Source organism: Fundulus heteroclitus, chromosome 19 (assembly GCF_011125445.2).
Source record: "Fundulus heteroclitus isolate FHET01 chromosome 19, MU-UCD_Fhet_4.1, whole genome shotgun sequence".
NCBI classification, from domain to species: domain Eukaryota; kingdom Metazoa; phylum Chordata; class Actinopteri; order Cyprinodontiformes; family Fundulidae; genus Fundulus; species Fundulus heteroclitus.
In genome coordinates, this window is record NC_046379.1 from 29,093,053 (window position 1) to 29,165,141 (window position 72,089).

The 72,089-nt window shown below is 38.9% G+C and overlaps 3 protein-coding genes across 3 annotated transcripts; all 3 read left to right on the forward strand.

Annotated features, from left to right (window-relative positions):
* Positions 1-229: 229 nt before the first annotated feature.
* Positions 230-30,202, forward strand: LOC105935492 (protein AHNAK2). The gene is made up of 7 exons (XM_036150814.1): positions 230-1,493; positions 12,890-12,936; positions 15,785-15,895; positions 18,129-18,239; positions 18,346-18,499; positions 19,908-20,068; positions 20,151-30,202. Exons 1-7 carry the CDS (start codon positions 1,436-1,438, stop codon positions 30,186-30,188), a joined length of 10,680 nt encoding a protein of 3,559 aa, XP_036006707.1. The 5' UTR covers positions 230-1,435; the 3' UTR covers positions 30,189-30,202.
* On the forward strand, positions 30,195-31,576 carry LOC105935490. The gene has a single exon (XM_036150815.1). The coding sequence runs from the start codon at positions 30,205-30,207 to the stop codon at positions 30,859-30,861; it is 657 nt and encodes a 218-aa protein (XP_036006708.1). The 5' UTR covers positions 30,195-30,204; the 3' UTR covers positions 30,862-31,576.
* Positions 31,577-47,472: 15,896 nt separating this feature from the next.
* On the forward strand, positions 47,473-67,384 carry lbhd2 (LBH domain containing 2). Its single transcript, XM_036151043.1, has 4 exons — positions 47,473-47,580; positions 61,471-61,546; positions 63,218-63,392; positions 66,537-67,384. Exons 2-4 carry the CDS (start codon positions 61,472-61,474, stop codon positions 66,602-66,604), a joined length of 318 nt encoding a protein of 105 aa, XP_036006936.1. The 5' UTR covers positions 47,473-47,580; position 61,471; the 3' UTR covers positions 66,605-67,384.
* Positions 67,385-72,089: the final 4,705 nt, after the last annotated feature.

Below are 72,089 nucleotides of genomic sequence, written 5' to 3' on the forward strand. Positions count from 1 at the left end.
AACAGTGACAAAAGCCATTAATACATGAAGAAGAGCCCGAATAAATCTAAGATTAAAATGTCTGCACTACTTCTGGATCTGTGTGGGGGGCTCCTCCCATCCCATAGTATTCAAAACAATAGTGGTGGACTCAGTTATCATAATTTAAATGATATGTCTCTCAATTTTACTCTCCCTGGAAAATATTTCTCATTCTTATTTATGCTTTAAAATTCTGCAGTTGGCTGCTCAGACGAACTACATCACTCCCTCAAAACAAGAAGCCGGCTCGCCCCTATAAAAGTCAGCTGATGCTAGACTCAGCTTTGACTAGCTCGCTAGGCGGGTCTGAGGTGTCACAGACGCTGGCCGACTCCTACAACCCCTCACTGCACCGGTGCTTTCGGAAAACACACAAAGGCAGCTTGATCCCACACACAAATACATGCACACATGATCCAAATGGTTGAAGGTGATGCAAACAAACACTATTACTACATCTAGCAATGATGCTAGATGTAGTCTGTATTTAATAGAGCTAATCCCGTAGCCAGGAATCCGGCTTGGGATAGCCTCGCAAAACAAAAAGGCCACTTGATCCCACTCTGAAGTGTTCTGGGTTAGAGAAAGTTTAGCCTTAAAAAAGGCCGTTAATCAATTAATCCACTCTATCAGTTTGTTTTCCTGAAACCGCTTCCAGCCGCTGTTCCCAGTCATTTTCAGCTTGAACTGAACCATAACAGATTATCTTCAGGATTCTTCATGAACTCTGCAAAACAGGAGCGTCTGAGCTGCAGATTAACTCTTGCGGTATGAAATGAGACTTCATGCCCCAAACTCAGAATCATCTGTCATGTAAACGAATCTTCTTGATTGCTTATGACAGCTTACAAACAGTGGGCAATTTCCAAAGTTTCCTGTCCACAATGAGGGGCTTTAGACTGAGTGTACACAGCAGCAAATTGAGTTATGTCTCCACGTGAACGACGTGTATCACCCCCTGCTCCTGCAGCCAGACCCTGACATCGTGATTGTCCTTGTCGGATTAAGCAAATCAATCAGACTGAGGGGAAAAGAAGAGGGAGGCCAGGAGGAGGAGAAGAAAGAGAACTCTGTTGGAGGGGGGGTGGGGGGGTGCTCCACCCATAATTAAGTTAGCCTGCTGTGCTGAAGGTCCATGTTTATGGCTCAGACGGGGGAGTTTTCCTCACTCTGTGGACCACTGAGAGCAGAGAAGCCAGTTCTGGAACTCTCCTCCGGCTCTGTGTCTTTCTGCAGCTCATCACCCCTCACTCCGCCGCCGCCACTGATCGACCCGCACGTACAGGCTGCCTGAAGGAGAGGTGGAAGGAAGAAGCGGCAGCTGCAGCAGCACCTGCTCCTGCCTCCATCCCCTCTTCCCGGCCCGACCCCAGACCTGCTCTCTGCTGCATCGTCTGCCGGCCTCGCTGCCACCATGTGCGACTGTTTCCACCTGGCGTTCCCCAACTGGCACGCTGCCTCCTCCGGGACGGGTAGGCTCTCAACCCTCTCTGCTTGTTTTCCCCCCCCGACATGACACGGTCGCCTTTGAGGAGTTAAGTGACGGAGCAGCGGGGAGGTATTGTTTGCGATGCAGCGAGACAGCGGATGAGTTAGAGGCGGCTGGTGCTGATGCTGAGTTGTGATGCCCGACTCGCAGTGAGGGGCTGGGTGTGTCTGCAGAGTGCAGCGGAGTGTTGGAAGATGTCATCGTTAGAGGGTGTCTGCGTTTTTCTCCTCTCTGCCTCCAGCAGAGCGCTTTGGAGAGCAGGCTGAAATACAGACACGCTAAAGTTTCTGTAAATCAGAAATCAGGTAGGCGGAAAAAGAGCCCTCCTGGGCACAGACAAAAATAAATAAATCACTGCTGAGGACCGGAAACAAACCCGATGCCAAAAATAGAAACAGCTGTCAAGAGACCAGATGAAAAATGTAAATCATCATCCTCTGGTTTCATGCAACAGCAGAGGGGTTTAACTCTTATTAGCTGGGATGCTCTTAAAAAGTAACAGTAAAAAAGGACAAACTTTACGCAGTTAAGCTCTCAATCTTGAATCCTATTGTTCAGTTGACTCTTTTTCTATGACAAGGTAAATTGTTCAATGTGCAGCGTATGTTTTTTATGGTTAAATTAAGCAGAAATAGATCTTTTTTGGCACATGAAAATAGAATTGGGCATACTTGTTTTATCAGTGACATTGCAAAGCTCTGCATTTAAACATAAGCACACAGTCATATCCAAAGACAATGATTACAGGGTTGACACCTTAAACTGTCTTTATCATCTTATATTAGAGATTAGCTGTTACTAATAACAGTCCCATTGTGTCTAATCTCTGTAGAGGAGTGGTGCAATTCCAAAAATAAGGACCTACGCATTTCAGCCTTGAATCAGCTGTTTTGGAGCTGATAGTCATCTTGAACATGGAGGACTCAGGCCCTTGAGAATGTCAACAATTCCTAATTTGAATTTATTTCAGACAAACAAGTATACAATAAATGACAATATATGTCCTTGTAACATAAATAAATAAATAAATAAAACAACAGTGTGATAAAGGGTGTATTGGTAGAAGCATTAAGCTTATAATGCCCACCCTCCAAAACCAATTTACATTGGATTAGAAAAGAAGAAAAAAAAAGATAAAAGAAAAAAAGAAAGAGAGGAAAAAAGAGATGGCTACCTTTTATAATTAAAAAAAGAGATCTACAATAATAACATTTTGAAAAAAATGTAAGACACCCAATATCTCACTGCTATTAATTACCTTCACATGATTCATAATGTTAAATCACTTTTGTTCTTAAATATTTTTAATTAATTTTATTAATGTTGTACACTGTTTTAACTCCTGGTCTAGTTTGTTCCATACAAAGCATGGCCCATGACAAGCAGAACAGGACTCTACAAAAGAATAAAACCAAGCACTGATTGTTACAGCTGATGGCTGAGACTTCCTCCTGCAGTCAACCACACAGACGAGAGTTGTTGTTGCTGCACGACCCATGGTACTTTTCAATGATGCATCTGCTAACCAGAAAAAAAGATTTATAATATTTAGTTCCTGACCAGCCAGTCAATGATGAGAGCCTACCAGGCAAAACAAGCCTCTGATTCCAGTTACCGGCTGGTTTTGTGCCGCTTCTTTATAATAATACAAAATAATATATTAAGGAGACTGTTAACTGCATCCCCCGAATACAGACGGTCAAAATGCCGTTTGGAACATTTCACAATTGCTCCATGTAGAGATACAGTGCAGATCACCACGATCGATGCAAAGCAGTTTGTGCATAAATGCAGTCAGAGAAAATGCATGAAGAAATTTAAAGAACTACGTCAAGCAAAATAAAGGAAAAGCCAAGGTCAGGTGAAGGGTATCAGACAATTAAAGACAAGGACAATAATAAAAATAGCCTAATATAAAAAGCAGAAGTAAAACAGTTATTAAAATATATTTATTTTGTAGAAGTTTATAAGTCTACACTGAAATGAATGTATAATAACTGTCACAAAAGAATGTTGTTTCTGTGTTTTTGTTTTTCTTAAAAGGCTCGCCTCTCTCGTTTAACTTCAGCTTGATTTATTCCTGCTCATGAGCTGCAGAGTGCAGCTTTAGGACTGTCCTGAATTATTTACTGAAGCTTTCTGGCTGCAAATATGCTTACAGCAGGAGTCATTTTCTCTCACATAAAAGACATTATCTTCAGTTGGCATGGATCACTGTTCTGTGCAGAGGAGCTGGCCGACCCACTGATCGGTCAAGTCACAGGCAAATCATGACTCTGCATTTATTTTTTCATCTGTTGTTTACAAGCAGTAACTCTTAAGGTGTCACCCTCAAGTTTTATAAAAACTGAAATGTAACAGGTTAATTTTAGTTTTCACAAAGGAATCCAAAATAATATGCTACAATAAGAGGATGTGCTTAGGTTCAGCTACCCAAACAACATAATTAACCTTTAGATTACTAAAACCATACCTGTGATGGGATTTGCATTTGACAAAAACTATATTCTGTGGTCCTGGGTTCAGATCCAGACCTGGGGTCTTTCTGCATGGAGTTTCATGTGCTCCTTGTGCACCCGTGAGTTCTCTCTGGGTATTTCCCACAGTCCAAAAACATGACAGGTCCCTTTAAATTGCCTTAGGTGAGTGTGTGCATGGTTGTCTGTCCTGCGTGTCTATGTGTGGCCCCGTGATGGACTGGCGACCTGTCCACGGTGTACCCCCTCCCCCCACTCCTGACAAGCCCTAAAGGATAGACATACGGATGGGTGCATTTCTATGCGAACTCTGCCCCCTAGTGTTCAACACTAGAAAAGCATTTCTTTTCAAAGAAAAACTGCACTGCAAAAACGCAAAAAAGCTATTTTCTTTTGCCCAGTCTTATACAGTTTGCTGGTGAAGATTCATTCTCAGTCATCCAGGCCATGATCAATCAAAAAAACAGGTTAAAAAACTAAATACAGAAGGCCATTTGTTTTGTTTTTTTAACCTTCTTTTTTGCTGATTGTCTTATACAACTTGTGACTGAACCTATTCTCTGTGTTTTTCAATCTAATCTGATGAAGGGAGTGGTTGTCACATGGTCACTCAGGGATTGTTGCGATGCTAATGATGACTGGGCTTTCTTGGATAATTTATCACCAAAGGGCATTTTACTGCAAACTCAGTTTCACTGTATTGTATTATAACTTGATTGTTTTGGAATGGATGCAGTTAGAATTTAAACTGCCTATGTTTTTATTTTATTTAAAGGAACTGGATGCATCTTGAAATTGAATCTAAGCTGAATTTGATGCCAAATAATGTGACATGAATTGGACAAATTTGTCTTGTTAAATACTTGGAAATTAGTTTTATATAAAAAATGGAAATGAACTAAAATAAACTGAAAGACACGTTAAACATTCCTGAAGTAAGATTTTATGAAATGTGTTTAAAGTGGGAAATTTATTTAAATTGTAAATTCATAAAATTCATATTAAAGAGCATCTATAAATCCCTACAGAAATACTAACATTATTAGTAATCTTTTTTACCTCTGCAGGTGAAAGAAGTTTAATTATATTGTGGATTTTCTAGAAAAACAACTGCTTATCCCAGAAGGTTTGATAAATGAAGAAACATAAATATCAAAAAGCTTTTTTTTTTTGGTTTATGATTAAACTGATTACCACATTCGTGTGAGGTTTAATTTAATAAATTGATCAGGGCTGCTTTTTTCGTGTTGCATTTTCTACAGTTTACATACCTTTTAATTAGATAAGTCCTCACCAGGATTTCCTTTTGTCCTCAATATTGATCCAAGGCATTTAATATTAGGCATCCGCTGATAGTGTGTGCCAGTCTAATGCTTTCAGTAAAACAAGCAAAAAAAAAAAAAAAAAGCGATTAGCATGTTTATGTTTGATGCCTTAATAGCTTTAAAGAGCAGTAAAATGACACACATTTCATCAGCGTTAAATGGTCGACATTAGTATTACAAAACTCATAAAGAACAGAGGGAGATATTACGTCACAAAAGAAAATTCTGCATCCTGTCTTTGTTAAAGTGAAGGAAAAGTATAGATAACTTGAACTGGATGTGCAGCAGAGAAGCTGTTCACAAGGAGGGACACCCAGATTCATTATAGAAGAAAATAAGCAGCACAGTTTGGAATATAGTCTTAAAAGCCATGGACATAAAAATAGGCGAAATAATAAATATAACATCCAGCTGGGGTATTGGAGGCATAAAGTCAAAGACAAATGGCCCATATTCTGGATACATTTACAAAACAACCTGTTAGAATTTAACAAATAAAACTGGAGTCACAATTTCCATGTATAAAATTCGATTGATTTTATTTACTATATCTGATTAGAAAAGGCAGAAAACCCCCCCAGAAATTTTCCCTCCAGCATAGAAGAGTCAGGGTTAAGGTTTTTAAATGTAACCAAGTGCAAATGTTAATTCCTAATGCAACCCATATAAACATATCACCCTTACTGTTAGCTGCTTTACACCTCACACAATGGACGACATTAACAATTGACTGAGCCATAACCATCAGTTCCATCAAGACTTATTACACTTTTTTAAACTGTTGTTAGAATTCAACCATTACTGAACATTACATTTACAAAATAAGACGGTTCTATTTCATGCCCTCCAGTTTTGTATAATGAAGGATATTAAAAAACACATTTTATTGCTTTGTTGCGATAGCATGGGCATGGGCTCAGAAAGGCTTAGCAAAATAAGCTGAGCATGCAGAAGAATACTCATACTTTTGTTTTCCACAATTCTCTACATCAGATGACACCTGTAATCACATCTGCTGGAGATTTTTGTTGCTCTGAAATGGTTAGAGTAACACTCAAACACAAGGAGAAACACAAGTGAAATGGTCAGATTATAGGATTGGATCCAGAGAGGGTCCTTGAATTATTCAACAGTGGAGGCTGACACAAATTATCTGGATATATTTTTAACCCGTCAGTGTCAGAAATCCGGCTCTCCTTTTCTTAAATATTTTGAAACATCTTACTCCTGTCACTCTGTGAATTAGCTGTAACCCCTCTGCAGCATCAGCCATTATGGCTCTGAGGGTACTAGCGATGGTGATGTTTAAATTATATGTCCACATGGAGGATGTCGTATGATCGTATGATACTAGAATTTCAAAAAAGCGTCTCACAAATGCACTGCCAGTCTTATTTTTTGGCAAAACATTTTTATCCTCTTATTAAATCCACTAATTTATATGATGCTATATGATTTTTTTAATAATCTGAGATAGATTACTGTGGTGAGTGCCTAGATTGAATTAAATATGAGTCACTTGGTGTCCCAAGTCAAAACAAGCACTGTTACGTGCTTGCAATTTTAGTTAAAAAACATGGATCATGTCTTGCTTCTGGTTATTGTGTGTTGTATGTCATCGTAAGGCAGACAAATTAAGATGCAAATTCCAGAGCTGTGATGAAAGTCCCTGTAAATTCACAGCAGATTAATAGATTGAAAACATGCGCTTTTGCAGTCTCATGTCCTTACAATTTATACAGAAAATCGAATTAGCCCCCCCCCCCCCCCCCGCACACACACACACACACACACACACACACACACACACACACACACACACACACACACACACACACACACACACACTCACACACTTAAATCATATTAAGTATATCCAAGAAGACAGATTATGTCTCTCTGTCTTTTGTACAAAAAAATGAGAACAAATTCAAGAGGACAAATTCTAAGTTATGTTACATAAGTTCAGCGATGAGGGGAACTTCCAGGTGCTTTTTAACTGTGTCCTGTCTGGACTCACAAAGAACAGAGGGAGATATTACGTCACAAAAGACAATTCTGCATCCTGTCTTTTTTAAAGTGAAGGAAGAGTATAGATAGGCTGAATTGGATGTGCAGCAGAGACGCTGTTCACAAGGAGGGACAGAGAACACCCAGATTCATTATAAAAGAAAATAAGCAGCACAGTTTGGAATATAGTCTTAAAAGACTGGAATATAGTCTGGCAGTGTCACATTAAGAATTGCTGTCTTTATGCCAAAGAGATCACAACAGATTTTACTTTCACAAGTGGAGCAGTGCCGCTTTCGCCCCAGTGCTCCGACTGATATATATTTACAAAAAGCTTTATTAGATATTATTCTGGGACTATCTCACGTTCAGTGGACACAAAAATGGGGATCTAGAAGAGAAGGAAAGGAGTGCACATCTTTGATTTTGAGAGCCTTGGCTATCTTGGTGACTTCTGCCATCGTGACGGACTGCCTTTCCTTTCAGTGAGACTCTCTCTCATCTCTAGGACATGGTGGCCAGAATAAAATACACTTAGTGTTATTTACAGCGCTCAAGGTGTACCCTCAGACGGGCTCTGGTGTTTCTAAATCATCAAACAGGTTATCAGAATTTATTTAGGGCCAAGTGGAAGTCCTATTTCATGCTCTTGCTGAATTCCTCCAATGTTTGAATACTAGCTTCAGGAGCCGTATAAGATGCAGTTCTTCTGGCCACCAAGAACTCATTTGGTCTATCTGATTCCTTAGAGAAAACTAAGCTTGCTTTACTACTGCTACCCATTGATGGGTTCTCTGGTTTCTACTGCAACAATGACCGGAGTGAATGTCCCAATGAATTTTAGGATGTTGCAAGGAGGTGCTGAGAATGGCCCATTTTGATGTTATGTCCCCAACTTCTTTTAGGCACCTTCACCCTACAGACCTATTTGGATTTAAAGGTCTGACTGGAGCTTCTCCTACCACTGGATCCAACTCACTACCAAATGATTTTCAGTTGACAGATCTTCAGTGTTTGGAACATGATCCTGCAGGTCTGATTACACTATTAAAGAACGAATTCCTCTCCTTTGGCTCAAGGTGGCCCTACTGTATCACGGTCACTTATCTTGTGCTTGAACATGATTTTTGTTTTGGACAATCCGTGCCTAGCACAGAGGTCCAACGACAAAACACAGCTTTGGTTTGGATCGGGGAGGCCCCTTGTCTGGATCAAACTCCTTTAGGTATCTTAATCATTACCCAGATGGCCATTAAAGTCCATCATTTGGGATGGTGCCAGTCGATCTTGAGCCGAGCCATGCCCAACAGTGAGTAGTCAAAGGAGGAATCAATTCTGTGTTGAATGGGAGTGAATGGGCTTGGATCCATGCTTGTGCCTAGTTTGATACATCTGGATTTGTTCGCCCTGTGGTGGACCTGTGACCTGTCCAGAGCACACCCGCCTCTAACTTAATGACTGCTACAGATGGGCATCACAAGAAGACAGCAAACCCTTTTTTAGTTCTGGTACTTTCCATGTGAGGATCTGTTGTTTACTAGGCCCTAAAAGTGTTTTAATTTAACCTCAACAAAAATCTGGCCAGATGCCGAGGGTCAGATCGGCCCAATTTATCAATAATCAGCCAATGTTGCCGCCTGTATACAAAGAGGATTTTTGGTAGTTTGTTGACAAACAATGGCTACTGTCCATTATGTTGGGAAGGGTTATAGTGGCATTTCTTTAGAGAAATCTGAAGCCATTTAAATAACGTTACCAGTTCAAAATAAGACTGTTTTACAAAGAGAAAAAATCTCATGCAGAAGAAACAGATTAGGTCCAAACAGCTCATCTAGATGCATGTCGCACAGACAGCTACGTGCAAGGGTAAGATGTTTAAGCTATGTGATGTGCCAGGCATTCTTAAGACAAGGTATTATTGGAACCTAGAAGTGTCCCGCCTCCTTGCTTCTGAGGGGGAAGGAAACACGTTGGCAACTTTGGCAGTCAAACACACAAAAGGATTGCCTGGGGACAGACAGGAGGGCTTCTGAGTGACGCCCGCAGCTGTAGGTAGGTGGGTGCGCTTTTTGATTTGGGTGAATACTGGTCTAAACTGGGTTGATGTAATGAATGCATTTTCGTTGTCTTAACATTATGATTTGGGCAGCTGCAGGAAGAAAAAAGCTTCCAGCTATTGAGAACTGTGGTGTGGTTACTTTGCATTTACAGCATTTGAGAAATTACTCTCAAGGATGCTGCAAATACCTGTAATCATGGATTTTATTAAAAGCCATAAAGAAGAAGAGCTGTAATGTCGTTTAACCACTCTGGAGCCATCTTGAGTGGTTCTCCTCGTAACAACACACCCTGAAACCAGGAGGGTTTTAACCTATTAGTCTTCTGATACACTTACACAAGCAGAGAGAGCACATGACATACATTACTGAGCGGCAGAGGGTGGGGTGGGATTCTTGGTTGAGAAAAAATACATCTCCATAAACATTAGAGCTTTATCTGTACATCACTTGGCATATTTCAACACTGTTAAATAATTGTTTAGCTGACTTTTCAGCTCTTCAGTCATCAACTTGCCACTTTTGCATAAATTGAGTTATTTTGAATGCAAACCCCAACCTCTATGTGTTGCCAAACGTATTCATAACTAGTTCTCTTAGCAACTAAATCCATTAAATCCAAAGTCAAAAATAAACAGAAAACATTAAAGGGGGTGTTTTGTTGTCTGTCACATCTTGGTTTGAGTTCAATGTTTTAGTTTGAATTTTAGTCTTTTAAATTAACCAGTGAGCATTTACTGTTTTTTATTTGTCTGGAATAAAATGGACAGTAGCCTTATGTAAGAATATCAACCCCTCAGGTGGCCTTAATCAAATGAAAGGGCGTGATTTTAATCATGATTTTACTATGTTTACAACGGTCAATTAGAGCACCTAATAATAATAATAATATGAAAAATAATGTTAATATTTGACTTGAACAGATTTCTTTGTAGTCAGACCGTTCCTTTTGGATAACCTTGAGGACCCAGCCTGTAAGATTGCAAAGTTTAATGTGAGGATCGATACAGTGGATCACTTAACAGACGGAGGAGGCAGCAGGTCTCTGAGGAAATCATTGCCAGGAAGAACTCTAAATAGTCTAAGTGGCTCCAGTGTCCGTCTAAGCATGGAGATGAATCCTGCTATTCCATCGTAAAACAATTTTTAACTCAATGCTATCTGTCCATACGTCCATCCATCTGTCTGTTTGTTTAGTTCAAATTAAACTAAACATAAGAAATAATAATGGTATGTTTTTTTTAATTTTTTCTTGACATTTTTGTGCTAAGAATACATTTACCAGTTTTCTTTAAAGAAATGCTTAAGGTTTTCATGAACTATGATTGTGTGAGCTAACATTCGGGGGAAAAGTATTTGCCGCCTTATATATAATGTTTCTGTCTTTGCTTTTGTTCAACTTAAATGTTAGAGATCATTAAAGCAATTGCAATATCATCAAAAACATTCTTGGTGAACACAAAAATGAGTTTTTAAATTAAGAGTTAATTATTAAAGAAAAAAAGATCTAAACCAAATTTTCTCTACATGGAATATTAACTGTTCCCTAAAAGTGATATAAGCTTGTGCCTCCCTTCAAAGGCAACATCTGCCATCAAGCATTACCTGCCAATGCTCTGGAGGCATTTTGGACCACTCCTATATGCAAAATGGTTCTAAAACAGCCACATTGGAGGACTTTTGAATAACTGGTATGATGTTCTTATTCTCAGAGCTGCACTGTGTACATGTGCACATGTGTATCCTGCACAGCAGGATACACATGTTTCAAATAGATACAGCCTTGACTTACCAGTTTTCTGAATATTTCCCCATAAGTTCTGGCATTCATCAAGATGTTATACACTTCTGTGAAATGGACCTTTGTGTCAATTTGATTTCAGTTTTGACCTTGGAACCTTTCCAGGTCTGTCACTTTTGCTCAGTATCTTTCTTATTGTTGAATCGTGAAGATAAGTGCAGCTAGTTGTGGACACATATTACACCTCAGTAGGTGAAATTGTTTGAAAAGGGCATTTTGCATTTACTCAGATCATCTTTGTCTGATATATAAAACTGTGTTTGTGGAATTTAACCACTTCGGGGTGACCATAAATAAGCAAAAGCAAAACTATTTAGAACAACTCAAACTCAAAGTTTGTGTATCTTTGGGAAGCAATGGTAAATTTGTGGAAATTAAGTTTCTTGAGTTAAGATATCAAACTAATTTCTATATTAGGCCACTTTGGCATCACAAAGTCATTAAAGGGCCTGGTTGCACATGTATGGATGACACTTTTGATTTCATAATTTCATTTCAGTTCACATAAAATATAAAAAATGTCCAGTAACATACAAGTAGCACCCTTTGGCCCATTTTATATAGTTTATCTGCAAAAAAGGTGATATTGGGGTGACTAATACTTTAAGCTCATCATTCTGCTTCACTTTTTCTCTTTTTGGACATTTCTGTTTTTTTTTTAATGTGTTATGGGAAAAAAGGATACTGTTATTACACAGTAAAGAAAAATCAACATTCGCTACAGGAGGCACAGTCTTAGCCACTTTATACAAATTAAAATGATATATGCCTCTACTTTATGACACAATATGTCCTTTTTGGCTCTTAAGGGGCCAGATAAATTGCAGAAAGTCATTTTCTACTGCTGTGATATGGTATTCTGGTAAACTGCATGTTAGCCTTTTGCCACATTCACTTTTCCACAAACTTACCGCGATACTATCTGTTTCCTACTGGGAAGTGAACTAGGATTGGTACCTTGTCAGAAACGAACTTCAAAAACTCAACATTATCTCTTGATTAATACTGTTAGCTAAACCTGTAAATCAGATCTTGTCACCATTTTGTGGTTACCACTAGAAGAAATCACTGTAACATTCTTGGAGTGAGACACGCTGATGAAAAAAGGGAAACTTGTTAAATGAATAATTTTTACCGCACTTCAGTAGATTTTACATAAACATCAGGAGGTACGCAGAGAATGTCAACTTTATTTACATAGCACGTTTAATACAGATGCCTCTGTTCAAAGTTCTGACAACAGAACATATAAATATGTACATACATGCAAAATAACAAATACAGAATACGAGATTAACCAAGTAAAACATGGATCATGACAACAAAAAGATCTGACAATGAATGAAAGAACCCTGGAGGAAGTGATCACTGATGCAAAGAACAGGTGAAACAAATGGACTGGAGGTGTAGCAGCTGCGGGAGCACATGGGCTGAAGCAGGGAAGAAGAATGGCCGGAAACGGCAAAGAAATCCTGTAAACGTTGCAGAGAAACAGAAGGGGGAAAACAATCGAACAGGATGATCACAGGAAACCAGAACGGGACCAAAGAGCTGTCATCTGAAATGCAAAAACATAATTCACTGAAATAAAAACAAGACTAAAGGGACACAAATATTCTATTAGTTTGCTCTTTATACAGTTGTACATTTTAACACCCTGGTGAAATATTAGATCTTCACTGTAATGTTCTGTTTTTTGTTTCTGTTAGCAGGGAGAAGACTGCGAGCACCTGAGCCCCCCACAGAGGACGATTCAGTGAGTAAAGTGTCAGATTTTTGTGTTGTGTGGGCCCAGTGTTACCAGGGTGATTTCTGCCATGCACAGGGCTTTGCATGTATCCCATTAGGTTCAGTCCAGCTTCCTCTGAGCAGAGCACCTCTTTACACACATTTGCATGGATTCCCACATGGTCAAGAATCAAGAAACGTTATTGTCATTGCATCACATGTTAGGAACATGATGTGAAGGAAATTGGATTCACTGGTCCCAGTATAAGCCTGGATAAAAATAAGAATAAAATGAGACGCACTAAAATATAAATATAAAAACAGCAATGCACAATAAAGTTTGTATACAGTATGGAATGTTGTGCAAAATGAGAATCTGTGCAGACAGCTGCAATGTAATGTGTATGGTGTGTGGAAAACTGCAAACAGGACTTCGTATTATGCTTTTTCAACACTGACTGTCTGCTTATTACTCATCTTCAGTGCTCAATTAAACAGGATATGCAACCAATAGTTGTCAGGACAAATTCTCACCCTTGAGCTCCGGGTCTTTGCAGCTCCTCCAGAGTTACCATGGGACTCACTGCTTCTTTGATTATTGCTTTCATCTTGTTTGTAGGTTTGCAAAGAATATGTCCTAGATGCTTTCTGTTTTCTGATGATTCACTGAATATTGGTCTGTGAGATGATCAAAGCTTGGGATAAAATGTTGTAACCTAACCCTGCTTTAAACTTCTTCACAACTTCACCCTGACCTGTTTGCTTGGTTCTTTGGTCTTCATGATTGGTCTTCAATTGTCATGAAATACAAAACCTTGTAGCGTTTTATTTTCCTTCCTTCGTTTCATCTAGTTTGAATGAATCATCCACAAAATTTTGCAAGCCCTGCATTCAAATCCAGTCATTAGGGTCAAATTTCATAAAATACATAATTTATTTTGAAGACACAAAACAAAGTATAGGTAACCCATTGTATAATTATATGTTGTCCTGACCTTGTTTGATAGCCATGGAAAAAAATAAAAAATTAAGTATACAGATTAAAGGTAAAAGCAACAATGTTTACCTAATAAAGAAAATAAATAGCAAGATAAAGAAAGCCATGAGGTCTGATGATCACTGAATCGGTAGTGACAGAGATCATGCGTGAATCCATGATTAATGTAGTGAATTAAGTGTTGTTCTGCTTAAAACATAAAAGGGGAGATAGGAGCTGTTTCACATAAAGGAAAAGTTGAGGCTTTTATAGATGGAAACGTTTGGCCCAGATCTCCTAATCAGACTGAAAGTCTGCCTCCCGGTGCTGCAGCATCGACCGACTGTCTGCCACCTTTACAAGCCAAAGAGCCATAAAAAGTAAATGATGTAAAAGCCAGATATTTAGTTTTATGAACCCCTACTGTATACATTGTTTATGTTTTATACTTAAATCAAATAACTAAAAATGCAGATATCCTTCAAGATTTTAAAACAAAGAAAAATACCAAACTTTGACGAGAACACAAAAAAAATAGATTTTCATGAATGAAACATTCCAAATCAATATAAAATTATGAAAGAACATGTCGTTTGCAGCCTAATGACAAAACAAAAGAACTAAACAAAAAAAGGTTCCTTGTGTGATTCCAACAGCACTTTGAATTATCTCGTTACTGAAGTCCTTTATAAATAAACTTGCCTTGCCTTGTATCACAAGTGCCAATTTGTTGTGGAAATTCTGTGCAAATATAACTTGAAAATCACAGAAAAAAAAATGCAAAAAGCCATTTTAACCTTTATATGTAAAAACCTTTCTCAGGTATATTACATTTTTGGCCAAAGTTATTAAGAGCCACTGTGGTCGGCCTGAATAAGCCATATGTGGCTTTGGGGCCTCAGGCTGCAGACCCTTGATCTACAACATACAGTTTTTATTATATGAGCAGACAGTGACAATATTTATTTGACATTTTGCTTGTAAATAGCACATGTTTTGGTATGAATGTCAACATGTTTTTAGATTTCATAAAAAATACGACGAACAAACTTAATGAATATAATAGTTATCTGCATTTAAGACCAACATTTTTCACACCTCAGGCAGATTTAAATTTAAATTATGTTCATTCACTCAAAAAGTGAACACATGAATCTCTCAGAAGACAATTTAACGATCTAAAGATATATAAAGTTGAAAAAACGTTTTTATTTCTTGATATTTATATTTTAGCCAGAAATGATTTATATCCCTTTTAATAATATATAATTTTTCTTATTTACATTTAAACCCAATAAACAAACCTTTCCTATAATTTCTGAAAAGCTGTTCGCATGTATACCCAGATCTTTCCAAGACCTCCTTGCCATCACCTTATTTCTTTAGTTACCTCCCCATTTAAGTCAGGACTCCTGCTGATACACACAGAAACCATATCAATTCCTGTCAGTCGAACCATGGGGATAAGAATAATTTTGCCCAAATTGTATAGCTGAAAGAATTATTTTTGTAGGAATGTTGAAATAATCCTTCTTCTTCTGAAAGACTGGCCCACAGGGCTTTCCATAGAAACCCATTTCTCACAGCATCATTAGACTGCTGTACACCCTGTTAGTGCTCTTAAATGGCATGATAAGATATTATCAAACAATTTATAATGCATGTGAGGATTTTTCATTGTATTTACCATATTTGTAAATTTATAAGCTATTATAAGAGAAACTAACCAGTGTCTACACGTAACACTTCGGAATGATAGCAAGGCAAGGCAAGGCAAGGCAAGGCAAGGCAAGGCAAGGCAAGGCAAGGCAAGGCAAGTTTATTTATAAAACACTTTTTAGTAACAAGACGATTCACAGTGATAATTTTGTTTTTATTTTAACTGACTTTGTTCACACAGATATGTGAAGAACCAACTCAGCTCGCAGAGGGGGAGAGACCACGACCGCAAGGATCATCCCCCGTCCAGGAGTATCCTGAGGCGGCCAAATACTCTGATGGTGATGAAAAGGTACAGTGTGCTAAAATACAACCAAGCAAGACAAGCATGAACATTCCAATAGGAAAAAAACGATTCATTTGATTTCTTGTCTTAGCTGAGCTTCCTGTAGAAACATCATTTGTCGGCACTTTTAACCTCATAACTTGCCAGCACATGGGACTATTCATCTATTACCTGACCGTGAAATTAAACACAAGAGCATGAGCAAAATAAAAAAAAATTGTCCATTTGAATATGAAGAGCACTAGCTGTTAGAATTTAATTTCTCAGTATTAATTTCTTGTGTTTTTAAAAGGTCAATAACAATGAGGACGACAACAACAGGTCCAAATGACAACTTGTTATTTCCGTCAGAGAGGAATCAGCACATTATGATGTTCAAGGATGTGAAGTTTTTCTGTTTGGTCACCAACTTAAAAATCTAAATTTAATTGATCTGTTTGTGATTTCAGTATTTCATTTCCATCTATAGAGCTGGTGTCAGACTGTTTTTCATCTTGCCATGTCACAACAGGGGAGTTAAATGCTGTTACTACTGTCTAAACATGAATAAATGTGGGAGAATTTGTGGGGCATCAAATCGTGTCACAGCTCTGAAGTATGAGTGCTGCTGTTCATTTGCTCACATTTTGGTATCAACTTAGTTTCAAAAATTTGGCATTTTGAAGTGGGTGAATTGTACTCAGTGCAAACAGTGTAACATAGGGTGAGATTAAGTTATGTTATCACTTGGTCACTTCTCAAGTATTTATGTTAAAGTTGCATCCATGACATACAACACCATTCTGACATACATTTTAAAGAAGACCGAAGAGCAAAAAATATTTTTAATTGGAACTGTATAATTTCCTGTTGATTGGTGTTTGATTTTGCATTACATTTTTACTCGGAAGTGTAAAGTCAATAATGGAAAAGGATAAACAGGAAAGCTCCCGAAGGTTTTGTTTTATTCCTTACTGACTGCCAGTGGCAGATAAAACAACTGGATTTGTCTCTTTGCGCTCTGTGCAGGTTAAGTTTTAATGTTACCAAAGTCACGTACGGCCTAACGTACGTATGTTGCTACTTTAAATAACACCTGGGAGGCTATGCATGGTCTCTTAAATCTTCGCGCTGTTGACTTGGCATGCTTCAAGGGTTGATTGCTTTATAGGTCTGTGCTTTCGGTACTTATATGTTTTCTGCAGGTCTGAGAGAGGTAAACACATGTTTGCTATATTGCGCAATGCAAATTTCTCTAGGGTCGTAAAACCCTTCGAAAAATTATCAAGCTTAACATTTTATTACTATTTAAAATGCACATGTTTTACGGCTAAATTAAAGAACCAGAAATGTATTTCTAGTCTGGGGGTTTTAGAACAATAAAAATTAAACTTTTACAACAAACAGATCCACCAAAGTTCTCCAAAGCACTCGTTAAAGTTTTTAACATGCTGTACTGCAGTTAACCATGTATGATATGATTGATTTTGACTTTGTAAAGTGCCTCGAGATGACATGTTTCATGAATTGGCGCTATATAAATAAAATTTAATTGAATATATTTAATTATTTTTTAGGTAAATATATAGCGATTGGCATGCATCCTTGCAAGCTGCCCTTCTCAAAAACTCGTCCATGTAACTTGAGAGGGTCGGCTCGTTGCTGAATGGGACATGTGACCAGGAGCACTCTTGGTCACATGTCCCACTCTAAGTTAGTGCGGTCTGAGTTCAGACTGTCGTAACAACAAAACCAAACAGATATGACATTTACCTAATCAGAAATATTTTGGGTTCTCTGATGTAGGAATTAATCTAGACGGGTGAATGTGGTCTCGTCTTTAAAAGTTACTGCTTGACTTCCTAATCTGCTGGTCCAAAGTGGTCTGCTATCAGATTCCAAAACACAGAGGGAGACTGTTTCATTTTGTGACAGTGCAGTGTTGCCAGTGGCCTTTGGGGGCAATTAACCTGGAAGTTCTAGGTCCTAGTGGTTAAAAGTTACATGGCCCTACTGTAATACAAATTGTTGTTATTAATTTGACTTTCATGTTCAATTAAATCCAAATATCCAAATGAAAATGTTTTTTCTTGTAATTGTTGTATTTCATTAAAAACACACACACATTCATTCTATTGAATTTAAAATGACATGCTGTGGAAACTGATGAGAGCAGGTAGTTTGCTGCCTAACAGAAAAATATATTGTTCTATTAGTCTGTTTCTGATGTGGCTTTTTTAAAAAAAACGATGTTTCTTAGTGTGAAGAACATGATCCAGACCACAAGGCTGGGAGTGGACACAAAAGTAAAAAGTCTGGTCTTGGGTCCATCTTCGATAGGACTTCGACTCCAAAGATGAGTAAACTAAAGGTACGACATTCACACTGTCTACCCTACATAGGAATCCATTAAGTCTGTGTATGATAAAGTGCCGTTTAGGTAAGAACTCTCCTCTTTCCTTTGGATGTGTCTCTAGGAAGCCCATACTCCTGAAGATGGGGTTATTGTGAATACAGCCAAAGATGGATGTGCAGAGGGCCTCGTTTATGGTGGAGGAGGGAAAGAGGGGATCTTCATAAAGAAAGTAGTCCCAGAGTCACCTGCTTCAAAAAGTTTAAAAGTGAAAGAAGGTTATTTACTTATTTATTTGTGGTGTGGAAAAGGGTTTACTCCCTTCCTGCTTTTTGTTGTTGCATGTTTGACACACCTAAAGGAGCATTGCACAACTTTAAAGGTTTGATTTTTGTCCTTTTCCACACCTGTCCTTACAATGGCCCACATGTAAAATTAGTTTTCCTCTATTTACAGCGGTTCCTTCTGTAGGCTCCATTAGTCAGTTCATGAGAGAGTGACTGGGGTCTCATTCTCTGGCCGTGCACGTTGGTGCAAGCTGTTCACTCTCATTCACGTGGCTACTTTGTTGAGTCTCCACCGTAATCAATGGATTGGTGAGAGAACATGGGCTAACTTCATATTTATAGTTTACTCACCTCAGAAGACATTACACCTCTAAACAAAAGACCTGTGCAATAGCAGCAGCAGATGCTATTCCTCTTCTCCCACAGAGGAGGAATAGCATCAAGTTGTCCTTTCAACTTGCCGCCAAAATGTGTTCTCCAAAAACTTTGGAACTTGTGCAATGCAAAGTGTTTCATAACATCTAACAAATCTAGATATTGGTCAAAGACAACACAAGTAAACAGAAATCCAGTTTTTAAATTAAGGTTTTTATTATTAAGGAGGGAAAAAAGAATCCAAACCTACATGGTCCAAAGTGAAAACGAGATTGTCCCCCGTAACCTAATAACTGGTTTGGCCATCCTTAGCGTCCTTTGCGATAACTTACAATGAGTCTGACAGGCCTTTCTGAGGTCATGCGATGTCCTTCCTATAGGACAATGAAACCATTCTTAAATCTCAAAGCCTCTAAACCTTTTTTTTCCTGCATCCATATCCCTGCTGAAGAAAAACACCTTGACAAAATGATGCCGCCCACACCATTTTCACTTTGGGTTAGTGTGCTCAGAGAAATTACTGCGCTATTCGATTTCTGCCACACAGCATTTTGCATATAGGCTACAAAGTGAAACTTCTAATGTGACTAAAATACCTCCTTCTACTTGCTTGCTGTGTTCCCCATATAGCTAATGGCAAACTGCAACAGGAATTACTATCGCTGTGTTTTCAGGTGTGGGTTTTCTAGCCGCTCTTCCATAAAGTCCCCATATATGTTAATGCTTGTCAGTGACTCTCTCCTGAGCTAGGGTTCTTCTCAGCTCCAGAGTTACCATGGGGTATGAAAGCTTTTGCAAGGAATAGTTGTATTTTTAGAAACCGAAATAGCATTAACAAAATTCAGAATTCATTGTATATTAAGTACTAATATGTTTTTTGTCAAAAAATGTCATCAGTAGTAGTATGTATTTTTATTTTAATCTCTACTAACAAATTTAACTTAGCACATTTTAATAGCCTAAAAGTCAATACTTCTTAAGACGACATAATCTTTTTTTTTTTCTGGTGATCTTCTTTTCATAGGAGATCAGATTCTGAGCGCCACAGTGTACTTTGACAACATGTCATATGAAGACGCTATTCAAATCCTGGAGCACGCTCAGGCTTACAAGTTAAAGCTTTGCCTGAAACGGCAACCGGACATCCCAGAGACTGAACCGACCATCGAATCTGATGTCATTCCTGTAAGTATTTTCAACCTGTCTGTTCATACGTTTTAAAATCTAATATCGAAGTCTGATATTTAATATGTCTGTTGCTTAATAGGAGGAAGATATTTGCTCCGCAGAGATGAGGGAGCAAGGAAAAACCAGAAGGCGCGGGGATGCTCGCATTTCATGGCCAAAGTTTCCCTCCTTGGGAAAACGACGTAAATCCCGTTTCACAAGGTCTCACAGTTCATCAGAAGCAGACGAGCAGAGAAAGCTTGAGCTCAGTCCCACAACAAGTGACACAGAGTCACCTATAAAATCCCAGGATGCTCTCAAAGGAAAGAAGAAACATAAAATAAAGCTCTCTGGCCTGACAAAAAGAGGCCGCATAAGTTCATCTGAAGACCAGGACACCGATGCTCCCTCAACTGGGCAGATAAGCGGCGACATTCAGCAGAAGCAGGAATCAGATACGCTTTCACCGGAGTTCCCTGAATATCCCTCAGGAGAAACACCAGAAATCAATGTACAAGCAGTTAAGGAGGCAGGGGAAGTTGTAGAGTCTGACCAGAAAAGTCCAACAACCAGCGACGCTCAAAACATGCAACACAAGGTGGAATTCGTCAGTATAGACAGCACTTTGAAAACTACAGATCTAACTGTACCTCTGACTGATCCTGAGAGCCAGTCTGGTGCTCCAAAATCTCCGGATGAGAAAAAAAAGAAGAAAGAGTTAAAAATGAAAATTTTGGGGAAGGATAAAATGCACAAGAAAGAAGCAAAAGCAAAATCCTCTCCCAAGAGGCTTAAAACTCTCGGAGCAAGTGTTGATGCTGAAGATCTACCAGAAACAGGAAAATCTGATGTCATCTCAACCTCTGAATCAAAAACCAAATTGCTGGGTGATCAGACGACGGTTGCTGCAAATAACAAGAAGCAAAGTAGTGAGAGTTTGAAGGTAACCCCGTCTAAATCTATGACATCGCAGATATGTTTGCCAAAGGTGGAACTTGACATATCAGTGCGGAAATCTACAAAGAAAGGGGATGAAAGGACACACAAAGGAAAGGACACGAAACAGAAACAATCCAAAATGTCCAGTCCAAAACATAAGCAGCCTGAAATAGACGTAAGTAATCTTGCTACTTCAGAGGAGACGCAAAAAGTAAATGATCAAGAATCTCCAACTAGAACAGGCCGTGTTTCCACAACACAGCTTCCCAAACGTGAAGACATTGAGATTCCAGGTATGGAGGACATGTCTAGGAAATCCACAACAAAAATGACTGAACCTAAAGCTGATTTAAAAAATAAAGAAAATCATTCTGAAACTGTGCAAATGTCAATTGACGTCAACAGTGTGAAAGAAGCAGTTTCAAAATTACCTGGATTTAAACTGCCTCAAGTTGATACATCCGGAGCGCTTATCCCAGAAGAAATAACTGTTATAGATGCTAATGCACAAAGAATATCCGTAAAAACCCCCACGAAAATGGCACAACCAAGACCGGAAGAGCATTTCACAAGGTATGACACAACTGCATCTTCAGAAATCTTCAAAAGGATGTATGTAACTGAGAACACGACAGATTTAAAAAAATCTGAAAAGGAAGAGAAGACCATGCCTAGCTTTGGGATGTCCACAAAATATCGAAGATTACCTTATATTGGGATTGACTTGCAAAAGCAAACTTTCATTCAGGAAAAGGAGACAAAAACTGAAACAAAGACTGAGGAGAGACAAACTGGAGAGGTCATATGTAAAGTCAAAATGCCTGAACTTGACAGCATTGACTTCATTGACTCAACAGATGAGTTATCAATCAAAAAAGATTGTGGCTTGACAAGTATTGATATAAGTACTGATGTGAAGAAAACATCTGCTATCTCTTTTAGAAATAAAGAAAATGATGATGAACCTGAAGATGCAAGGAACAAGCTGTCCAAAGTTGGTATAACTCCTTCAGACATATTCAGTGGAAATAAGGAAATAATCTCTGATAAGGGCACAACAAAGGCTGCTGACAGAGACGAAAAGAGTCAATTTAAAAGGCCAGATTTTGACATCTCAGTGCCACAATTTAAAGGAAGAACAGTTGATTTTAGCACATCCAAGAAAGACACAGAAGCAGAGGGTAGAGGAGGGCTAATCCCAGGACGCACTGAGAGAGCCATAATTCTCAAAAGCGCCGATGTTAATGTTCCAGAAGAAATAGAGGCAGAAAAAACTCAAATAGAAATAAAAACAGTTGAAACCCAAGGCGTCTGGGAAGCAAGCCCCGCTGCGAAGTTTGGAATCAAGATGCCAAAAATCAAAGGCGCAGAATTTGATTTGAGCTTGTCAAAGAAAGATGCACATGACAAAGAGTCACATGACAAAGCTGCAGGTCCACTCCCAGGAATACATGGGATAGAGGTTACTCCTGGAAAAGGAAATGTATCTTTTCTAAAGCAAAAGATGGAGTTAGAAAAATCCGGAGTAGAAGTCAAACATTTGCAGCCTAAGGATGAACATGTACAAGGAGCCAAAATCAAAATGCCAAAGCTTGGAATGACAACAACAAAATTTAAAGGCCCTGAAATAAATATAAACTTATCAAAGAAAGATGCAGAGGTTAGCCTGCCAGAGGCTAAACCTGAGGTACACCTCACTGAGGATTCAGAAACTGATTTTAACAAAGGCACAGAACGAAAGACTGAGATAAAAAAGTCTGATCTGAAAATGATACCACTGCAGAATGAAGGCGAAACGAATGGACACGGACACAAGATTAAAATGCCCCAATTGGGAATTGCACTGCCAAAGGTTACAACTCATGAGTCAGATTTAAGACTATCAAAGAAAGGTAAAGATCTTACCCTGACAGAGGTTAAACAAGAAATCAAAGATCATGAGGTTGAATCAAACGGATCATCTACAACACAAGATTTCAGGGCTCCTGGAATCAAAGCTTCAACAAAGGATGTTGAAGGATCATCATCAAAATTTAAAATGTTTAAAATGCCACGATTTGGAACTGCTACTCCAAACCTCAGCAGTGAAGTTTCTGACAAACCGTCGCCTGAAGATGAGGTTCCTGTCGACACTATTATACCAGACACAGATGTAGGTCCATCTCCTGATGTGAAAACCAAAGTCTCTGAAATTGATGGAAGAACAAGTGGGTTCAAAATTCCAAAATTTGGAATATCACTCCCAAAGCTAAAAGGCCCTGAAATTGATACAACCTTATCAAAAAAAGGGACTGATGTAGATGTCACTTTGATTAAAGGTGAAGCTGAAGTAAAACTCCTTGATGCTGAGAACGCAGAACCTGATATTAGGCAAGAGGCTGAAACTCCCCAGACTGGAGTCCAACAAGATTCAGCATCAAAACCGGAAATCACGATACCAATTCCGGCTCCAGTGGCCCTTACTGAGACACCTGAATTGGAAATCCAGACCCTGAAGGCTGAGAGTCAAATTCATGGACAAGAAGGAAACATAAAACTGCCAAAGATTGGAATTAAAATGCCAAAAGTAAAAGGACCGGGAGGTCATCTTGGCCTTTCCAGTGAAGCTGTAGATGTGAGGGAAGCAGAAGACAAAGTAGACTTACAGAGTACAGAACTCATGCTGCCAGACACTGAAACTAAGGTAGAAATCCCTGTCCCTACAGCAGATGTTAGTCTTGGAAAAGCAGAAATTTTGATCCCCGCTGGAAAGGTGGAAGTTGGAAAACCAGAAGTGCAAACTCAACCTTCACTTGAAGGTCAAGGGGGCAGGTTCAAAATGCCAAAGTTGGGAATCGCAATGCCAAAAGGAAAAGGTGCTGAAACAAAGGAGGATGAAGAACGGATACTTACTGAAAGCAAGATCGATGTGATAATACCTGAAGCTGATTTTAAGGAACAAGATGTGGAACAATTACCATCAAAATTTAATATGCCAGCATTCAAATTTCCAAAATTAGGACTTGGCACTCCTGGTTCCACCACCGGAGTATATTCATCAGACAAAAAAGCTCAACGAGATGACATGGACATGGACTTTCATGATGAGGTTCTTGCAGTTACCATTGTTGCACCTAACAATGACACTGAAGAACCATCCATAGATGTCAAAACTATAGGAGCAGATTATGAAGGAAAAACAAAGAAGTTTAAGATGCCAAGTCTTGGTTTTTCTGTGTCTCAAATCAAAGGTCATGACACTGATGGTTGTGTTACACAACAGCAGACCAAAGCTGAAGACAAGCTCGGTGATCCTAAACAGAAAAGTGCTAGTACTGAAGAGGATGCTAAAGTTCCTGATATTGATGTTATTGCAAAGGACAAACAGAGATCACACGGGAAATTTAAGATGCCAACCTTCAAGTTACCAAAATTTGGAGTGGACATCTCAGCTGCAGATGAAGAAAATTATACTATGGGCAAAGATGTAACAGTGAAAGGAGCTAACATTGAGATTCCCCAAGCAATTGTTACAATTGACTCTGGAGCTCCCAGTAGTAAGTTTGAAGGTAAATCAAAGGATGTGAAAATGACAGAAATAGAATATGAAGGCAAAAAGAGCAAGTCTGAAATTCCAAGTCTTGGTTTATCTGGTTCTTACATTGACTCAGGCCTCTCAAAAATTGATGTAGATGTAAATATCCCAGAAAGCAAAGCTGAAGTCAAACTTCCAAATGATGATTTAAACACATGCTCGGCTGAAGTAGAAGCTACAGCTACAGAAGTCAAAGTATTAAAAAAGGAAAAAGAAGGATCACCATCCAAGTTTAAGATGCCAACATTCAAGTTACCAAAATTCGGGCTTTCTGCTCAAAGTTCCACAGAGGAAGAACCTCCTTTGGACAAAGATGTGAAAATAGGAGGAGGTGAAACTATGACTTTCGGAGAGATTATTTCTGTTAGCACAGAAGGACAATCAGCAAACTTAAAAATGACAGGCTCTGAAAATGAGGGAAAAGGGAAAAAAATTAAACTGCCTAGTCTTGGTTTTTCTGTTCCACAAACCAAAGGTTCTGATTCTAAAATTAGCGTATCCACAACAGATGTAGATGTTACAGTACCAGATGTCAAATCAGAAGCCAACATTCTTAATGAAACCTTTAACAAATCTGCTGAAGTGGAAGTCAGAGTTCCAGTATTAAAAGGAACAAGTACGGAGAAGGAAGGATCACCATCCAAGTTCAAGATGCCGACATTCAAGTTACCAAAATTTGGGCTTTCTACACAAAGTTCGACTGAAGAAATGCCTCATTTGAATGAAGATTTCAAAAGAGCTAGTGGAGAAACTACAACTTCAGTAGAGATTCATGCAGCTAGCACTGAAGTACCAAGTATTGATATCAAGGATCCATCAGCAGATCTAAAAACGACTGGAAGTGAAACTGAAGGAAAAGGAAGAAAATTTAAACTGCCAAGCCTTGATTTTTCAGTATCACAAACCAAAAGACCTGATCCTCATATTAGTTTGCCCACGACAGATGTAGATGCTACAGTACCAGAAGTCAAAATGGAAGTCAAACTCCCCGAAGAGAAATTTAGCACATCTTCTAAAGTGGAAGCCAAAGCTCCAGAATTCAAAGGTACAAGAACAGAAACAGAAGGATCACCATCTAAGTTCAAGATGCCGACATTCAAGTTGCCAAAATTTGGGCTTTCTACACAAAGTTCGACTGAAGAAAAGCCTAATTTGAATGAAGATTTCAAAAGAGCTAGTGGAGAAACTACAACTTCAGTAGAGATTCATGCAGCTAGCACTGAAGTACCAAGTATTGATATCAAGGATCCATCAGCAGATTTAAAGGTGACAGGAAGTGAAACTGAAGGAAAAGGAAGAAAATTTAAACTGCCAAGCCTTGATTTTTCAGTATCACAAACCAAAAGACCTGATCCTCATATTAGTTTGCCCACGACAGATGTAGATGCTACAGTACCAGAAGTCAAAATGAAAGTCAAACTCCCCGAAGAGAAATTTAGCACATCTTCTAAAGTGGAAGCCAAAGCTCCAGAATTCAAAGGTACAAGAACAGAAACAGAAGGATCACCATCCAAGTTCAAGATGCCGACATTCAAGTTACCAAAATTTGGGCTTTCTGCTCAGAGTTCCACTGAAGAGGCGCCTCCTTTGAACAAAGACCTCAAAACAGCTGAAGGAGAAACTACAGTGTCAGAGAAGGTCATTGCCGTTGGCATAGAAGGTCCAAGCATTGATATTAAGGATTCATCAGCAGATGTAAAAGTAAAAAGAACTGAAAATGAAGGAAAAGGAAGAAAATTTAAACTGCCAAGCCTTGATTTTTCAGTATCACAAACCAAAAGACCTGATCCTCATACTAGTTTACCCACTACAGATGTAGATGTTTCAGTACCAGAAGTCAAAATGGAAGTCAAACTCCCCGAAGATAAATTTAGCACATCTTCTAAAGTGGAAGCCAAAGCTCCAGAATTCAAAGGTACAAGAACAGAAACAGAAGGATCACCATCCAAGTTCAAGATGCCGACATTCAAGTTACCAAAATTTGGGCTTTCTGCTCAGAGTTCCACTGAAGAGGCGCCTCCTTTGAACAAAGACCTCAAAACAGCTGAAGGAGAAACTACAGTGTCAGGGAAGGTCATTGCAGTTGGCATAGAAGGTCCAAGCATTGATATCAAGGATCCATCAGCAGACGTAAAAGTAACAGGGATTGAATATGACGGAAAAGGAAGAAAATTTAAACTTCCTAGTCTTGGTTTTTCTGTATCACAAACCAAAGGGCCTGCTACCGAAATGAGTTTATCCACGGCAGATGTAGATGTTACAGTACCAGAGGTCCAAACAGAAATCAATCTCCCAGAGGAAAAACATTACAAATCTTCTGAACTGGAAGCTAAATCCCCAGAATTCAAAGGTATAAGAATGGAAACAGAAGGATCACCATCCAAGTTTAAGATGCCGACATTCAAGTTACCAACATTAGGGCTTGCTACTCAAAGTTCCACTGAAGAAGTGCCTACTTTGAACAAAGATCTCAAAACAGCTGAAGGAGAAAGTACAGTGTCAGAGAAGGTCATTGCAGTTGGCTCAGAAGGACCAAGTATTGAAATTAGTGGTCTATCTGGAGAGTCCAAAACCGAGGGACATGAACGTGAAGGAAAAGGAAAAAAGTTTAAGTTGCCAAGTCTTGGTTTTTCTGGCACACAGGCCAAAGGGCTGGACACAGATTTAAGCTTGAGGAAAGATGTGAACATAACACAACCAGAACTCAGAGCTGAGGTCAAATTTCCTGATGATGAGCTGAAGCTCACTAATGAAACTGAAACTAAAGGACCTGAAATTCAAGTTGTAACAAAGGATATTGATGGATCATCATCTAAATTCAAGATGCCCTCTTTTAAATTCCCAAAATTTGGGTTTGCTACTCAAAGTTCCACCGAGGAAGCACCTTCTTTTGACAAAGATGTCAAAACGGAGGGAGGTGAAACTATAGCCTCAGAGGGGGTGCTTAAAGTTAGCGCAGAAGAACCAAGCATTGAAATAAAGGACGCATCAGTTGATTTAAATACTGTAGGAAGTAAACATGAAGGAAGAGGAGGGAAGTTCAAACTGCCAAGTCTGAGTATTTCTGTACCACAAGCCAAAGAGCATGATGGTGATTTGAGCATAAAGACTAATCTAGATATTACAATGCCAGAAGTGAAAGCTGGAGTTGAACTCTCTGGTGACCAATTAAACAAATCTTCTGTTGAAGTGGAAACTAAAGCACTTGAAAGCAAAGATACAAGAAAGGATAAAGAAGGATCACCATCAAAATTTAAAATGCCAAATTTCAAGTTACCAAAATTTGGGCTTGCACCTCAAACGTCAGCTGGAGAAGTACATCTGTTAGACCAAAGTGCAACTTCACAAGGGGTTATTGCAGTTACAACAGAAGAACCAAGCATTGAAATCAAGGGTCCATCATTAGAGCCAAAAACTGAAAAGAGCGATCGGGAAGGAAAAGGAAAAAAGTTTAAGTTGCCAAGTCTTGGTTTTTCTGCAGAGGCCAAAGGGCCTGATGATGATTTAGGGTTATCAAAGAAGGAAGTCAATGTTACACTGCCAGGAGTCAAAGATGAACTCCGTGATGATCATGATTTGAAAAAAATGTCTACGACAATAGAAAACAAGGGACCAGAAATCCAAACAGTGACAAAGGAAGCTGATGGTTCACCATCCAAATTTAAAATGCCTGGATTCAAGTTACCAAAGTTTGGGCTTTCTACTCAAAGCTCCACTGGAGAAAGTCCTCAATTGGACAAAGCCGAGGAAGATGGTGAACAGAAATACACTGTTACTGCAATGGAAACTAAGGCACCTGAGATAAAGGTTATATCAAAGGACATTGATGGATCACCATCCAAATTCAGAATGCCAACGTTCAAGTTACCCAAATTTGGTCTTGCCACTCAAAGTTCAGACAAACAAGTGCCTGCCTCAGAAAAAGATGTCGACACACTGACAGGTGAAAGTACAACTTTGGAGGAGGTTCTTAAGGTCAGCACAGAAGGCCCAACAATTGAAATTAAGGGTCCAGCTGTAGATCTAACGTCTTCAGGAACTGATAAGGAAAAAAGAGAAAGTAAATTCAAACTGCCAAGTCTTGGTTTTTCAGTGGCACAAGCCAAAGGGTCCGATATTGATATGGACATGTCGAAGACAGATGTAGATGTCAGAGTACCAGAGGTCAACACTGATGTTTTGCTTTCTGACCCAAAACCTAAACAACCTTTGGTGGAACTGGAAGTTAAGTCTTCAGAGATCAAAGCTCATTCAGAGGATATCGAAGCTGTACCAGCAGGTAAAATCCCTAAAATTACTTTACCCAAATTTGGAACTGTATCCCCACATCTCAGTGTGGAAATATCTAATGTGAACAAAGAGAAAAGAATTGACATAGAACGTAATGCTGATATTGGACAAGTGGATGTAAATGCTAAGGAAGGGGAACAAAAGAAATATGAAGGTAAAGTTAAAGTCCAGCTATCCAGTGCTGAGGCAAAAGTAGAAGATGTACCTACAGTTGAGTCTGAAGGTAAAGTGAAACGACTAAATTGGACTTTTCCGAACATCTCATTTTCAAGAACTGGTGGTAAAGCCCCTGTTGTCGATGTCGACGTTGAAACACCTAAAGCTGATGTCACATCAGCAGAGACCAAAATCTGCCAGTCAGATGTTGATGTTAAAGAGTCTTCAAGGGTCCCTGCAGTAGAAGCACCCTCAGCTGCAGAACTTGACACAAACTTAAAGAAAAGTAAGTTTTCACTTCCCAAGATTTCATTTTCAAAGTCAAACATGAAAGAGCTTGAAGTGAAAGCTGAGCTGCCAGATCATGGTGTAAAAACTGAAAAAGTTGAAACTGAAGTGACAGCAGAGGTCAAACCCCCTGCAGATGAATACAAACATGACTCGACTACTCCTGAAACAACAGCTTCTGGGGCTGAAGTTAAGTCTAAAGATGGAAAAGGTTCACCATTAAAATTCAAAATGCCAACTTTAAAAATGCCAAGATTTGGAAGTGTGTCTCATGAGGTAACAACAGAAACACACGCCACAGAGAAAATAGCCGAAGGTGATGAATGTCAGCTGGCGGACGATCCTACTGGTATCACCAAAGGTCCAACGACTGATGTTAAAACAGATGCTTCCAAATCCATACCACTAGATCATGAAACCCCAAACACAGAAAGTGATACTGTGGTTCATGGATCCCCAAGTAAATTCAAACTACCTACCTTTAAAATGCCACGACTGAGTCTTTCAAGATCTAAACCTGAAGATGAATCTAACACTGAGCATGAAAATACTGAAGATCGGCCAGAAATGAAGATTGAACTAAAAGAAGAAAGCAAATCACCAAAACTGACTTTAACATCGTTTGGTGACATCGTAGAGTTTACCGATGTTGACCTCGATGTTCATAAAGGGGAAAAGACTGAGCGAAGCCTTGAAACCTCAAAGGAACTTCATGAACCAGTTGAATCCGCCGCAAAGCACACAGAGGCAAAGGACATGGTGGAAAAATCCAAGCAAGATGCTACCAAAAGTTCGGAGAGCTCAGGCTGGTTTAAATTCCCAAAGTTTGGACTGTCTTCTCCGACGGAACAACCAAAGATTCCTGATAAAGGCAGAGCAAATAAAAGATAGCAGTCCAGTAGGGGAAATGAAGGACGAAGAAGGAAGTCCCACATGTTCTGTCCAGTCATCAGATGCTTTTGCTGATATAAGCTCTACGATCACAAGTGAGCCTGTTGGCCCATTCTTACCTTCCCCAGCCAAGGTGACAGTCAAATACTCAGATGACAGTGCAGCTGCTGGGGTTGGAGAGACGCACACCGAAATCATGACATCCATCACCAGGACCGAGCTGACCGCAGATGTGCCCAACTTGCCCGAGAAGATCACTATTTTGTCTTCTGGTGTGTCATCTTCTTCTGAAGATACGGTTAGACTAAAGTCTGGAAAAATTCATATCGTCACATCAAAGATACAAGCTACTCCAGAATCCCAGCATGCCATGATACCATCTGCTGTCCAGGTCCAATCGTCTGAAGGCCTTGCATTACAGGTGGACGACGCTCCATCGTGGACCATCCAAGATGCTCAAAGTGCCACGAGAACAGTGTTTGAGAAACACTTGATTCAAGAGACATCAACTGAAAGAAGTGAGAGCAAAGAGACCCTGGTTATAACAAAACAAATCACCCTGATATCTGGCACCACGGAGCCCATCTCCGGGGAGACAGCGTCATCTATTCAACGGCTTAAAGACTCTGTGCACTCTGAGAAAATGAGGTTCTTTGATGAGGCTGAGAAGTGAGAGAAACATTTGAATTGTGCCTAAAGATCCTTGTTCTCCATCACAAAAGAATGGCTTAGCATTTCACCACCTGAAGTTTAAAACAAAAACCTCCGGGCAACTGGATGAGGGACCAATGAATCATACAAGTCACAGATAGTTATTTGTTGGCATCCAGGTATCACCATGACAATGTGATGTCGAGTTGCATGTTAATTGATCTATATAGAAATGTATTGCAATAGCAAAGTGCGACTATTCTATTTATAACGCTGTCAAGCTGTTAATAAGCTGGTTAAATGATTCTCTTCATTACATAATATGTCTTTGCTTTATGAGAGAGAACGTTTGATTTCTGCTAGCATACACGTTGCCTTGCAAAAGTATTGATATCCCATACATTTTCATATTTGTTACATTTCATCACAGTACAACTGCAGCTTTCAATGTGTTTCATGGGGTTTTTATGAGATGGGCCGATACAAAGTAGCACAGAGTTATAAAGTGGAAGAAAAATGATAAACGGGTTTCAAATTGACAAAGAAATATTAAGAAATACAAATCTGCAAAGTGTGACGTGTATGTCACAACTGCATAAGAAAAGTACCCCCACAGCATGATTCTGCTGAGTGCCTAACATTGGTTTTAATAGATGTTTTTTTAGCGTGTTCATGGTGATGTGTAGTATTGGTTTTCCTCCACAAAAGTTGTTTAGTTCAAATCATATCAGCCAAAATGTCCAGGCCTGCGTTAAAATTAGCGCTGGACGATATAGAAAAAAATGCATCTTGATAAAATAGAAATCATATGGATCGATAATATTAACCTACGTGGCTAGAATGCTTAAGGAAGGAAAACTGTTATTCTATTGAACTTTTTATTGACCCTTTTTTTTCTATCATCAATATACGTCTAATGATCTATATATATCGATATTCAATTATTGTTGAGTCCTAGTTAAAATTCAAGCTTTTTTGGGAGATCCTTGTTGGTTTGAGGGACTGGAGCAGTGGCTTAGTTAGCTTCTGCCTTGTGTTGGCTCTTTATGGGCGTCTTGGCCTGCTTTTCTGATTAATGCAAAAAATTTTATTTGTGAAGACTTTTTAAAAACATTTTATCGTTTTCCTTATTCTTCACTCTTATCTGCAGCTTTGTATTTGTCAGCCATATCAAAATCCAATGAAATCCGCTGAGTTGTGAGGCTGTAATGTTAATTTTTTTCTTTTAAACTTCAAAGGTGATGCAAGCTTTTGCAAGACACTGTGTAAAATATTTCCTCAATCAATTTGTACTTTTCAACAAGTTTAAGTCACTTGTCAGAATTATTTTGCAGGATGACCCCTAGAGCATTTAGTTAGAAACATGCTGAGACAATGTTGCTGAAATTCCAACGTATGTTTCCAGTTAAGACACTATAATGCTTAAAGTAGAATATATTTACAGCAGAGAAACCTGTGTGCAAGCAAACCATTAAATATCCAGGAATTATCCTTATAGTGTGACTACAGTTTATGCGTAAAGAAACAATACCAATGCAAAGCTGAAGTTAAATGTTCATTGTAAACCTCTTTAAGTGCCCTGCTACGATTGCACTTGTAACAACTCACTGTGCAGAAGCTAAATTGCTATGATGTATACTAAAACTGTCAAGTATAGTATATTTTATTTTAGTGGAAGAATATTGACCCAGCCATGTAAATAGCTTTTGGAAACCGTGTTATTTTCTTGGTCACTATCCTTGTTTGTATCCTGATAAGCTATAATATAACTGAATGTATTTCCAAAGTTAAACACAATAAACAATAGGAAATAGTAAAAGGAATAGAAAACCTTTTTCAAGTTTGCTGATTGTTACTTATAAGCCTCCTTCCTTCCTTCCTTCCTTCCTTCCTTCCTTCCTTCCTTCCTTCCTTCCTTCCTTCCTTCCTTCCTTCCTTCCTTCCTTCCTTCCTTCCTTCCTTCCTTCCTTCCTTCCTTCCTTCCTTCCTTCCTTCCTTCCTTCCTTAATAAAACAAAAACACATAGACGCACATCCATCCCTTTGTCTCCTCCAGGCTGGACTAATGTGATGCACTCCTCATCAGATTTCCCAGTAAGAGCATTCAAAAGCTCTATTATGTTCAGACCAGCACAACCAGGGTTCTGAAGGGGTGCGGAAGCACGAGCACATCACCCCCACCTGCCTAACTGAATTGGTAAAAATATATACATCAGCCAGCACCCGGTCAGGCCAACTGCACCTTTTTATGTTCTCTCTGTGGCGGTGTAGCATTAGGAATTGCTGTTTCAATGCCAAAGAGAGCCCAACAGATTTACTTTCAATTGGAGCATTACTGCTTTTGCTTAGTGCTCCACTTGATGTCTATGCAAAAAACGTTACTGTTAAAGTAAAGTAAAATATATAAAAAAAAATCAGATTTATATAACCATGCACACCAGCATGCAATTTTCCTTTATAGATCACAGCTGTACCTGAACATCTGTATAGCTTGTTCGGCCTCATGTTCTGCCCTCTACACGCCCAGATTCAACCATAAATGGTCGATGCAAAACACCTCATCAATGTTAATCCATCCATCCATGTTCCGACACTCTTATCACTTGTGGGGTTACGAGGGGTGCTGGTGCCTATCTCCAGCCGTCAATGGGCGAGACACTGGACAGGTCTCATGAATGTTAATTTGTGGTAAAAATGGGTCAGCAGGAGGCAACCACAGAGAGAAAGCAAAGGAACTTTGGGAAAATTTCACAGAGAAGCATTTATTCAATTTGTAAATCAGACGTAAAAGAGCAGATGTTGCCCACATTAAAAGAGAAAACATTAAAAATTAAACCTGATTGCTGTAGTACATGTCAGCAGACGTCTGTACTCCTCTGAGGCTTCGCTTGACGTTCAGAGAAGGGAGCGAGACCAGGACAAAGAGGTTACCCCACAATGATAAAGAACCCAACCCCTCCAAAACCTTTTTTTTTAAAATAAATAAATAAAAAAACACTGCAAAAGACACTTTTAGGAAGCCAACACGCTGCACTGCATGGGTGTGAGCGCCAAGGGCTCTGTGCTCTGGGAGTTGGAGCCTTTCAGCACCTGCAGGGAGGTGTAGCCACTTTCTCCTCTAGGTTTTAGCTAAATACAATGCTCGTAGTCTAAAGCAGCATCTTGGCCTGTCATCATCCTTGGACAGGAAATATTTGATCCCTGAAACTGCGTTTCCTTCTCATTCTCCCATCTGCAAGGTCTTCCAACTGTGCCAATGCATCCATCGTGCAGCACTACACACGAGTGTATTTGATGGTTTACAACAACTAAAGTAATTGCTGTACACCTTGTCATGATAAGAGTTGAACACGTCACCCTGATGATCATCAGGGAGAGGAATGTGAAGGTTGAAAACCCTGATAAACTGTTGTCTGGACTTTTATTCATGATTAAGATGGCTTATGTGATATTTTTATTTTATTGAGAGGTCCTTTTGTATACTTACATGTCACCAGTGCAAGCGTGATTAACACTGCGGTATTGAATGCTTATGATGAAGTTGATCTATGATTAAAGTCTGATACGGAGTGAAATTGAACATCTGAGAGGAATCATCATGTTTGGCTGCAAGTCACCACTTTACCATCTGCATCGCTAGTTTCCCCAGTCTCCAAAATGAGCGTACGCCTGGGTCAGAGTTGCCTTGAGGGCCGCGCATATTCCCGTCAAGTTTTTTTTTTTTATAGATTCCAATTTTTGTGTGAAAAGTGGCGTACGCAAAGTTCAGGCCCCATTTTGTGCGTACGCAAGCTTTATAAATGAGAACCCAGAGTCTGCAAGTGTATAAGAAGACCCGACCCAGACAGACCTGAGTCCCAGTCAAACAGACATCTTTGAATTGTTTTGCCTAATCTGGACGTGGTGGTATAAACTGATCATCAACCCGACTGCACAGTTGTTTACCGACAGCCAATGAATAGTATTGTGAAATGTACAGAGGAAACCTTATCTGTACTGTAGTAATAATTGGTGATTAACTTGGTTGATATGACATGGCCAAAATATATTTAATAATCACATTATTAGTAACATGAATCAGTCCCATAGTGTCCCGTATCAGTCTTATATACTATGTTTTTAACGTGTTTAGTCTGCAGGACCAGTAATGACTAGTTAGTGCCAAGGTTCTTCAAATATTGATGTGGTTTTCCTAAAAAAACAAGAATGATGAGAACCATTAGGAAGATGGGTCAAACACAAGTACACAAGCAGATGAAATACTTTAATAAATAACCCCACTTCCTAACCCCATTCCTCAGAAAGATTGATTTACCGTATTTTTCGGACCATAAGGTGCACCGTGAATTAACGTGTCTATGTGTGTCTTTGTCCACATTTGGGTGCACCAGATTATAAGGTGCATTACATATTCTTCCCAGGTGTGTAATATCACTCCATCCCTCTGGTAGGATGACCAGATGTCCCCGATTTCATTGTATCATGATGGAGTAAAACCGTTTAGCACAACCAGAGGTATTTACCTGCTCTTGCTGCTGTACCGACGTAGTAAAGCTTTGCTGAACGTACCTTCCCCGCCCCGCTGGCGTTGCAGTTCAGACAAAACAAACCAACCTCCAGGCAGAGATTCTGCGCTAAACAAAATTAGAGACTTCCCCAGTTTTCATTAGAGGAATCAAATCTGGTCACCTTACAGTGCTCTCTCTGGAGAGGGAGAACTATCCGTCTCTATCAGGAGGACAGAGCAGTTTGAAAACACTGCCCTGTTTCTAACATAAGGCCAAAATAAACATCACTTTTATATAGAATTAACTTACTGGGTTTATTGTTGCTAGCGCGTTCTCCACGCGCGGGCTGCCTTACATGAATGCACTTCTAGTTTAGACCCACTTGAAGAGCCACTCCGATGCTTACCATCATTTTATTTGAGGCTCAGTCTAATTCTCTATTTTTAGCTCGCTTTTTGTCATCAGTCTTCTCTTTAACTGTCATTGTTTTCTGAGTAGGTACCACTTGACAAATTTGCTGTTTTCCTGTAACGTTGGGTTGTTTCTCCTCCAGTAGCACAGTTGTCTCATAACAGCCATCTTGAAATAGAAGGACAGTACGCGCTGTGCGTTGGAGAGGTGTTAGCAGTGTGTGCATGATTGACACTGCTAAGACATTCCTCCTGGCTCTGATTGGTTGTTTCTGACCAGGAGCGCTGTATTCTGCAAAAGGCAGTGGGACAAGAGAAGCTTGTTTTTTTTTTTTTTTTTTTTTTTTTACAGATTATATGTCTAATATTATACTATATGGACAGAGTGACAGTTTTAACAAATATGTAAAAAATAAATGTGTACAAAAGTTACCTAATGCAGCTTTAAACCTAACATCAGTCAAGTGATAAAATAAAGTTAAATAGGAAAACAGAAGTGTTACATTATAAGCAACATTTTATGCAATATTGACAACACCTGGTTGTCAATTTCCTGGGCATATTAGTTGCGAATAATTGAGTTGTCACGGTGCCAATTCAAAATATGTATGTATGTTTTTAATGTCAAAGACCAGGCATAATTGTATCATTGAGTAAATCATCACAGTTCCTCCGCAATCAACAGGTTATACAATTACCTGCACAGTAAAACAAAGGAATCTGATACAAAGTCCAGCATTACTTACTGGTTTCAGTGAGGTGGCAGTTGGGATAAAACAGGTCATGCCAGATGAAACTGCTGACACCAGAGGGGGAATATCCTGGGCAGTGGAGAGCAGAAGCCTGCGTTTCACTGTACCTAACCTGTACTCTGTATCGGGATGAAAAAAAGATCGTAAACAGTTTAAAAGCCCACATGTTTAAAGTTAAACTAGCATGAAACCGTTGTTTGGACACGTTTTTATTGAAAATGTTTCGAGTAATGGATAAATTCAGTTTTAATTTGGTTCAACCACAGCACTCCCTCTTTGCCACATTATGTAGACTTTGCAGCACAAACATTGGCTAGTTAACTTACAGCAACGTCATAGATGCTACGAACACTCCCGAATGTATATAAGTGAATACAGAAGGAAAACCACATAACTTAGCACCACTGCTGGACGTGATCCTGGGAGAAATGCACTCTGAACGAGCTGATATGGCAGCAGTCAGAGCTGCTGTTCAATCTCTCTTGCCTGGAGCGACCTGACGGCCATGTTGTGCTTCACCATGTTTCATCGGCCATTCAGAGCCTTGCCTACTACCAGAGCATATTAGTAAATAACAATTGGCCACGTGAATCAAAACTAGTAGTTTACAAATGTAATGTGATCGCAAACCAAATGTACAATTATCCTTGCTAAAGTGCGTAGTGAAACACAGCAGTGTACAGAGCGAAGGAAGGTGAGCGCAATAGGGGGTTTTCACTGACGTCACTGGCCAACTTCCGGTCCGCCATATTGGGTGGTACACTTCCTTATCTCTAGTTGTCGTACACGTATTATCGTATCGCGAATGGATAAGTACGCCAGCACGCTAGAGCGACCAGATAAGGACGTATATCTGAGGAAATGTTCCGTGATCGACCATATGGACCCCTATGCCCTCCACGGTGCCTTGTTTAGCCGTAATCCAGATGCATTACCTGGTGTTCGGTGAAAACCCTCTGCACACTCTTGAGGAAATGAGAGCTTACAAGGGTCTAGAGGCTCACAACCAGTTCACATCTGGTTATGTACATCAAGGAAATCGCCATCATACGTGGACGGGTGAGTTTTAATAAGATGGTAAAAATGTAAACAATCCGACGCAAATGTGTCGCATGCTTCTGCGGTGGCTGACGGCCGGCGGTGCGCGAAGGCGCTTGGCTGCAGGGCCGATCGACGCCGCTCGCGGCTTTAATTATTTAAGCAGAACAATGACCAGTGAAAAATTAAGTTGTATTTACCGTATTGGCGCCGGTAGGAGCTGCAGATCATAAAGCCAGCAAATAGTGGGAACACAGTAACTCGTTCAAAGGTAAGCTGTGCTCAGACGGGCTCTGGCACATGCTAACCGTTAGTGCTAACAACCACTCACGCATGTAATGTACTTTTAACTTGCTGCTATGTGTTTCAAAGGTTTAGAACACACTCTCATTGACATCGGGATACTGTGGAAAGTTATGTTCGGTCGGCTTACAGCCGCGATCCAAGCGAGCCGACGACTCTTTGTTATCGCTAACAGTTGTTCTCCGTGGTTGCGCCTCCAGGCAGGAAAGCGGTGGAAAATTAATCTGTTTCTATGTTTTTCCCATGGCGATCATGTGTTGCGCTGTTACAGCCCACAATACAGCAACGGTTTACCATGGTTGAAATCAAGTTAAGGTGAAATTAATCAAATTAAAACACGGCTGAGAGAGGGAGTACAGTATGCGGTAGTAATAGGCAGTAGAGGCGGCGGAGGCAGTCAACATGACAGCCGTGGAAAGTAATACGTCATGACGCCCAAGCCCTATTATTAATATATTCTTCTTACATGTTTTAAATACTTAACAGTTAATTACCTGTGACAAAGTGAGCACCGCAGACTCTGGCGTATTCCAGCTTAACACCGTCCAAATCGGACCTGGATATCCGTGTCAGCCATAGGTGACGGCGTTGTTCAGAGAGCTGTTTTGTTTTTTCACACTGATTCACTATTACGGCTGGTAGGCGATAGAAAGAGCGTTGATCTCCACCTCCACGGGCCGTGCAACCAACCATTAAACACGTTTTCCCCATTGTTCACTTCCAACACTGCCTAAGGCGTCATACAACGCAGGTCAACGGTGCGAAACGACTGCCACCCAATATGGCGGACGCGCTGAGTAGTCACGTGAGCGTGACGTCAGCTGAAAACCCCCTATTGGTCAAACCCTGCTGTAGGCGTGGCCACAGATGCTGTGGTTAGTTTGAGAGGTATGGCTAATTTACATATTTCTGGAACATTTTGATCATTTCCACTTAAATTTTCCATTTACATGAGCCCCTTTTGTTTGCTATTGTGATGGGCAGGTTGACAGATAAGATTAGACAGGAATCCCCATGGACTGTGATGTTTGCAGATAACAGGTGATCTGCACTGAACAGAGGGAGCAGGTGGAGGAAAAAAATTGAGGGATGAAGGTTAGCCATAGCAAGACAGAATGTGTGTGTGTGTGTGTGTGTGTGTGTGTGTGTGTGTGTGTGTGTGTGTGTGTGTGTGTGTGTGTGTGTGTGTGTGTGTGTGAATGAGCCCCACCTTGAGCCTTGAGGTTACATGTAGCAGAGATAAAGAAGGTGGAGGATTTTAAATACTTAAGGACAACAGTCCAGAATAAAAGCTAATGTGGAAAAAATGTGAAGAAATGTGTCCAAGCAGGTTGGAATGGGTGGAAAGAAGTGTCAGGTGTGTTGTGTAATAAAAGAGTAATAATAAAAGATGGTGATGAGACCAGCAATGTTGTCTGGTTTAGAGACTGTGGCACTGAGGAATAGACAGGACGCACAGGAGGTAGCAGAGATGAAGATGTTGACGTTCTCTTTGGGAGTGACAAGGATGAATAGGATAAGGAATGAGTACATCGGAGGCATAGGTAGTTCTGGGCTGGGGCCAATTGGGGCCAGTACCCCTGTAGAACTGCTCCTGGCCCCCGTACTGAAGATATATTACTAAATCAGTCTTGTATGATGGAATGTGCTGGCACAGAAACTGTGATTGATCCCTGTTCCCTTGGACCAACTTCATTTTTTTTACCTTTACATTTTAACTTTAACAGTAATATCAAAGGCACAAAACACCCTTTGAACCTGGAATCTTCACTGAAGATGTGTCAACAAGGTCTATTAAAACCAACGACTTAGATTTCACATATAGATATTTAGATTTATTATTTAGATTTAATTGTTAGAGTTGCTAAAATGATGTTAAATGGAAACATGTTGGTTTATGGTGATTTGCATTTAAAATGTGGTGAAAGTGCATCAAATGTCAGCTAAATTCAAACATCTGCCCACAAATTTCAAAAAGACTTGGAGTTCCCTCTAACAGACTGGTTTCAGCAGATTTTTGTTTCATGACTGAAAGCTACAGGATCACACAGTTAACAACTGATTCTGCTGATGGATCCTACTACTAGATCCACTAGATCCAACCCATCAAACTCACATGGCGACTATTTGAATGGTGCTATAAAATGAAAGCGTTGCAATTTGAAAATACTTTATGTTTATCCCACAAGACAGTATGACTTGGAAAGCATTGACTGTGTTTTGTGTCTTACTCATTGAGAATTTGGAGCATACATTTTTTTCATGTGAGATTGTTTTGAGGATTTTGTTGCAAGTTTTAATGTTTATTTTATTCTTATTTCTATCTTAGCAGACAATAATATACACTTTAGACTGGATGATGCAAAAATATTTGAATTTATGATAAATAACCATCCATCCATCCATCCATCCATCCATCCATCCATCCATCCATCCATCCATCCATCCATCCATCCATCCATCCATCCATCCATCCATCCATCCATCCATCCATCCATCCATCCATTTTCTAACACACGTAACCCTAAATTCCAACTAAACTATAGGAGCCTTTCTTAGTTGTCAAGAGCGGTTGTACCTTTGTGCTTAATATCAAAATTTTTTGGTTTATTTTAATAAGATCCGGATTAGTTATTATAATCTTTAATATCAGTCTCTTTCTGGTTTATTTTTGTTTCCTTTTTATTTTATTTTAAATATCACCTTGTGATCAGTTTTAAAGATCTGTTGCAACAAAGTTTTCGGTCTTATGTGGTTTTCCTATCTCTCTCATTAATTCAAATTAACCCACGTTTACAGCTGGATTGTTAGTTACAGCAATATTCATTTCACCCGTGATTAAGTTAAAAACTCATGTCCTGAATAGCGACGTATTTTCCCTCACTGAGTAAGACTGGATTTTTGTAACATTTCCTTTGACAGTTTATACTACTTGAAAGGGTGCCAGTAATGAGGCAGATAGAGCAGAAGTTCTGTATTTGCACACTAGAGGGAGACACAGCTTTAAAATATTGCCGTCGCAGCTGTTTTAGTTCTAGTGTAAGTTCAGCAGCGACAGTGTAAAATAGATTCACATGTTTGAAAGCCTAAATTAAAACGAGGAAACCTTTTAGATAAATATCGCAAACATTGTTTTCAGGAATTACTTCCGTCCAGTCCTTTTCATTTGCTGCTTTCAGGTGTGCCTCGTATTTATCTACTTTTACTCAGCAGTGTAGAATCACATTTGGTCTCTCAGCTGTCTTCTTGTCTCTTTGGGATTGAACACAGTAACAATACTAGTAATAAGGTAATTAGTCAATTTTTGTGATACATCTTCAAGTACAGTTTTGTTTGAAAGTAGAAAATAATAAATAAAAGAAAACGTCCCACATTCTTTAATGCTTTGAGATGCCAAAATAACACCAAAAACAAATAGGTGTGTATGCTCTTTTTTGAAATTGATTGGATTTTTGGTTACTACGGAAAGTATGTTTGCTTATTTGGGTCACCCTGTTTCTTTTCACCAAGTCTATTACTTTCAGCAGTAGATGTGGTTTTTATATTTGATGGTCTTTTATTCTATGGTGCATTTGTCTTCTTGTATCAGACATTTAAGCCATTTTTGAAACATAGTTTTAGAAATGTTTCATGGCAAAGTTTATGTCTGTCGTCTTCATTTCTTTCTGACTTAATAGCACCCTTCCTCCACTTGTTCTGCTTCTTCCCAACGCATTTCCTCTTTTTTTAAATTAATTTTGTTGCACTTCTTCCTCTATGTCTTCCATTCTATTCATATATGTGAAAATGAAAAAAACTAAATATAAAAACAAAAACAGCCAATACCAGCATGGATCAATATCAGCTGTGTAGATTTACACCACCATCACACTAATAATGCCTTTGCTTTATTGCTGAGCAGCATATGGTCTAATATATATCTATATAAATCTTTTGTCAAAACTTATTTGTGTGAAATCATTGGGCCACATAGTTAGGACAGCTGGTGAATAAGTCTCTCACTACATCTATTTAAAAATTGCCTTTAAAAGACATTTCTGTGACTCTGTGTTGACATGCTTGTTAAAAGTCCCACTATTAATAAGGTTTTTAAGCGCCTACATCAGTGACACGTTTCATTTTAAGCTGTTTAAAAGCTGCCCCAGGCTGTCCAAGGTGTGCCCCGCCTCTTGCCCAGTGACCCTGTCAGGATGGAAAAGCTGTCCCAAACTACCTGAAACATGCTGTCCTACGATATTACAGAACATTTTGTGATATGATTAAACAGGAAAATCTAGTAGTTTAAAAATCCAAGTTTATTTTTATTTATCGCCTTGTCAGCTCCAGCTTCATGGCAAGTAGAATGTTTCTCTGGCTGCTGTAGTTATGCCAAACATATTAGTTTGATCCCAAATGTTTTATATAATTATTGTCTGCAGTACATTATTCTAACCAATTGTCCAAACTGATGTTAAAATCTATCTGAAGCACTTTTATCTTTCCTGTGAACTTCATGTTTGATCCTACCCATGCCCTCATGTGGAATGTCATTTCAGTTCTGTCATGTAATTTTGGGGATATGGTGATCCAAGACAGTGTATTGCTGCTCTTTGATTTACCACATGGTTTAAGGCAATTTTGCAATGCTTTTACTCATAATGTCCAGAAAGACCAGATTTCCCTTTGTACCTAAAATCACCATGTGCCAGAGGCCACTGGTTAAGATGAAAAGGAAGCTATGATTAAAAATATATTTTTAATCATAGCTGAGTTGAGTTTCCAAATAACGATGTTAAAAAATACTGAACAAATCTACAATGTCAAAACCTTTGTTTCTAAGTTATGATGTGAAAAAATGCAACAATGCATAAAGTAAAAAAAAAAAGAATAACAAGGGTCTAAGTTCTTTATGCATCTTGCATCAAATACAATGTAAATACTGGCCAGAAGTTTGTGAAAATACATAGAAAACAATCAAAAATCCAGTTCTCATCATGCAAGAATGTACAACAAGAATGTAACATGACTGGCAGCTGTTTTCAGGATTAGTAGATTTTCACATTGCCCTTGTAAGATTTCAGGAGAGTAAATGTTCTTTCAAAATATGTCTATAAGTTATTTCAGATCTACCAAAAGCAGATTTAATTTAGAGGGAACTGGATGTACATAAAAGCAAAAATTTGTAATTTTTTGAAAAAGAGATATAATTCAGGAATTTAAATTCCCATTAACATGTTGATCTTTTGTAATTATGCCAATACTGATACCATTTAAAATCTGCAAAATGTGGAGTGACAAAATAACTTGTAATTGAATCCAAACTGTTTAGACAGAGATAACTTTTGCCAAATTGCCCCCTCCCCTTACACAAAAAAATTACAAGAAAAAAAAGGTGAAAAACTTGCAATACACGTACACTTTTGCATAAAGGTTTTACATTCTATCATGACTATGATCACCATATATGGTGATAGCCAGATTCATTGTTGAATGCTAAAGTCTACGTCTTGTCAAAACTGTTCAATCTCTTTCAAATACATTAAAGTGAAAATAAATGAGAATGAATAAAACGATTGTTTATGAAAACAAAATTATTCCAACTTAATGAGCAACAGTGATTTCACACCCACTAATAAAACAATTAAAAGCCCAAGTTAAGGACTCTGCAATAAAGGTCCAGTTCTGATACATTTTTACACATGCACACTAGTCATTGGCACATAAATGATTTGATGTACAAGCAGGTGTTGTATCTAGAATGACACATGTGGCATAAATAGAAGCATCACCAGTGCAGTGACAGAATCATCAGGTCTGACAGTCTGATAGAGACCATGCTGAGGATTCACATGAGTCACAGTGGTTTCATTTGGCAGCTACCCACCAAGTGCAGTCTATAGTAATCACAGTGGCCCAAAGTTGGAACCATGAAGGCACCCACACATGTTGCATCAGCCTGCATGATGTTGTTAAGATTGTGGCTTGCATGATGGGTAATTGCCCAGTACAACCACCTGGCCTCTGGAACACCTGTCAAGTTCTGCTGATGGTTTTTTAATGGATCTACAAGGCTTCCTCAGTGACTTCAGATGGTTTGCCCACTTTTGGATACACCAGCATCTCCCCCCAGCGCCTTAACACTTATACCACCTGGTGCACCACAGCAACACTCATCAGTTTGTTTTGGCAGGATCCCAAATAGTTCTCATGCAGGCCAAAATGGATATTTAGTCTCTCCAGCAGGTTTTAGGTTGCCTTTGGGCTCTCTTCCTTATGGGATGTGTCCATAAAGCCTCCAAACGGAGGGTCCGATCAGATGCCCAAAGCAATCCATTTGACTCCTCTGATCCAGAGGAGCAGCAGCTCTACTCACAGCTCTGCTTGGATAATGGATTTTTTTTTGCATTCTTTCTAAGTTTGAGTTTGAATAAAGCTCACATTGAATACCTTTCAGGTATTCTTTATTATTCTGTTATTTACTTCTTGTTTCCTGTCATTATTTAGTGTTTGGCTCATTATGGATTTAGTTAATTTATTCTAGTTTCTGTTAGATTTTTTTCCTGCCTGTCTTCAGTTCAGTTAGTAGTTAGTGAATTTATATTGTTTGTTTTTTAATGGTAGTTTTGTACTCTTGTTAGGTTGTTTTCCTCCCCATCTCCTGCCATTTCATTGCTCTCCCTCTCCTTCAGCTCATTACTGTCATGTTTTTGACCTGTGCTAATTACTCTCACCTGCCTTCCCCTCGGTTTCCTCCCGTTTTTAACCTGCCAGTCTCCTCTCCCTCCTTGTTGGACCCTCTGTAATGATACCCCTAAGGCGTATCAGCTCCTTTTTCAGGTCCTGGTCCTGGTCCTGGTCATTGTCAACCTAGCCCGTAGATTCTGCTATTCTGGATTTAATAAAGTATCATTCATTCAAACATGCGGCTCCCTAGGTCTTGTCTGCATTTTGGTCTACACCAAACCTGACTAAAAGTCTATTTCCTTTGCAAATAAGGAAATTATGAAGAAACATGTGTTAAGAGACTATATAACATTACATTTTTAAAATAGTATGTGACTTTGAATAAAACTATAATACGTACTTTAAATATTTCACATTCAATGGGTTAATCCCCGACAACTAATTACAAAAACAATGGCCTCCCACAAAGGACTTAAATATGCAAACACATACATAAAGAAATAATCATATATTTTTAACATAACTAACTTAAATTTTACTCACGAGTTTCTCAAATGCCAAAATGAAGTGTTAACTAAAAAAAAACAGTGATGGATGTTGTTTGGTTCGCGTGGTCAACACATCTCAGTCCATGTTGCTTTAAAACCCTCTTCACTGTGGACAGTGACAGGGGTTCAAGGATCTTCCAGTTTATGATAGCTCTGCGCTTTTTTCTGATTCCCAGATCGTACTTGAATGCTCTAACCAAAGTCCTTCCCTCTGAGGGGGACAGCTTGGGTTGAACACAGCTGGCTGTTCCAAAAGAAGACAGACCTAAAATATACAGCGAAGCCAGTTTTGGAACAGAAAAAGCATCAGCCTGTCTATATTTACAAAACGTGTGTTTTCTCTAGATTCCTGGGAGATGTTTAATATTAGAAGGTAGGGTAGGCCTATGTGTAAATTTGAGTCCACATGGATATTCCTTCAATTGCAGAAGATTTGCAATAAATACAAACTTTGGCACCAGATTCTTGTAGCTAAAAATTATCAAAGTTGCACCATCCATCCATCCAGCCTGAAAATACTCATTAAACACTTCAAATGAATCATTAAAAGCTGTAAATATAGTAAGCTACAAGTGGCATTCAGGCCAGTGATGATTGTATGTAAATGTCTGCTGAACTTGTTTGCATCATTCAGACTAGGAGAAGCTTTCATACCTAAATCGCATAAGGCAGCATTGGTGTTACCTAGTTTTTTTCTATTTGGGTCAGAGCTGCCACATTGTCAAAAAAACAGTCTGATTCAATCATGTCCTCAACATCACTCAAAACCCAAACACACGCCCTGCCAGGAGATGTTTGCTTCTCGAGAAAATCCTTCCCTTTTCCTCACGACCCTCAGGGAAGATTGTGACAACGACATGGAGATGCCTGCACGCTGCCCTGCTGTTGCTGCAGGAAGCGCTGGCAGCCGCCCGCAGTATGTTTCCTTTCAGGGCCGTGCAGAAACAACTAAAGGGGCGGCTGCTCAAAGTAAAAAAAAGGCCACATTTGACTGGATTCTAGTGCTGAACATTAGTACAAATTTCACATACCTTTTACAGTTCTATGGACCATGATGTGTTACAAAATAGTTAGCAGAGTTATACAATAGATTGAAATCTAGGGAAAATGATGGAACACAACACCACACCACACATATGTTTATTGAATATTTTATTACAATCAGAATTTCCCTCTGCAGGACTCCTTTGATTATACGGGGGTATAGAGATATTCCAACCTGCATGGGAGCCAAATATGTCAATCAGAAACCTAGACCATTGAACATATTTTGTTTTAACACTGTTACACTGCTAAAATCAGGGCCTATTTCTCTCACTCTACTGAGTTCTACTGTTCTCCAGTTTTGCATTGCTGGTGAGTGTCAGTTGTTGTTAAGGGCGCTTAAAGAAAGAGATCTACAAAGTCTTTAGCTACCAGCTGACGATTTAAATAACGATTTAAATGATTGATTATGGGCGGATAAAACTAGCCTCTCCTCACCTGTGTCCTCCTCCAGCTCAGAACTACATCACAAGAGTGCAGGGTTCTTCAGTCCTCCAGCGTGTGCTGTTTTAGCCCCTCTCTGCTAGTCTGCGCCTCCAGGCTAAAGCAGAAAGGACACAAAGATGCGGTGTCGTCTTAAAAGTACAGAAATCTCATTATGCCTTTCACTTACCGTTTTTTTGACCATATATAAACTTTTGGGGAATCTAGAACACAGAACCCACATACAGACGTAGAGCCGGGGCTCAAGCTCCACAGTCCGCTTTCCGCGTACTGTCTCACTCCGCGTCACAGAGGCAAAAGGTCAAAGGTAAAGAAGTGACTGGGGGACCCGCGGCGCTTTGCCGCATGTCTTCCCCCCTCTTCCTGTCAGCTCACTGTCAATAAAACGCGTGCCACTAGAGCCGGAAAAAAAAAAAAAAAAAAGAATTGACTGGGGGGCATTGCATGCCATTTCTTTTATGAATAAAAAAAAACCTTTCTTAACATTGTTACTTTAAACATATTAATAATTTCTTTGATATCCCCAACCCCCCTTCACATGCCTGTTTACACCCAAACCCTGCAGACCCATGTTGGACCAGTGCAGACTGCATGTCAGTGGAGACCTTTCAAACCAGGTGAAGTCATTTTTATTTATTTTCACATATACCGACATACTATATTTCATTGCCTATCTATTTTCTGATTTGTGACACTTCTGGTCCTCAATGCTGAACAGCTTGTCATCTCACACGCGGAAAAGCGAAAATCCCCACTTTTCCGTGGTCAGTGAAAGCAGCATCAGTCACGCTCCGCTGCGCACACACTCGCACGAGCGGTAACTTCACAGAGTTCGCTCCTGTCGCCCACATCACCATCATCATCATCACCATCATCATCATCATCATCACCATCATCATCATCATCATCATCATCGTCGTCAGCAGCAGCAGCAGCAGCAGCTGAAGCATCATCGGCAGCAGGATCAGTGTGATGAAGCAGCGGAGGAGGCAGACCTTTCTGCTCTGAGACTCTGGAGCAGCCCGCAGACAGGTAGGAGTTTTTCTTCTCCCATCAAACCAAACACCCGTTCGTAGATTTCCTAATTTCTTTTTGACTATTATCCTACTCTTCAAGCTTATTTAATATATATTTTAAATAAAAACAAGAAAAAAGCCCAGATGTGAAAAACTATAAGAGGGCTTTGAGATTTATGTTGAGTTTTTCTGCCATGTAGAGAGGCTCATATATAGTTTTTTTTAATCAACAGCATCTGCTGCCTACCTGTTGTGTGTGGAGTTTGTTCAAACTTGTGCTAAAAACCCCAGTCTAGACATTTATGTAACATTTCCCAAGTTAGGCACATGCTTTGCAGAAAAAATGAGCTTCTGTGCCACTGAAATATCAAGGGACCTGTGAAGTGGGGCAACAAAAAGGAGAAATCATACTGAACTTCAACAGCGGGACGGCGGTGAGGCATTTCAAAGGCAGTCTTATGTTTGGGCACAGGGAAATTTTATGCCCCAAATCTCAAAGGATTTATGTGGAAAAATGACATTTGAGAAGCTGTTTCTGTTCAAAGCGCTGATTTAAAGGGACAGTTCAGAATTTTTTTAAATTAGGTTCTGCTGAAAGGTTACATGCAGTTAACTTATGACCTACAGTTGATGAAATGTTTATACCTTTGCTGACAGTGTAAATGTAGTTAGTGGTATATTTTTTAGCTATTTATACTTTTTTTGGCACGTGCAGTTGGTAGGACTCCTGCCTTTCAGCAAGAAGGTCCTGGGTTCCAATCCAAACAGGGGGTCTTTCTGCACGGAGTTTGCATGTTCTCGCCGGTTCTCTCCGGAAACTTCAGCTTCATCCCACAGTCCAAAACCCCGACTTTTAATCGGTCTCACTAAATTGCCCTTAGGTGGGATTGTGTGTGAATGCTTGTTTGTCCTGTGTCTCTCTGTGCTGCTTTGTAAAGGACTGGTGACATGTACAGGGTGTACCCTCGTCTCACCCACTGATCACTGGTGATAAGCACCAGCCCCCCATGTGACCCTGCACAAATAAGCAGGTATAGACTATGGATAGAAGGATGTGTTTTTTTTGTTTTTTGTTTTTTTGTATTTATATATATATATTTAAAAACATAATTTTTAGGTTACTAGGCCTCCTTATTTTGCCATCAAATATGAGTGTGTGTCGTTATTTGTCTTGTATGTCTCTGTGACGCTGCCCTTAGAGGGACTGGAGACGTATTGAGGGTGTACCCCACCAATCGCCCTGGGTATGGGCAGCACCCCCCACCCCCATCCCCACCTGCGAACCTGGAAGGATGAGGAGACAGTGGATGAATGGATGACTGGATGTGTTGTATTGTCATTCTAATGTGCGCTACATGGTGTATATTTTTGAACATCAATAAATTGCCTCATCGTATCCATTCCATTCCATTCTAACTCCGCTGGCGTCTTCGTTTAGGACAAATCCGTATTATTTGGGCTTAGAGAGCTAGTCCAAGAGGGGCCAAGACCGAAGGAGATTTCTACTGTTTTAAAAGGGTTCCAAAATCAAAGATAATAAAGTGATTTATGCAATCACTATTTCATAGATCTTTAAAACATTGTCTTGTTAGCATTGGTCAGGAGACTGTGATTAATGTAAGGAAATGGAAATAGGAGGTAGTGTGTCACCAGTGATGTGTTTATTTTGTAAAACACTTATTGTTAACTCAACAGTCAGAGTAACTTATTCAAACATGAAGTGGTTAAAAAACAAAATCTTTCGTGGTTTAGGTGAATGTGTAAGAGAATGTGTTCCCTGTGCATGTGCCTTTTAGTCACAGTTACATGTTTCAGATGCCAGACAAAATGTAGTTTTCAGCTAAGGATTTGTTTATTAAGGGAAGAAAAAGCGATGCAAACCTACCCGGCTCTATGTAAAAGAAGAATGCTCTCCATGCTAGAGCCTAAATTAACTGTGACTAAAAGTATTTTCTGGAAAGTTGAGAACCATCACATAGAGAAATCACTTAAATTGAGCCTTTTGACAGCTTGACGTAGACTCATTGATCTTATGAAGCGACAGATAATCCCCTGATCTAATATATTCTAGAGCAGATGAGAAAGATCGGCATTGACATGTGTCTGTCTGAAAAGGGCTGCAAAGCAATTTTGAAGACTTTGGACGTTAGTGAACCACAGCTAGTGAAAATAAAAAACAAGCAAACCTTCTCCCGAGTGACAGGCCTACCAAAATGAATCCAGCATTGCAATGACTTTACAACTTATCCAGGAGGAAACAACAGAACACAGAACAGCTACTAAAGCACCAGCACCCCACGTTCCTCAGTTAAGGTCAGTGTTTTTATATAATCAAAAGCTGTAGTGGGGTCAGATATAGTAAACCAGACTAAAAATGTTAAAGCTTCTAGTATCTGTTATTATGGGACACTTGTCCCTATTCAAACAAACAAATAGATGAAATTATTTCATTTCATTTAATTCATCAATTAAAAAGAGACACAGAAATTGAGATTTATGGGAAAATTCCAAGGCAAAGACCAATATTGAGGAAAGAAAGAACACAAAAACGTATCCATCATTTGGCAAAAACGTATCTTAATGTACTGTTAAGTACTTTTTGAAAGGTCTGTGTCCCGACACATCTGGCTTCAAACTTGCACAGGGTTTCAGATTAAAAACATTATATTGACAGACAAACACGGTGGTGGTAATGTTATGGTCTGGGACTGCTTTGCTGTTCAGGACCTGCACAAAATGCCTTAACTGATAGAACCATGAATTCTGCTCTCAAATATTAAAGTCCAAAAATATCCAGCTATCTGTTCATGCTCAAATACATGTGGGCTCTGCAGCAGGACAATGCTTCAAGGTCACGAGCAAGTCAGCATCTGGATGACTAAGTAAAAAAAGAAAAAAAAGAAAAAATGATGGCCAAAGTCATTCAGTGTGACTTAATTAAAGCAGTTGTGGAAATAAGAGCGGGGCAACATTTCTCCACAGTTGTGGTCAAGACTGGCACAAGAAGTTCTTTTTGTGTGTTTATTACTCTTTTTACGGCGCTAGTGGCTCGTTTTTTCACACAGTAGGCTGACAGAAAAGGGGGTTTGAGAGAGGGGAGAAGACATGCGGCAAAGGACCTCAGGCTGGAATCAAACACAGGTCAGCCGCGTCGAGGACTAAAGGGTCCATATATGGGTCGTGCTCACTACCCCTGCACCAGCAGAGCATGCCCTCAGTTATTAGTTTTAGAGAGCAATCCCTTTTTCACTTAAGGCCAGCTTGGTTTGGATAGGATTTTACCTTGATACAAGAAATCGGCATTTGAAAACTGCATTTTGTGTTTGATATTCATGCATTCAGGTTTTCTTTGTGTGATATCAAAATTTGTTTAATAATCTGATGCACGTTAGTGCGACAAGAAAATCCATTGCTGTTTCATAGCACTGCATTTCATATTTTCTTTTATTTCACATGCTTTACATACAGTCTCTGGACGTACTTGTTTCTCTGTGGAAGATTATTGGAGTTCACCGCCTTCTACCTCCATTTAAAAGTAACCATTGGGTTCTGCGTAATTAAACATTGAAACATGTGAATGGTTCAAAGGTTTCATAAAATTGTGTTTCCATAAACCAGTTTATAATTTTTCGGATTAGTCTTGAGATAGGCACAGTTCGCTTTGGCCTCGGGTGCCATTCAGACTAGCTGTTTCAGGCAACAGGACCAACTGATCTGAAGTTTTACTAAATGCAGATTTGCTGAGAATTATCTGTTTGTTATTGGATTATTTTAACAGAACCTTACTTTCAAAATGAAGAACTGTCTCTTTAACTACAAAACTGAAAGCATTAGAAGTGAGACCTTACTGACATGAGAGAAGAAAATGGAGGAGTCATTTTCATAGCATTACCTGGATGCTCTGTATTGGCCAAAGAACAGTAGCGAACTCAGCTGCTGCCGAAAAGCCCTGAAGGTTCTCTGTCTATAAAGTCCTGACTGTTAAATCTGCTGATGGGCTGAGGAAAGAGGACAAACTGTTTCTTGAAAAGCAAAATGGGAGGATTAAGAAGACTGTGGGCGATGGTTTAAATGTGTTCTGAAACAACATCTGTGGGCTATGTGCCACAGTTGAAAACTGTGCTCAACATTTTCTCATATGACAGAAACATCTGTCTCCAGCCTCAAACCTGTGATTGGTGTAATGAATGACTGTTACTGTTGCACTGTTTGTTCAGTTCTCTGCTATACAGAGGAGTTTGGGAGTGTTTTTGGTTCTTTCATCTTTGCACCGTTATTCATTCATAGATAAACATTGACATAATTGTTACGTAGGATTTTGAACTCAGATATTTTTTTTTTGTTGAAGTCCCTACAAAGACAACCAATGAAAATTCCAGTTGCAGAAATCTCTGATAGTCGTGGTCTGAAGACACTAAACAAATTCCAACTAGCTCTTTTCAAGGTAGCTCTTTTTAAAACTACAGCTAGCAAGCTATGTTCGCCATGTCTTTATAGCAGCTGAGTACAGGCTGGAGAATATCCTGACTGATATTGATAATGATATGACTAACAAACTCATATCATTTTTCTTACACTTCAGTTACTGTAGAAAAAGCAGAATGGCAAAAGTTATAATATCTTCAAAAGGTATTTGAAAGATAGTATGAAATGTGGTAGGCGTTTATTGGGGGTCACTGTGGCTCAGCCACTCCCAATAGTTGCTTTGCAATTTTAAGGGTCGATTCCAGCTTCCCCCTGTCACATGTCAGTGTGTCACTGGGCAAGGCACTTAACGGCAAGATGCCCACCAATCTATGATGAGTGTCTGAATGTGTGCACGTTTGTGAGCGCGACTAGGTAAATGTGGTTATACTTTAAGCACTTTGAATGGTTGGTACGGCTAGAAAATTGCTATAAAAATACTGTCCATTTATTCTTTAATTTGGCTTTATGTTAGTTAGGCAAATGACTAAAATAGTCATTACAATATCTTTTTTATATATTGAATGGTTTCATTAATTATCATGATGCGGTTTCAAACTAGAAGTTGCTGCTAAGACAGTGTCTGTTGCAACACAAAGTTAAAGAACAAATTAATGTAAGTAAAACATTAATAGTAGCTGATGAGATTTATTTAAAAAACAAATGGCTGTTTTTCATCTAGCATTATACTCATGATAATGCTGGCCCCTGTAATGCTGCTTGTAGAAAGGGCTTTCATTTGTATTGTCTTTTCACAATTTTCTTATTTATTTGTGTCTGGTCATATCCAAAGTTCCTTATTATTTGTTAGAAGCTGCCTTATTACTTCATTCCTCTGCTTAAGTTTCATGTTCATTTTTTGTGTTCTGCTCCTCGTGTTAATTGTTCTCCTTCCCTCAGCTTCTCTGCCTTTCACGCTGTCTCAGCTGTTCCTCATTTTCACCTGATTGCTCTCACCTGCACCCATGCCTTTCTCCACACACCCCTCAGTGTATAAGTTCTCTGGCTCTCATTACTCACAGCTAATGCCGAAATTCCACATTCTCCGTGCTTGTTCCTTTCATTTCATGTAAGTTCACATCTGACTGATGGAGCAACTACGTTGCTATGTTAATGAGAATGGTTCCACATTCTCTGTGACTACTCCAAATGTCCCATCAACAGACCTGCTCTCCGTTGTCAAGCTCCACAATTTCAATTATAGCAAAAAGGAAAAAGACTGTCAACAGCCTCCAGTTTGTCAGTGTGAAATAATGTAAACAGAGACTGTTAACCACAAATATATATATATATATTTAAATATTCACAGTAAAATTAACTGTTCAATTTAAATATTTGATGCAAAGCACTCTTTTTGCACCAAATACGGAAGCAGATTTTTCATTACAACATTTAATTTGAAATGTGGTAATCCTCTTTAAATAAATTTGGATTCTGCTTGATCGCACATGCTCTCCTCAGGCTCCAAGAAACTTTGGAGCGGAGCTAGACGGAGTAAAGCCACAGATGTAGTAGGCGTTGCTCTTCACAGACTCACGGAGGCAGTCTGGAACCGAGCGGATACTTACAGGAGTGGAGGATGTGGAATTATGGGGTTTGACTCCCAGAGGCTCCTTTTCCTCCTCCTCCATGACTTTTAACTGTTTTTCTGTCCATACTGTATGTCCTGTTGTTTTTGTGCCACACGACCTGTAAGCTTTTTCTATTTTATGAATTAAAAAGTGGTTGTGAGAACATCTGCAGTTGGGTGCTTTTCTAAACAATCATAACATAATCTTCTGTATACATTTTCGAGACTGTCTTCATCATTTTATTGCTCAGCATGGGTTTATGTATCAAAGTCAAAATAACATTGATCGAATTTTATAGATTCATTGTTATTGCCAAATTAACCAATATATAAAAGAGATTGAATCATATAATTCACTTCTGTTTAATTTTGTGTTAATATGATGATTCCATGTAACTTAATTATTTTAGTTAATGTTTTCGTGCCATCAGAATCTTATTATGGCATAGGCCAAAATATATCCAATCACACGTTTCCTAATTGATATTTGTTATTATTTGATTGTGTAATTGTTTTTTTCACATGGTCATGGCACAGCCATCACAATCCAGTGCATGCAGACAGACAGATAAAGAATACATTAGCTTTGCTGCTAATGTATTCACTGCTCTGCTCTCCGCCAGAAGAGAATTAGCACCTGTGTTTGGAGTGCTTTGATCTAAGTGCTGCGACGGAAAATGAAAGGATGAAAATACTATCAAAAGCAGTCCGGGTGACTGTTGGTTACCTAGTTCCTATTCCGCCCTGTTCATTTGTGGATTTGGCCTCTTTACCCAACATATTTTTGGATCTCCCACTTTGATCTCAAGTATCAGATTGAGGTCGTGTCTCAACCAAGGGATTTTTTATTATCTGGTATCCAGCTTGGTGACTACACTTTCTCCAGAGCTCTGTCGTTGGCCTATTGGCTATTGTGCAGTAATAAAGCTGCTGCAAAACATTGCGGCAGAACATGTTAACTAGGCATGGGTCAGTAAGGGTTTCCTCTTAACTTTGTGCAAAAATAATTGATTAATCCTTATGTAACATATAGATATATTTAAAGTCAGCGTCTGCTAAAACTAAAATAAAAATGAAATGTGGAAAAAAGCACTAATTCAATTCAATTCAGTTTTATTTATATAGTACCAATTCACATGACTTCATCTGAAGGCACCTTAAGTCAAATTCAATCAAATCATACAAATTGGTCAAAACGTTTCCTATCTAAGGAAACCCAGCAGATTGCAGCGAGTCTTGACAAGCCAGTCGTCTGCATTGTTCATGGCTTTGCAGCAATCCCTCATACTGAGCATGCATGAAGTGACAGTGGACAGGAAAACTCTCCTTTAACAGGAAAACCTCCAGCAGAACCAGTTTCAGCGTGAACGGCCATCTGCCACAACCAACTGAGGGTTAGAGAAGACAGAGCAGAGACACGAAAAAGCACAGAAGCAAACATTGATCCAGGAATCCTTTCTATGTTATATGGCATTGGCAGATGATCTACCCCCTGGATGGTGTCACAGCTAACAGAACACCAGACCAGGTGTACCTACTATGAAGAGAAAAAACACAGAGACAACATAAAGTTAAAAGCTGAAATAACAACAAATAATGCAGAATTGGAGAACAGTGGGAGAACTCACCAGAGTGAGTAAATATTGATGTCCTCCAGCAGCCTAAGTCTATGGCAGCAGAACTACAGAGATAGCTTAGGATAACCTGAGCCAGTCTAACTATTAGTTTTATTAAGATAGAAAGATTTTATGGAATGGTAATGTGCTAAAAATTAAATAAATAAATAAAACACTATGGAATAATTATCTACTTGAATAAATAAGAGATAAATATACAAAGTGACAATGGCCTATTTATTTCATAATGACACTTTTCAGCAGAATCACTTTGCCTGCCAAACATGGTCACTGGGTTGGACCTGCATTCCCACTGGCTGATCCTTAAAAAGTGATTAGTTTTTCCTGGCTGCCCTATAAACAGTTTACATAGAGTGTGTCTTGGGCTGCATCCTTCAAAGGCCGTATTTGTAGGCCTATTATGTTATAGCGGGTGACTAAGGCTGTAAATGCGGGTGACCAATGTGTCATTGCGGGTTGAAGAGAAATTGTTTTATGAGAAATGAGAAATAATTCAGATATCAAACGTCACTGTTTGGTTAGTTCATCATTCTTCTTCTTCTTCTTCTCTATAAATACATTTATTTAAACTTTGCTCAGAAAGTTATAGGGTTAGTTTTTAAGGTGAAAAAAGTTTTACTGATAAATTACACAAATATGTGTAATCAATACATTTTATTTAGTGGTATATTTCTATATGAACAGAACATAAAAATAAACATTTAGCTGATTAATGAATGAGAATAAAATTAAAGACGATAAAACAACATTTTAAACAAAACATTGTGAGCCATAATGACTATGTAAAGGGAAAAATAACAGTTATTTACAGAGGAGACAGCGGGATTAACCTTTGGGCTCCATTTGTTTGGCTTCACAGCTGCTTCACATGTTCAACAAGGCATTTGTTCTGCAAGTCTATGCTATGAAACATGCAATTACTGGGTTACTGTTAAATACTTCATCTTGAAAGGACTCCGGTCTCGAGTAGCATATTCATTTAAAAAGAATTACCCTTCTTCAAAATTCTTGCTAATTTAAAATCCATTTTAATTTCAATTATTAGATGGTTATCTGATTACCCAAATTTACAGTAAATTCACAAATGACTCTACTTGCATTTTATCCCCATTTTTGTTTACAGGAAGGTGAGAACAAAATGTGACCACTCTTGTGACTTGTTTTGCTTTAAAGGTATATAGCCACATAATATGCTCATTAAAAAAGACCAAAAACCGTTTGATCATGATCAGCTAAGGTTGTATACACCTAGCCTCCATCTTGATAGTGTTTTTGAACCAAAAGATAATTCGCTCTGGGGCGTGATTAACAAATATAAACAGACATGGCAACATCTAGTGACAGTATCGCAGAACTATCATAATACCGGTTTGCTTCATTTCTAAAACAATTGTAAATAATGCCGGACCGAGCCTACTGCATTACCTCGCAATAAAGCGTCAGCTCAGTGTGATCAAAGACCAACCGTTATTAATTAAATAAACCAATGTACAAACATTTTACCAGCCTCATATCAGAACATTTACTCACGTAAATCAACTCTGTGGTCACATCCGAGCCTCGTCAGGTCTAGCGTTCGCTTCATTGAAAACCAACATTCATACTGTACTCCCAGCGACATTCCAGCATTTTCCCTCTGGGAATCATATTTTTTGTGTTTTCTTTCCACTGGATCTTGGACCTTTCTTCATTGTTTCGCTGGGAGATGCTAATAGCCATAAGATGCTTCCTTTTTTTTAACCCGTGCTGTGCATGTGCAATATGTAACACAAAAGGCTTCTTTATTAACAAATGAGCAAAAACAAAGCATAAAACACCAAAATAACAATACGCCAGCAGGACGTGATAATATTTCATAAAAACGTTGTATGCAACTACTGATGTATAAATTTAAAAAAGTTAAATAACGTGGCTATGCACCTTTAAAGCTAATTCCATGACATTCATTGTTATTCCTTGCTGTAAGTTTATTTGGTTAAGTAGAGCCCTGGGTCAGTATATAATTCACACAGTTTAACCTCGACTTTGAAATAAAACTTGAAAATAATAACATGAAAAAAAAAACACTTTTAAAAGGTATAGAATAAAATTAGTTTTATCTAAACTAGAAAAGCAATGTATAATAATATCCAATGGCTACATTTATTTAAAGTTTGTAAGTCCTTTTTTGACATGATTACATTTCTGTAAGTCTTTTCATTCTGAAGCAACTCTGGGAAGATAACAAGCCAATATAGGGTGGCTAATTAGCTGGAGCATCTGCTCTGGTAGCCAGCTTGGAGTCACTTTAACAGACTGCCACTTGTAGCTTCCTGACTGCAGTTTTAAAGCCTTATACCTCTACAAGATTAATGGATAGAATTCCTTTATATTCCACAACGTGATGTCTATGTGTTTTTTTTTCAAATATTTCTAAACGGTCATTCTTTTCTTTCTTTTAAGCAAGGAAAAAAGGTTGTAGCATTTTTTGAGCCAGCCAGGTGGACCGAGAAATCTGCAGTTGAACAGAATTAAACTATTTTTAGCTTTTTGATCAGTGACCGCACCATACCTATGTGCTACCAGGGTGCAGTAACCAAAACTGTCTTTGGTGTGTGGGAGGTGTGTATCACAACTAAGAAGATGCAAAGTTAGGCATTTTCAGTATTGAACTGTAGATTCTACGAGGAGTGCCGGATGTTTATTCAGGCGACTTCTACAGAGAGCCAGACGTTGGTGATTGCTGGTCATTTCCCCCCTTTGCTATTTTGGACTTTTCGTTGTTTTGTTTCTGTAATAAAAGGACCCTTGTCAAATTTAGGAAGGAGCAAACCTTTTCAGAATCAACTGCTGCAAATAATAGCAACGCTGAATGCACCACAGCAAATTTCTCCGGTTTTATTATTTTAAGCTTTAACCTCTGTTAAGGCACATACTGTGTTTGGAAATGTTAGCAGTTTTTTGGAATTTTAAGATTTAAGATTAGGGTTTGCATTTTGCGTTTAGGGATTACCATACACACAGGGACTAATGTTTACAATCAGTAATATGACTGTACTAATCATGCTAATTTCTAAATTAAGATGGTAAGGACAGTTCAAAATGTTTACTCTGCAATCATCTGTTGGCCTTCTCTCACACATGATGTGACGTCACCTCTGCTCTTAATATAAAAAATATAACAACTCACATTAAGAAGAGATTTCAGCGGTGTTTCTAAAGAAAACCCGAAATCAGGTAAAACCTACTGACAGATTAAAGCATTATAAAAACCGATCTCTGACCAGTGACACTTGTTTAGTTTCTTAAGAAATGTGCTCTCTTCTTTTTTAGATATTTTCATCTATATAATTACAATCTGCAGCTTTTTTTGTATTTTGCAAATGTTTCTCTGCAGATCACTGTAGAAACTCCACAATATGAACATAGCTGATGCACACAACCATGGTATCTTTGGTTGAAAAAACCCTTAGCTTGTTTTGCTTCAAGCTTTTAATGTTTTTGTTAGATCTTATTTTTTCACTGACAGCCTTATGCTTTAGTTATGGATTTGCCCTCTTAAAACAAAAACAAAAATACTGCAAGGCTTGAGTACAGATTGATTGTAGCTCAAACATACAAACAGTGGCATCCATGAAGTGCACTAATTTACTTACATTTAAATTCCGTAAGCACTTAAAACGCTTGCTGCTAAGATTTGACCCTACTGAAAAGGTTAACAGAAAAGTGTTTTCACATTTCACGTCTCAGGCGCTTCGGCGCAGAAGAAGTGGCTTCCTGTGAACACAAACCAAAAATAAAAGAAAGAAAAAAAAATGTTTGCTGTGTCTTGCTTGGCCTTAGCATTTCAATTTTTGAGCCTGTATCACTTTATATCACCACAGAGCTTAAAGCACCTTACAGAAACATGATCGGACTCTAATCCTGTGCCGAACTCCACGCGCCTCGCTGTTTGCGATCTACTGAGCAGCGGACCAGAGAGTGACCCGAGTGGCCGCGCTGATTCCATCCTGGCAGAACAATACCAGTCTCTGATGAGGAATAAAAGCTGTATTGTCTCCTTGCTGAGAGATGATGATGATGATGAAGGGCAGAAGCAATTCCAGGTTTCACAAAGAAGTCTCACAACAACTCAGCCCCATCCTGGCAGTGGTAATTGCAGCGTAACAGCACACATGAATACCCCCAAATCAGCCCTCGGCCTCGTGCGTTCAAGCAAAGTGCACTACTCAGACAATCAAAGGCATTAAATCTCAATCGCTTGTCCCCATGGCAACAGCAACTGCCTGTCTGATTGTCGCAAAGTGGGGTCTCTGATAACTTGTCACATGAAAGGTCGTGCTGTTATTGTCTGCTGTTTCATCGAAGGATGATAAGTGTTTTATTAATATCACTTTAAGAGCTGTGCTTATTGAACAGTATGATGCTAAAACCAGGTGTTTCCTTACTTACTACCCTGCTCAGGGTGGCAGGGGTCATGAGGACTGCAGCTGTCAGTGGGTATGAGTTGGATCCATCGTGGTTTTGACTCAGAAAGTAGTGTCTAACGAAATTCTTCAGGTTGAAAAACTGTGGGCACTTTTGATCAGTGCTTTTAGTTTACAATCATTTCAGAATAGTAGATCAATCCAAAAGTAAAAGAAATAGCTATATTTAGTTTTTGGTTTGTTAAGTTGACTTGTTCCGTCCTTTGAATGATTTGTCGTGGTTAATTGCACTCAAGGTGATTACTTGGGTTACAGCAGAGTATTTGGCAGAGACAAAAAATCTTTGTTTTCAACAAATATTAAAAAAAAAACATGTTGATCAAGAAAATATTGTCTATATTTGTTTTACTTTTTTCTCGTGCTATGTGTCATAAAGGAAATGAAAATTTAATGTTGAATCATTTAAATTAATTAGTGCAAAAACACCCAGCTTTCTTTATAAAGGCTTATTTTGTCTGTTGGACCTGTTTTTAAACCTCTTCAGCCCCCCCCCCCCCAAGTAGAAAAACTATTTTATTTATTTTTTTTGCAATTTCAAACTCTATTTAAATATTCCTTATGATAATAAAATTTATGTTTTTTTTTTGTTTTTTTTTATAAAAATCATTATTCCTCTCATAGAGAGAAGCGTGTTCAGTCCTCCTGGACCTCCTGTAATCTATTAGTCTAACAGAAACAATCAAAGAGCTGTATAAAGAATTAACTAAGAACCTAATCTACAAATGTATAAACTGTACAATAGCAGCATCTAGAGAACACAAAAAGGACAAACAGAAACATAAAGTGACCCAAAAACTCAAACACATAAGGATCATGGCATTTTGAGTTTCAATTGTCAATCCAGCTAAGGTCTTGTGTTGTTTTTAATTAGACATTCACTGCTTTGTCACTCATTTTTGGTCCACTCCCTTTTAAATTAAGTCCGGGACAGGAGGAGGTTTCATGCTAAGCAAGCATTTAGAAACTGCGAACACTAGTTTCAGTACTTTTGAAAGCAAACTGTTTTTCCATTCTTGCTTATTATAGAATTTGTGTCGATCACCCGGCCAGAAACTGAGATATTTTTAGTGTGTGAAAGGTCTAGACTGCAGGTCAGTTGTGGTTTTGTTTTCAAATGGTAGAAATCCACAGGAAATTTGATTGTGCTCTTTTTATAAGCTCCTACCAGCAGTAAGGGTGCCGAAGGCAACAAATAATCTTTAAATCTGATATTCACATTTAGATTCAAGTCGGACTTGAAAGCGCCGTCTTTTATTTTGTCTCTTGAGCTGGAGTTATTTTTTTAAACCTACTGCCTTTTGTAGTTCTTTGTTTCAACTTCCTTTGCCACATTTAGGCAGCGGAACACTATGAAAAGAGTATAAGACGGGAACATGGGCTGCAAACATGTTAATATTCTCGCATATCAAGCTGGCAGCTGGCTGTTGTTGCGCCACAATTCACTGTCGGTAATTGACCACCTCCTGTTGCTTCTGTGGTGTGTGTGGGATCGTTGGCAATAATTGGCCATTGTTGTTGGCCAATCAACGCCAGCTATTACTTGAGACATTACTGAGTAGGCTTGTGAATAATGATGTCAAAAATGACTCCTGAGTAATAGCAGTGTATAAAAGGAAAAGTATCCTAAACTAATTCATGAGCTACGAGTGAAAACCACAAGGAAGCCTTAAACATTCATCCTATCACGTTAGGCAGCTTGAGTATGAAAACAAATTATAAGCAAAGAATGTGAATGCTGACTGGTGATGATTAATGTGTTTTTCTTTTAGGATGGCTGATGTTATGAACTCTTTGGAGCCTGGGACAGAGGACTTTAGCGGAGGAGGAGCAGGAGATAAGGACTCAGTATCCTTCCTTGTGTGTGTATTTGTTCGTGCTGTTTCACTTATTAGGGACTGATATTTTGAAAAGGAATAATAATTATGGTAATAATATTTTCTATTTCACCTGTACTAACCCAATAACATCATATTGAACACTGAAATATGTATGACATATCGCAGAGAATTCAATACTGATATGAATATTATTTACTTATGTTAGACAAATGAGCAGCTGGTATATTACAAAACGATTCCATGCCACTGCATATATCGGTAAATACAGTAAGTAATGTAACTCTGCTTGGGAAAGTACCACTGTAGGCCACAGAGGTTCAGAGGTGAAAAAGTGATTTCTCGAGATACCTGTTTTCCCTACATGCATAGCAGTGTCCATGTACTTAAATGCTACATTTGGTGAAAAACACCATAACTTTAGTGTTATGGCAGTGGCAGCATAATGCTCTGGGAATGCTATTCTTCAGCAGGAACAGGGAGGCTTATCTAAAATGAAAGCTTCTCTTTGGAGAGCTATGTTTTTGTTTAGCGCTTTAGATTATTACATAATCCAGTGTGTAATTCTGGTGTATCCTGTCTGTGGTTATGCCCCTGTCATGCCCAAATGTCCCCACTGTGGGACAATAGAGTTATTTTTATTCTATTAAAGATAGGGTTGGCGATTTTTGCAGAGGTTTCCCCAAGTCCCTTTTGGAATAACTGCACATGCGTAAGACCCTCTATCTGTTTTTCTGCTCCTAAACGGGATTATGTGAAAAAAATCTCCCAAATCCACTCTATTCCTTTCTACTGAGGCCTTCCTCTTCCTCTCAAACTTGTACATAGTTTGCTTCTTGCGACGCTCAGCCATGTTCTAAGTATACAGCGTAAGCAGTGGAGCTACAATGAACGGCTAACACCGAAGCTAACATCAAAGCTAACCGGATACATAAACACTAGAAGTGCGCATGCGCAGCCAGGAGGCGAAAACAAACATGGAACGTGCACACACTGTTGTTACGTGAGGGTGTCGCAAAGTTTGGCATGTGGGATAACCAATAGATGAGATGATACCCCCAGAACATGAGGGATAGAGGAAAGTGAGAGCAGGAACTAACAAACCTCTAACCAATCGGATTGAATGACACGACTGATCAGTTTTTACAGGCTTGCAGCTCCCACATCTAATTTTTGAACCTTCTTTTTCTGAATACATAATGTATTGACTACTGTCAGGATGAAAGGACCATTTCACCCAGTATAACAAAAAGTGTTTCTGAACAGGATTATCAACTATTCCAGCAAGATGAATTCTCGTGCTATCTGAACGTTCACAAACACATGAGAATCCATCTTGTTCCGCTCCGGCTTCAACCATTTGTGACCAAACCAAAAATGATTGGCCCGAACCAATCACAGTTCGGGCCTTAGATAATCCTTTGAAAATCTTTTTATCTGTTTAAGCTTCACAATCTAAACATTACTTTCAATGAGAACTTTTCCTATTTATAGTAAAGCAACAACTTAAAATAGAAGATAATCAGTGGAATAATTATATCTGGTTTTTTTATGTCCCTCTGAGTATTTTAAATCTGATTTTAGTCGTATTAATGTTCTCAAACAAGAAGTTGGATTCATAATGTTTTAAACTCCCTAAATAAGACAAGACTGGTGTAAACCTTACATAGGTTTTACTCAGATCTTCCCAGATACACATGAGAGGTATCCAAAGCTGTCGAAGAGGCTTCCCTCCATTGTGGTGGAGCCAACGGATGCGACCGAAGTGGAGAGCGGTGAGCTCCGCTGGCCACCAGATGAGCCCGGCCCCCCAGATGCGCAGAGTGAGAGACGGCGAGCAGATACTCAAACTTCAGGTAAGAGGGAAACAGAGCTGGACCTGGTTACCTAACTCTTGCTAGATGGCTTTTGTTCCAGAGAGCTCCACACTGCTGCACACATTCATCTGGGATTGCTCCATTGGAGACGTATTTCAGAAGGAGGGGTCTTCTCAAAAATCATTGAATATGATTGGGCAAACCACTTGTCCATCATCTTTACTGATACGCCAAACCTTGTGGGGAGAAGAGCGAAAGCATCGTTTCCACTAACAAAAGCCTTCAAAGCCATTCTCTGGTGTCTTTAATATTCTGTAGATTGGACAACACTGATGAAATAGCAAACTTCAATGTTACCTCTTGCTTCCTCGCTGCAAGCCGCCATTGTTGTCTGAATCTGATTCATCACATCTACGAAAAATCCCGCCCGACAATCCTGATTGGCTCATCCATTTTATGTGGTATTGATGGCAGTGATTCCAGATGGATGTGAGAATTCATTTGGAGCTCAGCGGGGACAAAATCCATCTGGTGAGAGTCAGGTTAACTTGAACCTTCTTACTAGGAAAAGTCTTATACCAATTGCTACATATACTATTTTTGAGTACAAGTTTAAAGTTAAGATTAGGAGACTTGTAATGAATGTAAGCTTATTGGAGTATATAATGCTTAATTTGCTGCTTTAAAAATTTTAGGACTACATACATTTTACTCTTTGTTTCTCTTCAAACAAAACAAAATTCAAAGATCTATCATGAGCTGTTGCTCTATGTCCAAATAAGGTTTCCTGGTTGACCAGTTGTCACAATTTCAAGCAAATTCCTTTCCAATTAATTACCGTGTCTTTATAATAGCTGTGGCTAAGTAGGGAAATGGAAGTGATTTTTTTTTCAGGTCTAAGGGAAAATGGCTCAGGTCATGCTAAGATTTTGATAAGGCTACATGAGAAGGCAAGGATGGTGTCACAGCTAACAGAAAAAAGTAACAAATGCATGGACTAGTTTTTTCAGTTTCTAAACACATTTTTACTTAACAGGTATAATAATATGTTTATAAAGTGATAATAATTCTAACATTTGATTTAATCAGAGCATAAAGTAGCATACAATATTCCCAAGCTCCAAACTTGTTGACACCCTTGGTTAAGATGAGCACTTATTAAACATTAACATGCAGTCTTTAATTTGTGTGCATTTAAGTGGTAAATAGCCCGTATAGCCAGGGTCTACTTAACCTACTGGAATGCCCCTGGGCTAAGTGATCTGGCAGGTCCTCCCATAAAAACCATCCCCATTTGTGAGGATGGCAGCAAACTATGAGTGTCATAATTTAATTGATTTAATAAATCAACCAATAAAATCAGAGACCACAAAGAAAACCATAAATAGTTAGTAGATGCTTTTTCTCCACATTTGCGATGAGTCATGGCAAAAATAGGAACAAGTCAGCAGAGCACAAACTGAGAAAAGGGTGTAAACCTTAAATTTCACCATTTCTTAAAATAGTGATTTTTGTTTTATTGCAAAATATGCTTGTTGAAGTTACGAAGAAACACCACAATGCTTTAAATGACCATTTCAAAAGATTTAAAATGGTAAACCTTGTGTTTAAGACTCGGGATATTTTCAATTTAAAATCTGGTATCTTCATGTCAGGTTGGGGAAAGCCACGGCTCATATACCACCTTTGTGTAGCTCTGCGCAGGCTTTTGATATGTGTTTCAGCCAATAAGCTACGCGCTTGAAGAGAGCATATGGCTACTTATGAAGCTATTAACTCTGTTTGAAGGAAAAACTGAGTTTCTGTGACTTGTGGAGAAAATGGACCAATCAGAACGGATCTCCAAGAGCGGAACTGCCCACTCAGAGACCACAGGAGCAGAAAAAACACGGAGGGGAGGGAAATATGCGCCGTTTCGCTATATTTTAATGGCGTAGATAAAAAACGGCAAGCTGTATGGTTTGTAAAACGACAGTGAAACTCAGTGGAAACACAATGAATTTATAGAAGCACATGAAAAACCATAAGCAAGAAAACGTAGAGCTGCAGAAATGGAGAGACAAAACTTTGCTCATTGCCTGGCCCTGACAGACCCTCAACCAAGCCCTCTCAGAAAGTGTAATTAAGACCTTGAAAGAACACAGTACACTTTAAAAAGTGTTATTTAAAATAACATAACATTAGATAATCCTTTATTTATCCCACGATGGAGAAATTAATAGGATTAAAGCAACAGGCAAGTGCACACAACACAAACAAAATTACATAAGAATTGAAAGATATAATGTTATAAGAGGTGCATTAGAAAAAAAAACCCATTAACAGATTATTATTATTATTATTATTATTCAATTGTAATAATAACGTATAAATCACAAAAACACCAAAAGGTCAACAGCTTCATGATACCTCAAGCTTAAATGTAAAAAGTAGCAGTGTCGCTGTCGGTGATACTAACCCTGTATTTACTTGGCATAGGATCAATTAAAAATCAGCCCACCTCTAATGTGGATGAAATTAAAAAAAACTACACTAACACCATAGAGCGAATATTCCCTGCGCGCACACTGACAATGAGAGCACCACACTGTCACCTACTGTAGTGGATGTGCAATTACACTTTATTCTATTATGGCAAAAAAAGGCATGTTTTCTGAGATTAGATGATCTAACACACCCAGCCCATGTGGGGTCGCGAGGGGTGCTGGTGTCTATCTCCAGCTGTCAATGGGCGAGAGGCGGGGTACACCCTGGACAGGTCACCAGTCTATCACAGGACAACACAGAGACAAACAGGACAAACAACCATTCACGCACACACTCACGCCTATGGAGAGTTTAGAGAGACCAATTAACCTAACAGTCATGTTTTTGGATAGTGGGAGGAAGCCGAAGTACCAGGAGAGAACCCACGCATGCACAGGGAGAACATGCAAACTCCAAGCAGAAAGACCCAAGACAGGGGCAGTACTTGAACCCAGGACCACAGTGCTATGTATGTGCTATAAATTCTTGCTATAAATGTTTTTTAAAAGGACATTTTTAAACCTAATCTAAAAAGTATCACCAGAAAACCTGCACACTTAAACCAACGTGTTCTGATGGGAACATATGGAACAAGCAGATCTCCAATATAATCAACTTTCTATGTGTGTTTTCTTTTTTTTTCTTTTTTTGTTACAGGTGAGAAGAAGTCAGACGCCAGCGAGAATGAAGAGACTTCAAGGGTAGAGATTCAGGACTCAAACTGAGCAAATGTATAAAACACACTGTCCCTGCAAGTCCATCCAATGAAAACAAGCCTGATAGAAGAGCGCCTTGCGAGAACTGAGGGTTGAGAAACAGATTTTTCAAACCCCAGCTTAATGGGCCTGAGGTCAGAGTTGTGTAATTTTTCGTTCTTTTTTTATGTTTTACAGGTTAAGGTGTTTTAGATTAATAAAGGGGACCAATGACACGTTTGTCTGTTTTCTACCACTTTTTGCTTTGACTACAGTCACCCAACCGGCAAAGTTGTCTGCTTCGCGCGCACACACACACACACACACACACACACACACACACACACACACACACACACACACACACACACACACACACATATATTACAATTAAAAAAGATGCAATAACTTACGGCGGCAATAAATATTTTGATACCAAGAGTTTTCCTCTAACAACATTTGCTACACTTCCTCTTGGCTCATTCTTCCCCCTCTGGCTCCTAGCCCTCGTTATCAAGGTACACACCATCATCAGCACATCTGGCCTCAACAGATATCTCTAAATGCTTTATTAAGTATTTAGCTCATGTGTGCCATATTATTACTAATGGTAGCTACTGTATTTTGTGCAGTTTTACACACTAAAGATAAAAAACATTATGTGTTGTTTACTGTGGTAAAATGTGGTGATTTTTTGCTTTCACTATTCACTTTGACTAATAGCTTTGAGAATAAAGATGTATCTTTTATCTGATGTTATATTCTATAATAAATTAGATATGTAGATAGTGTCTCCCTTCAGTGGGTGTTGAAATGAATGTGATTGTGTTGTTTCTTTATAATTTCTTTTATTCTGTGGAAAACAAAAGTAGAGTTCATTCTTATACTGGATGTATAACATAAGAAACTGGGCTTGACCGAGGCTTATTATAGCATCTTCACTCAATCAGTTTAACTAAAATGCCAAGCCAGGCTGAAGAAGAATAATTTAAGACAGGTTTAAAGCAGCATCATGTAACCTTTAGCTATTAGGGGCTAAAGACCTGGGAGTTCATGGTTTAGTGCCCCTGAAGGCCACTGGCAACACTGCACTGTTGCAAAAATAAACAGTCTCCCTCCGTGTTTTGGAATCTGATAGCAGACCACTTTGGATCAGCAGATTGAAAAGTTGTGGAGTTACTTGTAAAGACAAGGCCTCATTCACCCTCCAGATTAAATCCTACATCAGAGAACCAAAAATATGTCTGATCAGGTAAGTGTCATAACCTAGAATGGGTCATGTGACCAAATCAGTGAAGGATCCGTCCATCTCAAGTTATATAGGGGAGTTTTTGAAAAGGGCAGCACAGAGCATCTATATGCGGTAATTGCTGAAAAATAATTTGTTATATCTCAAATTAAGCTAAAATTTGGATCAAAACTTGCACGGTGCTGCTTTAGGTAGACCTGCCAAATGCACATTCACAGCTCTCTTCAAAAACCGTGGTTGATCGTTGAGGTTGGCCCTGAAAGGAATAGTTTGGTTTACATTTTGGTGTTTGTGACCAATAATGACTGTTTATCAGCTTTTAAACCTCACAGTGAATACATGTAGAAAAAAAGGCAAATTAAAAGAAAAATCAAATAAAAAAGTAAAACAAATAACTAAACAATTTACCACACTATTCAATGATACTGACTTGAAGCAGTGCTGAGATCCCTGCAATTAAAGAGCACATCAGTGAAGTTCCAATTTTCCATTCAGTTCAATTATGTTTGTTTATATAGGGCCATTTAACAATAAGTCATTTCAAGCCACTTTAGAGAATCAGGGTTAACCACTGAAAGACGGGGTCAGGTGTATCCTCTATCAGGGGAAATTGAAATTGGCAGCAGTAGCCCAACTTGTGTATGAAGTTGTACTGTGACTGTGGTGTAGAATGACCATATTTTGATTTAGAAAAAAGAGGACACTTGCCCTAATCATGAAACACTTAAATGATAATCTGATTACTTAAAGAAGACTTATAGTATTAGCATGTTTATAGTATGCATTCTGTTTGTGGTTAGAAAGAATTGTTGAATAACAAACACAACAATAATCAATGTTTAACCATATTATCATTAATATGGGGGGGGGGGGGGGTGTGATGGTGCATAATTGCATAATGGCTTAAGGCTGCATCCACTTGGAATCAAATACTGTATTTGCACAGAAATGTTTGAGCATACAGATCAAACTGCACAAAGCAGAGGACCCGCAATAGGCGTTGGTATACCTATGCCATGCCAGTGAGAGGCACAGTAATGCTGCCACAGAAGTAAAGAAGGAAGAAGAAGAAGAAAGAAAAGCAGGGTGAACACAACAAACACAGGAGAAAGGACTGATGCCAAGGCAGTCCACACAAACCAAGTATAGGAATAAAATGTGTGTAAAATCCACAATAAATTCAATAGTGTCTGAAACACCACCATAACCCTGAAGTCTCCCATTGTTTTTGTTTGTGTTAGCACAAACATGTTAAGGGAAAGGCAAGGCTAGGTTGGTTTGCATGCATAAAGATGGCGCCACTGTGGTGGGCAGCTTCAAGCTTTCCTACTCTAATGATGACGACGGGTGAGTGTGCATTAATATGAAATAGATAAGGTAGTACAATGACTGGTGAGTAAAAATAGGCAAATCAAAATAATGATGAGGATCTAAATAAGGTGCTTTAAAACATTTTGTTGCTGTATGGCAATAAGTTTTACTAGTTTTTACAACGCACATTTAATCCAGGCTATTTTCCCTCCTTGCAATACTAGGAGTGCATTTGTGTGTTTTTTTCTTGTACTATCACCCAATCACAGCTCTTAAAAGACTGTTACACCTAGCAACAGGGTCAACCACACCTCCTCATAAGGATAAAAACTTCTGTAATTTCCTTACTCAGAGTCGCTCTCAGTAGCACCCTGAATTACTTTTAAGCTAAAACTTCTGTGTAGAATTTTTTAGGCAAAGATAGGAGCTCTCTAAGAGGACTCTAAATCCTTGTGAATACAGGCATTGATCTTTTTCAAACAAGGCCTCATAAAAGGTTTCTAAACCACAAAAATACCTTTTTAGAAATACATATTGTTCATGGAGCCATTTCAAGTCATTAAACAAAAGATAATACATTTCACAAATGGACATATTTATAAATAATTAAAGCCACAAAAATGCTACAATCTGTTAAACCTTCTTGGTCTCTGGATAGAAAAAAAAGACCACATAGACACTTGCCACAGGGTAGGGCTCGACGATAATTCAATAACGATATAGATCGATGATAGACAAAAAGGGTCAATAAAAAGTTCAATAGAATAAAAGTTTTCTTTTCTTATGCATTCTAACCATGTGGTGTAGTATACAGTCATTACACCCTTCCAAACAATTACAAACACAGTCCCAGGGAACACTCCGTTACCAAGCTCCGCCCCCTTCAAAGAGTTTAGAGCGCACGGGTTCTTTTTTCTTTTTTAAAAACTTGTAGTTTTGGTAAATATTTGGTTGAATAAAGGGTTGAGTTGGAATTCAGTGTTTGTGAGCTCTGTATCTAAAAATAAGTTGCCAAGTAACAGCATAAAATGCTGCACTTGAAATATATGCTTTAAATCTGTTGATAATTATCGATATCGATCCAATATGATTTCTATTTAACGATATGCTTTTTTTCTATATCGTCCAACCCTACCACAGGGATATAAAAAATCTGAGGTCTGCAGGATGTCTTGCAGTGAATGATAACAGAACAAAAATTAAAAAGGATTTTTAAACTAGAATGTTGGAAATCACATTTTGTGCATGATCTGGAATTGGGACGTGTTATGCTACATAAGTGATGACAAGAGAGGTGATATAGACAGGGAAAAATGCACTGAAGTAGGCCATTAGTGAGAATAGTCCCCCTTAGTATGCACTGCTGCATTCTTGGTTCGACATGTGGTTTCAAAATACGACTAATTGTTCTCTGTTCACAGCCCTGATGATGAATAACAGCAAAACGGTTATGTCAGTTTGGCGCTAATAAAAGCACCAGCTTAGCGTTAGGCAGCCAGTGTTCGTGTGTTCAACTGAGAGCAGCAGTGTCAGTTTGCAGCACAGCTGTCCAAAGTTATGTAACAGCTGGAGTTGACAAGGACGGGACTATTATATTAGCCTCCTATCTGATGTCAGATTTTTTTTCCACAATCCTACAGGTGAAGGTGTCCAGATAGGCACCAAAAGAACAGACCCCAAAGGCAGAATTTTGTCCACGCAATGTTAAATTGTGACTCATCATTTTTCCAATGAGAGCTATAAGAATCTGTTCAAAGCAGAAGTATCTAATTTAAAATGCTAAGAACTATTGAACACATGTACTGCATAGTATTGTGAAAAATGTTGGGACTATGAGAAAGTCCCGCTTCTTTACAGTCAAGGCGACCAACCACTGTTTGATGCACGTGACCTTTCAGCCCTCAGGCGGTACTGCTTAAGAAAATGTCACACGACTCTAATCAATAGCTACATGGGCTTGGGAGGGTTGGAAAATCATTGTCACTCAAAACAGCCCACTGATTCAAAAATGGAAGCTAAAACTGTTTCACACAGGGGGAAAGCCACATATCAAGTCTGTGTGAAACACTGCCAAACTGCTCTCAGATGGACAGAAAAACAGTGGACAGATGTCTGGGTACAGATGAGTCCACATTTCAGCTCTCTTTTGGGAAAATAAATAATGATTTTTTTGTACCCAAGATGGAAATTTGACACATTGATGCTCATGGCAAAAGCTAACTTGCAAAGATTTATCAACATCAATGATGCAAAACAAGCTACTGGCAAATTGTTTAAATGTAATGCATTGTTAATCAATGTAAACTTTAAAATTTGATGAAAGTTAAAAAACATTTTTTTATTCCTCTCATTATTTGGACATTTAGCAAGTAGAAACTATTTTGGCAACACTAACTGAGCTAAAACTGTAAGGGTTGGTGCTGGCGACCAGCCGGACACAGAGCTACATAAAAAGGTGTTTAATGTAAAAAGGCAAAAAACGAACCAGGAGGTGCAGATTTCACTGGTACTGAGTCCAAGCTGGTGGAGCATGGAGAAAGAAAAAAAAAACACGGCGGCAGAACACGAGTGACAACAAGTGAGATGCAAGGAGATGACATGATGATCTGGCTGTGAGTAAGTCAGTGAGGCAGGTATATAAAGGCAAGTGCTGAGTTGGAACTTAATTAGGGAAAACAGATGGAAATGGTCTGGGCAAATGACTGAACTGACTGGGGAGTGAACACGGAGGTGGCAGAGGCTGGCTGACTACTGAATGATGAACTAAGTAAATAGAGCAAAGTGCAAAACAGAACCAAAACAAAACCCAAACTGTGACAAATCTAAAACTAAGAAAGAAACATAAATTGTGACAGAGTAAACAGAAGAAGTCCTCATAAATCCAAAAACCAAACTAAAACAGAACCATAACTGTGACAAAAACAGATGAAAAAACTTTGGTCTCATCCATACTAA

Bases quoted from the DNA above. Each gene is read 5' to 3' on its own strand.
- LOC105935492 (XM_036150814.1), top strand. From the start codon at position 1,436: ATGTGCGACTGTTTCCACCTGGCGTTCCCCAACTGGCACGCTGCCTCC. The intron at 12,937-15,784 runs GTGAGTAAAGTG...TTGTTCACACAG, and splicing joins CCCCCACAGAGGACGATTCA to ATATGTGAAGAACCAACTCA. The intron at 18,500-19,907 runs GTTATTTACTTA...TTCTTTTCATAG, and splicing joins AAGTTTAAAAGTGAAAGAAG to GAGATCAGATTCTGAGCGCC.
- LOC105935490 (XM_036150815.1), top strand. From the start codon at position 30,205: ATGAAGGACGAAGAAGGAAGTCCCACATGTTCTGTCCAGTCATCAGAT.
- lbhd2 (XM_036151043.1), top strand. From the start codon at position 61,472: ATGGCTGATGTTATGAACTCTTTGGAGCCTGGGACAGAGGACTTTAGC. The intron at 61,547-63,217 runs GTATCCTTCCTT...GGTTTTACTCAG, and splicing joins GAGCAGGAGATAAGGACTCA to ATCTTCCCAGATACACATGA. The intron at 63,393-66,536 runs GTAAGAGGGAAA...TTTTTGTTACAG, and splicing joins AGCAGATACTCAAACTTCAG to GTGAGAAGAAGTCAGACGCC.